A 72,089-nucleotide genomic window follows, 5' to 3' on the forward strand; every position below is an offset into this window, starting at 1 on the left:
TTCAATCAGTTTTTGCCCAGTGGGAAACTTTGTGTCCATGGCATTGCTCATGCAATTTCTTTTGTTTTCTTTCTTTTTTGTTTCAAAACGTTATTCTCTAACTAAGAAATATAATGTCTTTTTTGAGTTTCTCTCAATGTGTTATTGTTTTGTAAATGTCTATTTTGATTGCCAACCAATATGGGATTGGCCAAAAAATTTAAGAGAATGTGTGAACACATTTGTCTAAGATTAATTACTTTATCATTAAGAAGGAAGAAAAAGCAGTTATGCACTCCTGTAGTCAATTATGAATTCATTATCTTTTCAGTTTTTCCAAAAGTGTAAAGTACAGAATACAGTTGAAGTCGAAGTTTCCATACACCTTAGCCAAATACATTTAAACTCAGTTTTTCACAATTCCTGACATTTAATCCTAGTAACAATTCCCGTTCTTAGGTCAGTTAGGATCACCACTTTATTTTAAGAATGTGAAATGTCAGAATAATGGTAAAATTATTTATTTCAGCTTTAATTTCTCTCATCACATTCCCAATGGGTCAGAAGTTTACATACACTCAATTAGTATTTGGTAGCATTGCCTTTAAATTGTTTAACTTGGGTCAAACGTTTCGGGTAGCCTTCCACAAGCTTCCCACAATAAGTTGGGTGAAATTTGGCCCATTCCTCCTGACAGAGCTGGTGTAACTGAGGCAGGTTTTGTAGGCCTCCTTTCTCACACATGCTTTTTCAGTTCTGCCCACAAATTTTCTACAGGATTGAGGTCAGGGCTTTCTGATGGCCACTCCAATACCTTGACTTTGTTGTCCTTAAGCCATTTTGCCACAACTTTGGAAGTATGCTTGTGGTCATTGTCCACTTGGAAGACCCATTTGCGACCAAGCTTTAACTTCCTGATTGATGTCTTGAGATGTTGCTTCAATATATCCACAGAATTTTCCGGCCTCATGATGCCATCTATTTTGTGAAGTGCACCAGTCCCTCCTGCAGCAAAGCACCCCCACAACATGATGCTGCCACCCCCGTGCTTTACGGTTGGGATGGTGTTCTTCGGCTTCCAAGCCTCCCTCCCCCGTAGTCTGGCTTTTTTATGTCGGTTTTGGAGCAGTGGCTTTTTCCTTGCTGAGCGGCCTTTCAGGTTATGTCGATATAGGACTTGTTTTACTGTGGATATAGATACTTTTGTACCTGTTTACTCCAGCATCTTCACAAGGTCCTTTGCTGTTTTTCTGGGATTGATTTTCACTTTTTCGCACCAAAGTAGGTTCATCTCTAGGAGTCCTTCCTGAGTGGTATGATGGCTGTGTGGTCCCATGGTGTTTATACTTGCGTACTATTGTTTGTACAGATGAACGTGGTACCTTCAGGCGTTTGGACATTGCTTCCAAGGATGAACCAGACTTGTGGAGGTCTACAATTATTTTTCTGAGGTCTTGGTTGATTTCTTTTTGATTTTCCCATAATGTCAAGCAAAGAGACACTGAGTTTGAAGATAGGCGTTGAAATACATCCACAGGTACACATCCAATTGACTAAAATGCTGTCAATTAGCCTATCAGAAGCTTCTAAAGCCATGACATCATTTTCTGGAATTTTCCAAGCTGTTTAAAGGCACAGTCAACTTAGTGTATGTAAACTTCTGACCCACTGGAATTGTGATGCATTGAATTATAAATGAAATAATCTGTCTGTAAACAATTGTTGGAAAATTACTTGTGTCGTGCACAAAGTAGATGTCCTAACCGACTTGCCAAAACTATAGTTTGTTAACAATACATTTGTGGAGTGGTTGAAAAACAAGATTTAATGACTCCAACCTAAGTGTATGTAAACGTACGACTTCAACTGTATATACAGTATTTAAATACTCGTAAATAACTGTACTTTCTCATGACTCATGGTCTGAAAGGAAAATCCACTCAAAAACTATATTTTTGATATTCTTTCATTCGTCCACTTATACAGTCCCATTTTATTCCCATTTCAGGAGTCAAGTTTTCAAGATATAGGATTTTCAAGAAGCAAAGTGCAATTTGCAAAGTGTCATCATCATGATGATGTGGCAAGTGACACTGCTTAATATCTTGTAAACTTGACTGCTGACATTCAAAACATTTTGGGTCTGTATTAACAGTGGACTAATGAAAAAAATATGCAAATATCATTCTTTTTATCTGTACGTTTTAAAATTTGAGAACATAGAGACATTGACGTCAATACAACATCCCCATTCCTTTATCCACCCAGCCCATTCCTTCCAAACACCAAGGGATTATACAAAGAAACTGCACAAGAACAATGATAGAAACAAAACAAAAACAAAATAAATAACAAACCATATTTTGTTTTTACAAATAAATAGGATACACAAAAAAAAAAAAATACAATGAATAAAATAAATTGGGGGCACAATAACAATGGAATCCGATTTGCACACTGTAGACACTGACATATTACATAACTGCGTATACTGAAAAAAACAATAGCAATTCTCCATTAGTAGCTCAAGTACCATCTGGCCCATGACAGTGTCCCTCGGTCCTGGCCCCGGGGACCTGAGAGGACACACATCCCCGCCTCCGCATCCAACGCACTCGACTCCAGTCAGAAGTTTGGTAATGTAATGCTTCTGTGTGTAGCTGGTGAGATGAGTCAGGCGCAGGACAGCAGATATGAGTAATGAAAGCAATTTACTCAATAATATAACAATACACGTCGTATAAATACAAGGCCACAAATACGGACCGCAATACAATAAACAATTACTCACAAACAAACATGGGGGAACAGAGGGTTAAATAATGAACAAGTAATTGCGGAATTGAAACCAGGTGTGTAAGACAAAGACAAAACAAATGGAAAATGAAAAGTGGATTGGCGATGGCTAGCAGGCCGGTGACGTCGACCGCCGAATGCCGCCCGAACAAAGAGAGGGACCGACTTCGGCGGAAGTCGTGACAGGTAAATTTAATCAAGTGTGCCGGCGCTACGGCAAGTACAAAACTTGCACCCCCCGTGACCCTAGGACCAGGAGAATCTGGTCCATACAGTGGCTGGAGAAAACATCAAGGCAACAGTGCTAGGATGACAGAATATAAAAAATAACAAAGATAATAAAACCGGTATGATAATTACAGTGGATTTCTATTAACACATCGCATCCACTTACACAGGACATGACTGCCTATACTGAAATGTGAGAGATAGGCTCTCTACATGTTCAATGAAAGGGGACCATGTCAGGCCAAACTTTTCTTGGGACCCCCGCATAGTGTATCTATCCATTTCAAGTGGCAGAGATGAAATCACCTCCTTAACCTATTGTGTAAGAGAAGGAGGTCTTGCCGAGGTCTTCCAATTAAAGAGGATAAGATGGCGAGCTAGACGTGAAGCAAATGCTACTGCATTCGCCTGGTGGGTGGTAGCAGTACAATGCAAAGGTGTTTTGCCAAAAATTGCAGTGAACGGATTGGGTCAACAGTTTTGTTACATAGATGTGAAAATGCCTCAAATATCAGATCTCAAAAACACTCAGAGAATGGCATGACCAAAACAAATGCCCCACAGTTGCTGGACTCTGATGGCATCTCAAACACTTTGAGTCGACATTTGGATATATTTTTGCTAGTCTGTCATTTGAGTAATGGAGACGGTGTAAGACTTTGAACTGAATGAGCACGTTCCGTATGCAAAATGAAGAGGTATCGATAAGCTCTGTACTACGTTGCCATACTGTCATCGGGTAGCTTGTCTTGTTCCCATGCGGATTTGGTATTTGCCCAGAAAGGCGGGTTAATGTTCTTTATGATGTCATATAACCTGGAGATTGTGCCCTTCAGATAGGGGTTAAGGTCTAAGCACCTCTCAACTGGACACTTTGCAGGCAGGAGCAGAAATGAAGGGAAATGTTTTTGTGAGTTTGGAGATACCCCAAAAAGTGGTTATTGGGTCAACTCTCAGAGTTTCAAATGAGACAAATGTATTATCAACAAAGAGGTCACAAGAAAAAGCCAGGCCCCAAATATAATTATGGAGTGAATTTGTCCTTTAAGAGCATGAGTCATGAGAAGAGTGACTCATACTCAACAGTACCCCCATCAACAGTACCACCGTCAGCAATACCCCCATCCACACCAACTGCCTCCCCACCACCCCATGTACACTCCATAGATGCCCTGCAACTGAGTGTGAGATAGTGGACACACACAGTCACTTATGTAACAATGGAATTCTCATCCTAACTAATGAATGGATCACAGGATGATGGTGGATCCTCTCTTTATTCAAACAGAGACTCAAAGAGAGGCATATTTTTGCTTTGGCTATGAGCAGGATGGAGAGGAAAGAAGGAGAGAGGCCACTTGGATGTGGTCTGACCCTGGAGAGAAGGCTTTCCTCCAAGGCAGGAAACCAGCGGTGGAGGAGAGGAGGGCAAAAGTGAGGGGAGCCAGGAGAAGACTGAGCTAAGATGATGCTGAGGTTCCTTTAAGGTATTAGTGCAGTGTAGCCTGGAGCCAACAGTACACTATACAATCTATCTGTAGTGACATTGTTCCACATGCCCAGCTTTGGGCACAGTTTTCCAACGGGGAAACTGCAACAACGCCTCTTCAATCTCACCAAAAAAAAACACTCACAAACTTTTACAGATACACAATCGAGAACATCCGGTCGGGCTGTATCACCGCCTGGTATGGCAACTGCTCCACCCATAACCGGAAGGCTCTCCAGAGGGTAGTGAGGTCTGTACAACGCATCACCGGGGGTAAACTACCTGCCCTCCAGGACACCTACACCACCCGGTGTCACAGGAAGGCCAAAAAGATCATCAAGGACAACAACCACCAGCCACTGCAGCCACTGCCTGTTCACCCCGTTATCATCCAGAAGGCGAGGTCAGCACAGGTGCATCAAAGCTGGGACCGAGAGACTGAAAAACAGCTTCTATCTCAAGGCCATCAGACTGTTAAACAGCCATCACTAACATTGAGTGGCTGCTGCCAACATACTGACTAAAATCTCTAGCCACTTTAATAATTAAAAATTGGATGTAATAACTGTATCACTAGACACTTTAAACAATGCCACTTTATATAATGTTTACATACCCTACATTACTCATCTCATATGTATATACTGTACTCTATACCATCTACTGCATCTTGCCATCTTGATGTAATGTACCACTAGCCACTTTAAACAATGCCACTTTATATAATGTTTACATACCCTTCATTATTCATCTCATATGTATATACTGTACTCTATACCATCTACTGCATCTTGCCTAAGCCGTTCAGCCATCGCTCATCCATATATTTATATGTACATATTCTTATTCATTCCTTTACACTTGTGTGTATGAGGTAGTTGTTGTGAAGTTGTTAGATTACTTGTTGGTTATTACTGCATGGTCGGAACTATAGAAGCACAAGCATTTCACTACACTCGCATTAACATCTGCTAACCATGTGTATGTGACCAATACAATTTGATTTGATTTGATCGCACCAAGCTGATCCTGTAGGATTTCCTTTTACAGACGTCACAGTCAGACGTCACCAAGCGTCACCCACCGTCACCAACAGTTACTGTGTGTTTGCCAGACATGGGCCAGGTGTTTGTCTACCCGCCAGGTGCGGGTGATATGTACTTTAGATTGTGGCACTCCCGGCAGAGCCCTGTCCCCACAGTGAGCTCAGCTAGGAGCTGAGGAGCAGAGTAAAGGAGAGGAATGAGTGGATTTGCTCCAGGCCTGCGTCATACTAATGTAACCAGGACTCCAGATTTCATTCTCCCTGGTGACCAACTGGCCCTCTCCCTCCCCTCTTGTTCTGTGTCCTTCTCTATCCTCTCTGTCATATGTCTCACTGTCCCATTTTCTGTCTGTCTTTCTGTAATTGATCAGGTTTCTCAGGTGCTTGGTCTGGTGCGAGACGACGTTCAATTCAGCATTGAAAAAAGCACAAGTTTTAGTTTGTTCCACCCTTTTAAAGCTAATTCCTGTTACTCTCTCTCTCTCTCTCTCTCTCTCTCTCTCTCTCTCTCTCTCTCTCTCTCTCTCTCTCTCTCTCTCTCTCTCTCTCTCTCTCTCTCTCTCTCTCTCTCTCTCTCTCTCTCTCTCTCTCTCTCTCTCTCTCTCTCTCTCTCTCTCTCAATTCAATTCAATTCAAGGGCTTTATTGGCATGGGAAACATGTGTTAACATTGCCAAAGCAAGTGAGGTAGACAACATACAAATTGAATATATAAAGTGAAAAACAACAAAAATTAGCAGTAAACATTACACATACAGAGGTTTCAAAACAGTAAAGACATTACAAATGTCATATTATATATATATATAGTGTTTTAACAATGTACAAATGGTTAAAGGACACAAGATAAAATAAATAAGCATAAATATGGGTTGTATTTACAATGGTGTGTGTTCTTCACTGGTTGCCCTTTTCTCGTGGCAACAGGTCACAAATCTTGCTGCTGTGATGGCACACTGTGGAATTTCACCCAGTAGATATGGGAGTTTTTCAAAATTGGATTTGTTTTCGAATTCTTTGTGGATCTGTGTAATCTGAGGGAAACATGTCTCTCTAATATGGTCATACATTGGGCAGGAGGTTAGGAAGTGCAGCTCAGTTTCCACCTCATTTTGTGAGGTAGTGAGCAGTGAGCACATAGCCTGTCTTCTCTTGAGAGCCATGTCTGCCTACGGCGGCCTTTCTCAATAGCAAGGCTATGCTCACTGAGTCTGTACATAGTCAAAGCTCTCTCTCTCTCTCTCTCTCTCTCTCTCTCTCTCTCTCTCTCTGTGTGTGTGGTCCCTTTGGGGCATTAGTGTGGATGATAACCAGCGGTGGTGGAAGGGAACCAGGACCATGTTATCCCCTGCTAAGAGGGAGAAAGTGGTAGCTAAATATAGTGCTGGCCATGATAAGGACATTACCCTGTTGTCTGGGGAAAGCTGCTTTATAAGCATGTGCTCATGGGTCTACTGTAGTTACTGCAGGGGGATTTACTGCCATTGTACTGTAACACACACCCCAATGCCAATGAGGATGACCATCACTCTGTTAGGTCATCCAGTCCTCCCTGCTGAGTGAACCCGTTCAATTCCTTCTCTGGGTCCTGGTAAACACTTTTAGAAAAATAGCCGGATGTGTTTCTAATGTTGCCCAACACAGGACTGACCTAGCTAGATTAATACTGTGTGTGGCTTACATAGTACCGTGATAACGTTACTAATCAAGGTAGCCATCCATTTTGTGATGCCGCAATAATGAGGTGATGGTATGCCCTATTGTGATGTCACAGTGAAGATGGTGTGAACATTCTACTGTCTTGCAAAGACACCAATCCAAATAACCTGTTGTGACGTCATAGTGAAGACAAAACCATCAAACAGGCAAAGCGTCAATACAGGACTAAGATTGAATCCTACTACACAGGCTCTGACGTTCGTCAGATGTGGCAGGGCTAGAAAACTATTATGGACTACAAAGGGAAACCCAGCCACGAGCTGCCCAGTGACACGAGCCTACCAGATGGGCTAAATGCCTTTTATACTCACTTTGAGGCAAACAACACTGAAGCATGCATGAGAGCACCAACTGTTCGACTGTGTGATCACGCTCTCCGTAGCCAATGTGAGCAAGACCTTTAAACAGGTCAACATTCACAAAGCCGCAGGGCTAGACTTGATTACCAGGACGTGTACTCAAAGCACGGGCGGACCGACTGGCAAGTGTCTTCACTGACATTTTCAACCTCTTCCTGGTCGAGTCTGTAATACCTACATGTTTCAAACAGACCACCATAGTCTCTGTCCCCAAGAAAGCGAAGTTAACCTGCCTAAATTATTACCGCCCCGTAGCATTGATGTTGGTAGCCATGAAGTGCTTTGAAAGGCTGGTCATGGCTCAAATCAACACCATCATGCCAGAAACCCTAGACCCACTCCAATTCGCATACCGCACCAACAGATCCACAGATGACGCAATCTCAGTCGCACTCCACACTGCCCTTTCCCAGCTGTACAAAAGGAACACCTATGTGAGAATACTGTCCATTGACTACAGCTCAGCGTTCAACACCATAGTGCCCACGAAGCTCATCACTAAGCTAAGGACCCTGGGACTAAACACCTCCCTCTGCAACTGGATCCTGGACTTCCTGACAGGCTGCCAACCAGGTGGTAAGGGTAGGCAACAACACATCTGCCACGCTGATCCTCAACACTGGAGCCCCTCATGGGTGCGTGCTTAGTTCCCTCCTGTACTCCCTGTTCACCCATGACTGCGTGGCCAAGGACGACTCCAACACCATCGTTAAGTTTTCTGACGACACAACAGCTTGATCACAGACAATGATGAGACAGCAGTGTGGTGCCAGGTCAACAACCTCACTCTCAATGTGATCAAGACAAAGGAGCTGATCGTGGACTATTGGAAAAGTAGGGCCGAACAGGCCCCCATTAACATCGACGGGACTGAAGTGGAGCGGGTCGAGAGTTTCATGTTCCTTGGTGTCCACATCACCAACAAACTATCATGGTCCAAACACACCAAGACAGTTGTGAAGAGGGCACGATAACACATTTTTCCCCTCAGGAGACTGAAAAGATTTGGCATGGATCCTCAAAAAGTTCTACAGCTGCGCCATCGAGATTACCGCCTGGTATGGCAACTCTTTGGAATCTGACCATAAGACACAACAGAGGGTAGTGCGTACAGCCCAGTACATTACTGGGACCAAGCTTCCTGACATCTAGGACCTCTATACTAGGCGGTGTCAGAGGAAGGCCCAAAAAATTGTCAAAGACTCCAGTCACCCAAGTCATAGAGTGTTCACTCTGCTACCACATGGCAAGTGATACCAGAGCGCCAAGTCCAGAACCAAAAGGCTCTTTAACAACTTCTACCCCCAAGCCATAAGTCTGCTGAACAACAATTTACATTGACTCCCCCCCTCCTTTGTTTTTACACTGCTGCTACTCGCTGTTTCTTATCTTGACTAACCTGTACCCTCGCACATTGACTCGGTACCGGTACCCCCTGCATACAGTGTCGTTATTGTTATGTACATATATTGTGTTTGTTTTTGATTGATAAAAATTTTTTTGTAAATATTTTATTAGCTCTATTTCTAGAACAGCACTGTTGGTTAAGGGCTTGTAAGTAAGCATTTCACGGTAAGGTCTACAACTGTTTTATATGGCGTATGTGACAAATACAATTTTATTTTATTTTTTGAAGACAGTATTTTAAGTGGATTATGATTTTACAGAGAGATATGTGTAACCTATTGTGATGTCACAAAGACCGGAGTAAGAGGGCATACCTTATTGTGATGTCACAAAGACAGTAATGATAATACCTCATTGTGACGTCACAAAGACAAGAATGATAATGCCTCATTTTGAGGTCGCAAAGACGGTGATTATATTGCCTCATTTGTTGTCACATGGACAGTGAGGAAAGTATATTGTGCTGACACAAAGACAATAATGAGGGTACTTTATTGTGATTTCATGAATGGAGTCAACCAATTGTGAATCTATTGTGAGGTTTCCTATTCAGAACTGACCAAATATGATGATTATTAGAGGCTGCTGCTTAAATACTTCTAAGCAGTTCATCATATTTCCGTGGGCATGTGTACTCCTCAGGAACAGTTGGGGGAACAGGCTTCTGCCTGCCAGTTTCATGTTCACTCGCCAGGATGAACTCTTACCAGATGCTCGGCAGTAGAACTGAGCCTCCCTATTGGCGGCTGGGACTTTCAGTTCCTGTATCGGGATGCAGGATAGACCGATTCAGAGATGCTTTGATTTACGTGTCTGAGAAAATAAAACAGAGACAAGAAGATTCCATTGCACTGGAAACTCTCACTTCTGTGGATTGACTTTAAAGGAGAAATTCAGAGAATAGGTCAAAATAACACTCAAACAACAGTGGGAAAAAACTATACATCAGCAATGAGATCAGTCGTATATGATTGAAATGTCTCTTCATGCACTGATAGATTTATAGATATCCGGAACTAAGAAGTATAATTGAAACATTAGTGAAGAGTGGTAAGTGTTTCTTCAGACATAGCCTACAGTAGTGTTCCCAAAGGATACTAGGACCCCTGGGGGTACTTGGTCTATCCACAGGGGGTACTTGAGAAGATGCAAGAGACCATAGGCCTACTGGTAAAATGAGTATGAGGGGTACTCTGGGCAGAGACAAATTCAGTAAACAAAAAAGATTGTAAACTACTGGCCTGCTGGCCTGCAGCATGTTGCAATCAAATCAAATTGTATTTGTCACATACGCCAAATACAACAAATTCACCTTACAGTGAAATGCTTACTTACAAGCCCTTAACCAACAACGCAGTTTTAAGAAGTGTTAAGAAAGTATTTACTAAAATAAACTGAAGTAAAAAAACTAATTAAATAAAAAATAAAATAAGAAATAAGAAAATAGAAAAATAACTAATAATTAAGGAGCAACAATAAAATAACAGTATTGAGGCTATATACTGTACAGGGGGTACCGGTTAGTCGAAATAATTTAGGTAATATGTATATGTATGTAGAGTAACTATGCATGGATATTAAACAGAGAGTAGCAGCAGCGTAAATCGGGGGGTACAATGCAAATTGTCCGCTTAGCCATTTGATTAGCTGTTCAGGAGTCTTACGGCTTCGGGGCAGAAGCTGTTAAGAAGCCTTTTGGACCTAGACTTGGTGCTCCGTAACCTCTTGCCGTGCGGTAGCAGAGAGAACAGTCTATGACTACTGTAGGTTGACTGGAGTCTGACAATTTTTTGGGACTTCCTCTGACACCGCCTGTTATCGTGCCCTCTTCACAACTCTCTTGGTGTGTTTGGACCATGATAGTTTTTTAGTGAACCCAAGGAACATGAAACTCTCGACCCGCTCCACTTCAGTCCCGTCGATGTTAATGGGGGCCTGTTCGGCCCTCCTTTTCCTATAATCCACGACTGTGGATATTAATGATGCCGCCAAATGCTTGGATATTTGAGGGCTGGGTTTGGACTTCAATCATGCCAACATGCCCATGTACACGGGACAGCTGCCTGGCAGCACCCAAATGACCAGAGCACACTATGCAATAGTAGCAGAAGAATCAACCTACAGCCCGCCCATATCTTTATAGACAATAGTCATTAGCATGCAGCGGCCTCAGGACTTCTTTGATTGACATGAGACAATGAATGAAACATTGTTACAATACATCATCACCAATGTTGATGAAAGAACAAAATGTATTCTTTATAAACGGCTTGTTTTCCCCCCCAACTCAAACATCCTCACATTCTTGAAAAAGTTACAAATGGTTGTGATATGAGAAAACTGAGGATGGATCAACAACATTGTAGTTACTCCACAATACTAACCTAAATGACAGCATGAACAGAATAAAAATCCTCCAAAACATCCGTCCTGTTTTCAATAAAGCACTACAGTAAAAGTGCAACAAATGTGGAAAATAAATGAACTTCATGTCCTGGATACAAAACATTATATTTGCGGCAAATTCAACACAACACATCACTGAGTACCACTTCATGTTTTCAAGCATGGTGGTGGCTGCAATCATGTTATGGATATGCTTGTCATCGGCAAGAACTAGGGAGTTATTTTATTTAGGATAAAAAGAAACGGAATAGAGTAAGCAGGCAAAATCCTAGAGGAAAACCTGGTTGTCTGCTTTCCACCAGACACTGGGAGACAAATTCACCTTTCAGCAGGACAATGACCTAAAACACAAGGACAAATATACACTGGAGTTGCTTACCAAGATGACATTGAATGTTCCTGAGTGGCCTAGTTTTTTGTTGTTGTTGAGTTATGACTTAAATCGTCTTGAAAATAAATGGCAAGACTTGAAAATTGCTGTCTAGCAATGCTCAACAACCCACTTGGCAGAGCTTGAAGAATTTTTTAAGTAATAATGTGCAAATATTGTACAGTCCAGGTGTGCAAAGTTCTTAGAGACTTACCCAGAAAGACTCAAAGCTGTAATTGCTGCCAAAGGTGCTTCTACAAAGTATTGACTCATGGGGTGTGAATCATTTTCAATACATTTTCAAAAATTTCTACAAACATGTTTTCATTTCATCATTATGGGATATTGTGTGTAGATGGGTTAGATGTATTTTTTATTTACTCCTTTTTTAAATTGCGGCTGTAACACAACAACATTTGGAATAAGTCAATGGATATAAATACTTTCTGAAGGCACTGTAACACACCCACATCAAACCACACCCCCAAGACGCAAATCGTGTTTTTCATAATGAGGGAAAACTGAGGTGAGAAAAACTGAGTTCAGCCCCCTTTAACATACAGAGCTCATGACTGTGGTCTCATTGGGAGTTCTAGTCACAAAGGACTGAGTCACTACACTGATGACAGCTTTGCCTTTATGGCCCACTGATAATGATGATAAATTACCTTATTATGGATCTAGAGGTTGTTGACCTTTTGTTATCAAGGGTGATATCTTCGTTGTTATGTCTCAACAATCCACGTCATCACACACACACACACACACACACACACACACACACACACACACACACACACACACACACACACACACACACACACACACACACACACGGCTTATGTGTGTCATCTGGTCCATTGACGTGCTGTTACACTCTATGAGGTTGCTCTATCACCTATGATGCAGGTTTTGACCCCAGAGGTCAATTTATGAATGACTCACTACTTCCCCTTCCTCTTTCTATTACCTGGGTTGACAGCGCTGCATTCGGATTGGCTAACGGAGTTGTGGCTGTCGTCATTGGTAACAGTGATGTATGTGGAGGGAACCTTAATTCTCTAACTTACTCTTCCGTATCCTCTTATGCTCCAATCAATCTGTGTCATTGCACCCAGAAGTCAAACGCTCTGTCCCATTGCATTGAGAAGGTCATTTAGCTGGATGACTAATAATGCACTCCACTTACTCTGGTCTATTTTTCTGAAAGTCAAAGACCGAGGGAAAAATAAGTGAATAAGAACGAGCTGGATAAAAGATACCGGTAATACAAATCAAAAACATGTCGTCTCTTTGTTTATCCAAACACAGCAAATCAGAGAGACTAAGGGATCCTGATGCAGAGCCAGTCTCTTGTCTGTTAATAATCAATGTGTATAAGGAGCGACTCGCCTGACCTACACACACACACACAATTGCATGCACGCCTCCCAGTTGGACCCAGCCGAGGTCTAAAACTAAATCTAACCACGCCCGAGTGAGACTGAGAAACAGCTCTGCTTGTGTGTGTGTGTGTATGTGTGTGTGTGTGTGCGTGCGTGCATACTGTACATGTTACATTGGTAAGGAGAAAACTGAGGGAGTGTGTCTCATTTTTAGTTAAAACCATCTGTGGATATTGTTGCTTTTACAGATTATTTTGTTCCAGTCATTTGCTAAATGTAATCTGGTTGATAATTAGGCAATTTTAAAAACATTGCACAATGACTTGTGTTTCTCTTCTCTATACTATTAAGTTAGAGAACTTTCCCTGGCATCAAACACAAATAACTGCCTTTGGTTTTAGTCATAAATCATTCATAATCTGGAGGGTTTGTTCCAAATCAGAAACTTTTCAGGAAATGGTAATGGTAATGGTATTCTATCAATAACAAAAATACAATTTCGAAACTTCGGATGCTATTTTGAATACATTTTATTCTAGAATCATGACATTTTCAGAGTACATTCAGGGGAGTTACTGATTTCAATGCATGGGGAAATGTTTTTTTTTTTCACCAGACAGCCCTGTCACTATTGGAGATGTTCGTTAAAAAAAGAATACTCAAGTTTTTATTATTAAAATTCATAGGATTCATAAAATTAATTTATAGATATATTTCTAAAGATTCCCCCACCCCTCACCGGCAATCTGATAGCATGTAACAACTAAATTAATGTTACATAGTAAATCTACTGAAAAATACTTTAATATAGTCTCAGAAATAGTGACAAATTGTTGATACACATTCATGGATGTATAGGCCCGTTGGTTAAGAGTTCAGAAATGTCCACTGCTGCTTTTTTCCATGTGTCCACAGTAGACACCCTGGCCCTGTGGATCCTGGCAGTGGAGAGCTCCATAAGTACAATTTCCCTAAATGTGAGCAGCCATTGTTGCAATGATGACTGATGAGGTGGGATCCACCTTTGTACAATCATTTTCTTAGCAGCTGTGGTTCCTGCCAACCACACTCTCCGTTGGCGCTCTGACAAGTGCAAATAAGAGTCATCACAAAGCAACAACACTATTGGATCTAATGGCATTAAGTACAGAGATGACATCCTTGACTTTCCGCCAGAATTCAACCACCCCTGGGGATTTCCACAGCACATGCTGAGAAGTACCAAGGTCCCCTGTGGTGCAGAACTCACATAATGGCATGGACTAATACCCATGTGATGTCTTTATACTGTTGATGTCAGAAACAACTCCTTTTGCGGGCGTCTGTCCATTAGAAGAAGTTTGATGGGTGTACTGTTAGTTCTGCTCACCAGGGGACCCATATACTCGCATGGATAGGTGAATTTGAAAGTAAAGACAAAATTATGAACCTGGGACATTAAAACACTGGCGGATTCCCTGGAAACTGAGGAGTCCATTCACATTGCATGTCTTTCTTAGACCAAGAATCTTACATGCTAAGAATTCTTTATACCGCCATATTGGAGAGTATGAATGCCATTTAAGATTAGATCTCATATGCTTCTCTATAGCTTTCCACACATTTACTGAGTATGCTATAATGGTTCCAAACAATAATGCAATTTTTTTGGTCAATCCAGAAAATAATAAATCTTGTAAACTGAGTAGAGAAACTATTGACTCTTCTATAGCACGCTAAAGAACAGAAGTCTCTGGAAATTTGAAATGATAGGTGATACCATTTTTGATTTGGAACTGCAAGTCCACCAGAAGGTTTTGTTCTCTGTAGTTGCATATTTAATCTGTGGTCTCTTTCTCCCCCAAATTAACTTCTTTATGGCAGAGTCAAGTTTAGACCGATAGTTTATAAGAGGAGACAGTGGTAACACGGAACTCATAAAACTGATACGATGGAGGACATTCATTTAATAATTGAGATTTCAGCATGCAAAGAAGTGGCCATAGCGGAACATCTTTTTTAATGTATTTTTTGATATGTTGAAAGGTTTCTAAGTAGTTCTTTCTGCAAATAGTGTTAATAGAGGGGGACATGATGATGCCTGAGTAGGTGATTTGTTTCTTCACTGGGTTCATGGGTGGTAGTTGCACGCTTCCCAGTTAAGAGGTAGTAGAGCTGATACCAGTTGATCTTGTAACGAGACCATGAGCTGAATGCTGTTTAAATAGACATTATTGGCTAGAGGGATTTCTGAGCGTTTGCGATGTAGAGCAGTATGTCATCTGCATACAGAGAAATGTCTTGTTCAGGTTGTCTGATGTTGATATGTAAGGAAGCCACATTTTGACATATGCTTTGTGCCAGTGGTTCAAGAGAGAGAGAAAATAGCATAAGGGAGGCGGGACAACCTTGTTTACATCCTAGTTGTATGGTAAATGGATTAAAATCGGTAGTGCCAGTAGATATAATAGAAGAAGGATTCACATACATGGTGCAGATCATATGTATAAATCTAGCCCCGAAACCAAAATGTTCAAGAACAAGCCATATATGTGTCCACTCTAAGTGGTCAAAGGCTGTTGGTAATTTGAGAGGAGGCCATTAAATTAACTGGCTACTCTTGTTTGTAGGAATGAACAGACTGGGCCCGGCCAATCATAAATCATTTTGAATATTTATCCTCTTATACTGAGAGGCATGGGGATGAGGCCTCAACAAATACAGAATCAATCCAGACAAGGAGCATGCACGTACGCACACACACAATTATCAATATTCCTTGGGTGTCCCTCTCCTTGAAGATTTCACACACACACACACACACACACACACACACACACACACACACACACACACACACACACACACACACACACACACACGAGCGTAACTTGTGGGGGAGACGGAGGTGTCATGACCCCCTCAATATTAGGTACAGGCCAATTTGACCCCCTCAATAATATACCATGATGGATTTGATTGATTGGAAATTCTTTCCCCACCATAAAGCACCAGGCATCTGTGGCTTTGCACCACACAGTGATAGTCAATCCCCAGCTACCCCAGTTTCGGAGCACAGCTTGGGAGAATGGAGAAAAGCAATCGCTCCTCTCTTTCCCTTTTGTGAATGTGACCAGAAGTAAAGAATATGGTACTGTGGGAGAGTTAAAAAGGTTATTCCATCAAACTTCAAATGATTAGAATAGTACACAACGCAGAACAGAACAACCAGGTTAAGGGTCAGTGGCCCAACTTTACTTTTGGAGTCTATTTGTTGCACAACTAGTGCTGCCTGTTCCAAAAGGACCTGCAAGAGGCTGTCAGGATCGCTCAGGCCAACACCACTGAAACTTAGAAAAAGCAAGCAAGGCAGTATAAAAAGAGAGTCAAAGGTACTGCCCTGGAGATTGGAGACCGAGTTCTCTTGGCAAACCAAAAAAACATTTTTTTTTTAAACGAAAGAGGAAAAGGTAAACTTTCCAAGTTGTGGGATTCAACGGTCTATGTGATCACATGGAAAGACCCGTCTGTGCACATCTACAGAGTCAAAGATCCTACTACCAAGAAGAGTAAGGTAGTTCATCGACACTTCATACTGCCAGTGAACTTCCTGCCGGTGGGACAGACATACGAGATGTCCACAGTAGCCGCTACTGCTTCAGAGGAGGACATAAATGCAGATAGCGGTGATGAAAGACCGGTATTCGATGTGGATGAGGATTCAGGGGATCGAAGGACTGCTGTCTGGATTCTCGAGGGCCAGAACCCTGAGGGGCCCATGGAAGCTGGAGCTCAAAAATCTTCGGGAGTAGAAGATGGGGTAAACATGAGAGAAGCTGATCCTCAAAGCCCACGGAAGGACATGATCTCTGGAGAAGCAGCTAGCTCAAGCACAGGAAGCTCCTAAAGGATGCCTAGTGATGATTCAAGTGATCCTTCTGAAGACGACACAAGTAGAAAAGCAACATCAGTGAGCAGTCTAGGTGGCATCAGCAGTAGAAGTTCATCAGTCAGTGGCTCTGGATGCATAAGATCTACTAACAAGAGAATGAGTAACCAGAGAGAGGTAGAGATCAGAAACAGCCAGATGTCTGAGTTCACTGATACAGTCCTGAGACCCAGCGAAGGCACCTTTTGAGAACTCGAACTGGAAGAGTTGTGAAGCCTGTCAGAAGACTTTTAGAGTCAATGAGTCAAGTGATTGCTGAGCTGAACAAAAGAGAGCATCTAGCTGCCCTGATTCAAGCCCTATCAACTTTTGTTGAAGTGACAGTACCCCAGTGAAACAGAGGCAAGAGGATAGATTAAGGAAATGAGAAACACTTTATTAGGGGGTCATAGGTTGTATGTATATCGGCATATTTCTACCTGGCAAAGTCTCTTTCCTGTCCTTCTGGACGACTCTTGGTCAAGGTTACCCCTGCGGAGGAAGAACTCTTACCTTATGTCTTAAAGTTTGCTGAAATTAAGAAGGGGTGTGAACAGGAATACTCCAAATTCAGACAGAAAGGGGGAGTCAGATCGCTATGATCGCCAGGAACTTTACTTTTGGTGTCTATTTTTAATTGTTGCGCTACTGGTGCTGCCTGCTGATGTTAAGTAGGCAGCTACAGTAGCTGAATGATGTTAACATCTTCGGGTTTTATTACATTAAATGTATTTTATTTCATCTGGGTGCTTGCGTCACCTACTAACACCCTGGTACTACCCGTAGTTCCCGTTCTCATTCCGAGAAAACACAGAGAGAGAAAGGTATGTGTTGCAGATTACTCCTTTGAAGAAGTCCATAACGTGAAATAAATAAATAAAACATCCCAAAGTTAATCCTGTAGATATTGTTATAAGGGAGTGTGAGACTATTGAAACAAGTAACGTTCAGAGTTTAATTGTTGTTATTAATATAGTTTACAGAGTGCTAAAAAGTATTGCTGTTGCTAGCTAGCATGCCTTTCTGTGATGCAAACGTCAGCTGAGCTGCTGACTGATGCTAGCGTTGCATTATGGGAGATGTAGTTTTAGCCATCTATGGTCTGAATGGGATAAAGGTGATTTCATGTTGTAGCTGGTTTCTGTTACAGAGTTGGTGTATTTTAATACTGTCAACACTGAAAGCACCTAGCAATGTGTTGGGGATGTGAGACAGGATATGTGTTTTACCTTTCTTCATGCTTCTGTATAGAACAATTTGTCAGATGGTGCATTGGAGACTGATGTGTTCCTGTCTTTTCACAATACTATTGCAGATTGACATAAAAGCCAAAAAGACAGCCGTGGTGTCACTCTTCATTTCTTGGTTCTCCTGTGGTACATATAAAGGCCGCTACAGTATACCAACAATGTCCTCACCTCATGTTTTTGATATAGTATTGTTTAACAGGTATAATAATGTTACATTGTAAATCCCACTTTCGTTACTTGTTAATATTTTTCATTTCTGCCTTTTGCGATTGAGAATCCATCCCCCTCTGGAGACTGAAAAGATTTTGTCATGGGTCCTCAGATCCTCAAAAGGTTCTACAGCTGTACCATCGAGAGCATCCTGACTGGTTGCATCACTGCCTGGTATGGCAACTGCTTGGCCTCCGACCGCAAGGCACTACAGAGGGTAGTGTGTACAGCCCAGTACATCATTGGGGCCAAGCTTCCTGCCATCCAGGACCTCTATACCAGGCGATGTCGGAGGAAGGCCCTAAAAATTGTCAAAGACTCCAGCAACCCTAGTCATAGACTGTTCTCTCTGCTACCGCAAGTGGTCCCGGAGCGTCAAGTCTAAGTCCAAAAGGCTTCTTAAACAGCTTCTAACCCCAAGTCATAAGACTCCTGAACAGCTAATCCAAGGGCTACCCAGACCCCTCTTTTACACTGCTGCTACTCTTTATTATCTATGCATAGTCACTTTAGCTCTACCTAAATGTTCATATTACTTAAATTACCTCAGCTAACCGGTGTCCCCGCACAATTACTCTGTACCGGTACCCCATAGTATATAGCCTCGCTATTGCTATTTTACTGCTGCTGTTTAATTATTTGTTACTTAACACTTTTTTATTCTTAAAACTTCTTAAAGCATTGTTGGTTAAAGGCTTGTAAGTAAGCATTTCACTGTAAGGTACCTGTTGTATTCGGCGCATGTGAGGAGAGGAAGCTAGCTATATTCATGAGTGCGCCAATGTATAGAAGTTTCTAAAGTTTAAAACGAGATAAATTTCATGAAATTTGTGTTGTTGTTGTGTAACAAGCAAACTATTTGTAATGAGATAATATTGTGTAAAAATAGTTTCATACCGAGTGATGCAATGCTAGGTTGGCTATTTCAGTTAGGGTTAATGTTAGCTAGCTCGCTAAGCTAGCACCAAAGTTAGAACAGTATCTAGATCTTCCTCTTTTTCTTTTCAACTACAGTTTCAGATGAGCAGCACTCGGTGAGTCAGTGTTCACCATTAGTGAAAAAGTAGCGCTCTTAATGGAGGTGCTAACGCCAAAGAGGAGAAAAGTGAAGTAAATGAATGAATGGCTGCATAATGTTAGCTAACTACACTGTACTACTCATATACACGGGTACTATGTAGTCAGCTATTTAGCGATACATTGCCAGACAGTAAATAAATAGCCTCTGGTTAATTTAACTCCTACAAAGTGTTCTCTTATTTAACACCACACCATGCACACCAAGGGTAGGATAAATAGACTTGGAAGGTCACAGGTAGGCTAGCTATCATGTAGACTGAATGGGTGGACTCGTTTCGCAAGTGCAAAAAAGGCCAGTCCAATATAGATGAATATAGGTATACTTGTCAACAACACATCTATCAACAACACATCTATCTGTCTATATCGTCATCACAAAGTATATATTTTGTTCAAATGTCCTCAAAGTACACTGTGTGTTGTAAGATTAATATCCTTTTTTCCTTCAACTACCATGGTGCAAAGCGTTTTTTCCCTCTGGTCTCCCTGCTTGCAGGGCCCTTGCGCATTGCCATAGCAACCTGACTCACACAGCTTTCAGCTAGAAACAATCTCTACCATGTTGAACATTGTAACTCCTAAATTGATTGTGCAGTTTGTTTCGGGGATTTAGCAACTAGCTAACTCCATCACATGCTGATATTGACTTTGGTATTATTTTTTCTAGCTAAGTACCTACAGTAGCTAGCCAGCCAGCCTTTCTAAAGAGATCATTGCATTGTGGGTTTTATAGTCCACTTGAGCTCTGCAGATTTTCACAACAATTTTTACGTTGCTTCAAAACTAATTATAAGGACGAAGAAAATAATTATCTGAACATATATTGTTCTCACATATTTGCTGTATTTAACAATGTAAATAATAGGAATTTGTGGTTTTGATTGGATTATTCCTTTAAATAGAGGTGCTAATGCCCAAGTGAAGAAAAGTGAAGGACATAATACTTTTTTGGAGAGTCCAGAGGACTGCAAGTAAATGAATGAATGGCTGCATAATGTTAGCTAACTACACTGTACTACTCATATACCCTGGTACTATGTAGTCAGCTAGCTAGCTACAAGCCTACATATTGCCAGCCACGACATAAGTAATTTAGCTAATAAAAGCAGCATCTAATTCATGATACACTGAGCAAAAATATAAACGCAACATGCAACAATTTAATGATTTTACTGAGTTACAGTTCATATAAGAAAATCAATCAATTGTAATAAATGAATTAGGCCCTAATCTATGGATTTCACGACTAGAAATCCAGATCTGCATCTGTTGGTCACAGATACCTTAAAAAAAAGTAGTCGTGGATCAGAAAACCAGTCATTATCTGATGTGACCACCATTTGCCTCATGCAGGCGGCACATCTCTTTTGCATAGAGTTGATCAGGCTGTTGATTGTGGCCTATGGAATGCTGTCCCATTCCTCTTCAATGGCTGTGCAAATAAGCTGGATATTGTTAAGAACTGGAACACGCTGTTGTACATGTAGACATATCTGGTGAGTATACAGGCCATGGAAGAGCTGGGATATTTTTGCTTCCAGGAATTGTGTACAGATTCTTGCGACATGGGGCTGTGCATTATCATGCTGAAACATGAGGTGATGGCGGTGGATGAATGGCACGACAATGGGCCTCAGGATTTTGTCACGGTATATCTGTGCATTCAAATTGCCATTGATAAAATGCAGTTGTGTTCATTGTCTGTAGCTTATGCCTGCCCATACCATAACCCCACCACCACCATGGGTCATTTACCCACTGAAGTCGGTTACAACACCAAACTGCAGTCAGGTCAAGACCCTGTTAAGGACGATGAGCACACAGATGAGCTTCCCTGAGATGGTTTTTGAAAGTGTGTGCAAAAATGATTCTGTTTTGCAAACCCACAGTTTCATCAGCTGTCTGGGTGGCTGATCTCAGACGATCCCGCAGGTGAAGAAGCCGGATGAGGAGGTCCTGGGCTGGCGTTGTTACACGTGTTCTGTGGTTGTGAGGCCGGTTGGACAGACGGTTGGGCAATTCTCTTAAAAGACGTATGGCAGAGAAATGAATATTCAATTCTCTGGCAACAGCTCGGGTGGACATTCCTGCAATCAGCATGCCAATTGCATGCTCCCTCAAAACTTGAGGCATCTGTGGCATTGTGTTGTGTGACAAAACTGCACATTTTAGAGTGGCCTTTTCCCCAGCACAAGGCACAGCTGTGTAATGATCGTCCTGTTTAATCAGCTTCTTGATATGCCACACCTGTCAGGTTGATGGATTATCTTTGCAAAAGAGTCATGCTCACCAACAGGGATGTAAACAAATGTTTGCACAACATTTGAGAGAAATAAGCTTTTTGTGCTTATGGAACATTTCTGGGATCTTTTATTTCAGCTCATGAAACATAAGACCAACAATTTACATGTTTTGTTTATATTTTTGTTCAATATAATACGCTCACCTCATCATTGTTAAGGGCCAGCCATTTTTGTCATAATAATAACGGTATTTGGTCATATGATTATGGTAGGGGTCAAAGAGAGACCATAGAGAGACCAAGAGAGAGAGCTCCGCCCATGTTGAGGCCCGGAGAGGACAAATATGTCATCAGGTGAGAATTTAGAATTTTAGTTATAAGGCAGTCTAGTAGAGCACTTTGCACAGCAATTTACATCACACACATATTGAAACTATCGGTTCAACTTCTCATCTTTGGTGACTGTAGCCAAAGTGCTCTAACAAATGCCGTTGCCTGCAATCTGCAGATACATTTTTTAAACAATTTAAAGTAATAGAGAAAAATGTTGGTATTTAATTTGTGATTGGGGTATATTGACCAAATTATCAGTATATTTTTGGATGTATTGTCCCTTCGAAATTCACCACAATTTCACAGCAATTTGTTTTAATGTAACTCACCACCAGGATTCGGTCTTATGTAGCAAAATTTGAAATTATGTTTTTTTTTACATTAGATAAAAGTAGAGACTCAGAGCTACAAAATGGTATATCATACACTGCCTTTGATGGAACAATGGGAAAGTAATTCTGCTTTGAAAGTTGAGAGAAAATCACCTTTGAATGTTATGGTATCTAGTGAAGAGCTCTTCTTTGTTTACACCCATTCAGCATCGTTCACACCCTCTTAAGCTTTAGCCTCACCCATCTCATTTTGCTCTTGAAGCACACACTTGGCGCTCAGGCCGGTGATTTGTTTACCTCTGGATAACATGAAAACAGCCTAACCAGCTCTACTGGCAACAATTTCATTACGCTTTTTTGCAGACGTTTACTGACACCGGCCAAATTCAACGGGTGTTGTACACACGTCACATAACGTTAGCTAACTAGCCAGCCAGCCAACGTTAGCTAGTTAAACAACAATGAACAGTGCCAACAATGCCAAAGTGCTGGAAGCTAACCATCCATGTTCAATGTTAGCTAGCTAGCTAACATTAGGCTCTAACTAGAACAGCAAATAACTCTGGGAAACTAATAATAACATCAGCTAGGGAGCCAGTCAGCTAAGGTTAGCTAGCTAGCTAACAGCACAATTTAGCTTGAAATGAAACCAAATTCTGTCAAAATTTGAAAATGTGTAATATCTGAAAATGTAGTTAGCTAGCGCTACTTGTATACATCATCATGCATGGACGCCTCCCTGTCAGGAATGCCATGCCATGGTTGCCCTTAGTTTGAAGATGTAATCCGGAGACAGGTGTTTTCTCCATCTCTTTAGCTATCATACTCTAATTCCACTGATTTCCAAACTTGATCCTCCAGAAAGTGAAGAGCAGCACTACACAATTAATTTAAAAAAAGACATGTTCGACAGGATAACCAACACAGACTGAGCTTCTATGTCAGACCAATCTGAACTCCTCTCTCGGCATGTCGAGCCCACTCATAATCTCAGCCAATCACGGAAGTTTGCTACCTTTTTCTGTGGCTTAACCAACAAGGCTCGTAATTTAACAATTTTATTTGTATTTACAGATGGCATACAAGTTTGTTATTAAGGCACGTGAAAGTTCACATGTTCAAGAAGGCATTTCAGCCAAAAAAAAAAAACGCATTTTGATGAAAAAAAAAGTGTTTTATGTTCAAACGGCCCCTGTGAAGTCATGACTTGCGACATACACCTAGTTTCCTGAATTGGGTCACAAATCTCCAGGGCCCCCGGACCCCCCCAGAAGGATGTTGATCTCAGAACATATTGACCTCCCCACCCCCACCCAATATGCAACTCAAACTCACACCCTTGGACACACACGCACACACAATTATTTCCACTGCTCTACAAGTGTGTGTCTCTGGGTGTTGCGATGGAATTTATCACAGGTTTTACTATAACAGTACCTCTGGTTTCTCATGAAGCCAGTGCTCTGTGTGTTTCTCTGTATTTCCCCTGTTAAAATTCTCTATGATGGGCCAGATGGAAGGGTCCTCCTTGTTGCAAAATAACATCTGCTGGGTGACTTATACACAAAAACACACAGGATGAAGAAGAACTCAAATGAAAAGAAGAAGAGATTAATATGCAATGTCCCAATCCCCCTATTGCTCGCTAGAGAGACTAATATAGACTACAGGATATAGGCCTCATCCTCCATATTAAAACCCCGTCCATAACTTAGGGATATCAGAAGATGAAAAAACTCACTCAAAAGTCATTCAGATGCACCCACAAATCCATGCCACTGATAATGTTAGTGAGAAGCCTAATAAAGCATCTCATATACTACCTAATACAGAAGTAAATATGGATTTCAGACATTCATAGAATTAAGATGCTCAAAGGACGACTAGACTTCCTGACTTGGCCTCGTTTTACATTTGGTTAAATAAGAGTTGTTTTTGGGATGTGGTTTGATGTGGGTGCCTCTTGTGTGTGTTGGGAATAGTTAGCCAAGTTATTTTGCCAATTAGTTCTCAACCGGTTGGTGTGTTACCGTGGCAAAGTTGGTTTGACTTTGGATAGCTAATCTCTGGGGCTAGATTACACATTGAAAACAATATTTTCATGTTGCACACCTTTCAGTTTCTCATTAATTGCTTTCAACATTTGTATATGAATAGTTGGTATGTATAGTTGGTTTTCGGTTTTGAAGTCATTGAAATTTGGAGTTATTGTAATTTGAACATATTGTTCCATGTACATTGTGTAATTTACTGATGGTCTCGAGCTAGCCCCATAGGGATACATTTACAAATTTACCATGGGCATTACGATTGGGTCATGTGTAGCTGCACTCCGAATTGATGAGAACTTGTGTGCTGCCGTCTGTGAGCATGTGGGCAGGATTGTAATATTTACACTTTGTAGTCAATTTTGACAGTAGAATAAATTACACATATTGATGCCACATAGGCTGTTTTCTTAATGAGACGTTGGTTTTTAGGGGCAGTTGTTCTAATTTTCTACACACTTTTTTACAGGCCCAAATCTTAACATGAGATCCATCTTCGGGATTCATGTTGTGTGATATACATAACAACTTTAATTAAACACAGATTTCAACTTAAAGACAGACACAATTAAACACAGATTTCAAGGAATCAGTAACATATTCCCTGATATCTCTGGAGATCTCATTCACGTCCAACTTGTTGGGAGGGAAGGAGGTTATGTTTAATTGTCTGCCCCAGTCCATGTCAACCATAAAAACAACACACTTAAAAATATATAGTTTTCTTTGGACCATTCCCCCGTGTCTGGCACACCCAGGGAGCTTGTGAAAAGCTGTGATGGATTTGACCCAGATGGAGGCAGAGAGAGCCTGAGAAAAGTAAAAGAACACACCAGTGAGTGTTTCTCAACAACAGTTGGACAAAATAAGGTGTACAGTATGTGACGAGGTGGGGAATGTGAAACTCTCTGGATCTGGGTTCAGTCATTTTGCATTTGATTTAACTAGGCAAGTCAGTTGAGAACAAATTCTTATTTACAATGACGGACCACCCCGGCCAAACCCTAACAACACTGTGCCAATTGTACGCCGCCCTATGGGACTCCCAATCACGACAGGTTGTGATACAGCCTGAAATCAAACCAGGGTCTGTAATGACGCCTCTGGCACTGAGATGCAGTGTCTTAGACCGCTGTGCCACTCGTGAGGGAGCTACTACAGTTCAGATGGCTCAGTTGGCTGGAGCATGGGCCACATGCTGAATAGGTTAAACACCGACTGCACAAAACATTAAGAACACCTCTTTCCTTGACATAGACTGACCAGGTAATTCCAGGGGAAACCTATGATCCCTTATTCATGTCACCTGTTAAATCCATTTCAATCAGTGTAGATGAAGTAGTGGAGAAAGGTTAAATTAAGATTTTTAAGCCTTGAGACATAAATCGTGTGTGTGCCATTCAGAGGGTGAATTGGCAAGACAAAATATTGAAGTGCCTTTGAACAGGGTATGGTAGTAGGTCCAAGGCGCACGGGTTTGAGTGTGTCAAGAACTGCAACTCTGATGAGTTTTTCATGCTCAACAGTTTCCTGTGTGTATCAAGAATGGTCCACCAGCCAAAGGACATCCAGCCAACTTGACACAACTGTGGGAAGCATTGGAGTCAACATTGGCCAGCATCCCTGTTGAAGGCTGACAACAATTAGAGTCCATGCACTGACGAATTGAGGCTCTTCTGAGGGCAAAAGGGGGTGCAACTCAATTATTAGGAAGGTCAAATCAAATGTTATTGGTCACATGTGCCGAATACAACAGAACCTTACAGTGAAATGCTTACTTATGAGCCCCTAACCAACAATGCAGTTTTAAAAAATACGAATAAGAATACAAAATTAAAGTAATGCAATGCAAATAGTCTGGGTAGCCATTTGATTAGGGGTTGGGAGCACGTAAAACGCCTGCCTTCTTCTCCTGCGCCATTTAGCCCACACTTGTTCCTAATGTTTTGTCCACTCAGTGTATATTCACGGTTGGTTACTATGGATAAAAGCATCATCAAAGTGACGATACGGCATCATTTTATTTTGTATGATTTTATATGATAAATACAGACAGTGCTTGAGGGTTGTTGTCAATAGGTCATTTTCAAGTGTGCACGCAATTTTGTGTTGGTGTGTGTGTATCCACACATATCTACAGTCTGTGTTAATTGTATTGTAGAACAACTTTATTGACCTGAAATGTGTATTGAAATCAAGTAAAACTAAGTATATGTTGTTCTCTAGAGCGCATAAAAATAACTTTGATGATTTTAACATACAGTATATACTTTGGATGGTGTCCATATTGACTGTGCCCCTGCTTAAAAATATCTGGGGATCTGGATAGATAAAAAGCTGTCTTTCAAAAAACATTTTGATCGATTAGTTAAGAAGCTGAGAATAAAAATGGGCTTATGTTATAGAAATAGATCATGCCTCTTACTAAATAGTAGAAGGTAGATTATTCAGTCGACATTCCTATCGGTCCTAGACCGCGGTGACATCTTCTCTATGAACGCAGCTGAGACTTCATTAAAGCCATTAGATGCCGTTTATCATAGTGCACTGCTCTTTATTACAGGAAACAGTATTTGTACCCACCACTGCATCCTCTACCAGAAAGTTGGTTGGCCCTCTTTGATGTCACGTACATTCACATCTTGCTATGTTTTCATGTCAAGTATAAGGCCCTTTTACAAAACTCCCACGGTACCTAACATCATTACTAAACTTTAGACCCTATCCCAGTGATGGCTAATTCCGGACAATCATTTGCTCTGTACTGAGTTAGGTAAATCAGCTTTTAGGTAAATCAGCTTTTAGTTCTTGCACCTTATTTGTGGAACAATTGTCAAAATGTTTTGGTGCCTCTAGGGCAATTCAGAAAGCTGATTGAGCACATTACTTATTTTGTTTTTATATTAAAAACACATGACTGTTTTTGTATTATGATGTGTGTATTTTCTGTCATTTGTGTAATTCAGGGCTCCTCTCTAAAGGAGACCTTTGTCTCGGTATGACTCTCTGATAAAATAAACGTTAGATATATTTTTAAACCCCTCTGCTTCTCCACAGGCCTACCCCTCCCACACCTGTTCTTACCTGGACCATAATGACAGTCCTTATCACATACTAATCATCCAACACCTGCCAGAGCAGGGTCTCTGCCAAGAACACACCTGTGCCCAGGTAAGTATAGCTCTCTGCCACTATGGAAACCTCTCATATTCAGCTGCTGAAAGTGCGGCACATACGAAATATTGTTTATTATGTCACTAGGCCTGACTTTATGGCATCCTATTTCATATTTAATCTGTGATCAACTCTGACAATGTAACTACAGTGTGTATTTATCCCCTTCAGGCCCTGGAGATTCACAATTAGAGGGTTATACTGTACATAAACAACAGTACACTGATTTCTAATTGATAAACGGCCAAATGAAAAGTGAATGACTGCCTTATAACTGATTGTCTGTGCCAAATGAGACAGCAAAAAGTCAACCAAGAGCCACATTTCTATGAGCGAGAAAACAAGAAAATAGACCAATTTTACTTGGTGTCATATTAGTATTTCACGTAAAAACATGAAGAGACAAGCCAAGTCTATGGAATCCTGGCTTGGTGCTTGGCTTCTCATTGCCCCAAACACACACACACAGCCAAAATCAACCAAAACAACTAATCGACAGCGCTATGCAAAGAGATGGTTTATACTAAAGACATAAGGATAAGTCTTATCGGATATTGGATAAGTCTTATCCGACTTGTCTAGGAGAATGTTAATCTTCCAGAATGCTCTTTTCCGATATGGTGTCTTATATGTGATTATCCATACCTTCAGACCAGAGTCTGGTCGTCCCTGATCTATTGGACACATTCTGTTGTTGACAAACAGCCAACACATGGGTGCTGTTGATCTGTCCTGGCTGACATCTGACCTCGTAGACCCTTCTATAACATGCTGACTACACCGTACGCCTTGCGTGCACGAGCGTTGCGTAATAAATATGCACATACATGTTATTCAACCATTTCATCCAAACTGCTTGCGCTCTTCAACGAGCGTCTGCATAGCCAGGCACTTCAATAGAACATGGTTCTATTTTAGACACGTGAAGCGCAGCAAGTTCCGCCTTTCCCATCTACTCATTGATTTTTATGAGCATACTATCCCACGTGGGTAATTAAAAGATGAACGAGGTACACACTCTAGTTCAGTTGGTGGTGAACCAACCACCATAAAGAAAACACCAGAAGAACAAAAAGAATGCACTATGAGAGATTACATTTAGAAAAATAACTAAAAACGAGCTAGGTTTCCCTTTTTATCTGTGGATTAATTGTCGGAATAGAGAACACACGATTTTGTATGACTCAAAATAGGTCAAACTTCTGCAATGATAAAATAACCATTTGCATTTCAGGTAAAATAATAACCCATGTTTACCTCCCAGGACAAATTTGATAGCAAGAGAAAGCTAGCAAAATAGCCATGAATGTTTCAACACGTCCTCGAATTAATATAATTGGTTCACAGTTGATTTTGGAATTTTGAAACTCTGATCCAGGCTGAAGATATCAGAAGCAGCTCCATCATAATGGCTGGAGGACTGTCAGTCTCGCTCTCATTCCATCTCTAACTTCTGCTACCATGTAAAATGTCAGTGGGAGAACAGCATCCAGCAGACACTATCATTAATCTTTGTAAGATCTGCCAAAGGCACAGTTTGTTAGTCCTACACTTCCTATGACATTAATCAACTACTCCCTTAATTTACTGTAAGATTCTGGGCTCTGGCCACCCAATGGAACATCACTGTTTTAGCTTAAATTCTCCTCCTTCCAATGTTCTCTTCTCTGTTATTGTCTTGAAACCGGTGAATGTTTTATTGTGCTCTATCTGTGTGAGATAGTTTCAATGTAGCTAACACTAGACAGATTGTGCTACACTGTAGTACATCACTAACCACGTTTCTTTTCCACTGTAGGCCCTGTCTTGGCTGTGTGTGTGTTTGGTGGTGTGGGTAGATGAGGCACACTCAACTCAGTTCTCTTATATCAAGGAGGAGTTGAGCATTGAAAACTGGTCGCGCGATTTGTTAGCAACAATCACCATCAGTCGATACTTGTAAAAGTGTCAATTCTGAAAACAATTACCTGTACCTGTGTTTCCGATACAACTCTGGTGTCACGTTCTGACCTTTATTTCCTTTGTTTTGTCATTATTTAGTATGGTCAGGGCGTGAGTTGGGGTGGGCAGTCTGTTTGTTTTTCTATGTTTTGGGTGTTTCTGTGTTTCGGCCTAGTGTGGTTCTCAAGAGGCAGGTGTCATTAGTTGTCTCTGATTGAGAATCATACTTAGGTAGCCTGGGTTTCACTGTGTGTTTGTGGGTGATTGTTCCTGTCTCTGTGTTTGCACCAGATAGGACTGTTTTAGGTTCTCACGTTTGTTGTTTTGTTAGTTTATTCATGTATAGTTTCTTTATTAAAGTACAATGAATAACAACCACGCTGCGTTTTGGTCCGCCTCTCAATCAACGCAAGAAAACCGTTACATCTGGTCCTTCCACGGGGTGTTGAAATTCATACTTTTAATACAAACTTTTATTGAATACAATGTCCAACTTTTTCCTGATTTGTGTTCCTCAACTGGAGGCATAGCAGCCTTGACGTTCTACGTAAGCTGAGATTCAATTGGTACAAGTGTAACGGATGTGAAACGGCTAGCTTAGTTAGCGGTGGTGCGCGCTAAATAGCGTTTCAATCGGTGACGTCACTTGCTCTGAGACCTTGAAGTAGTTGTTCCCCTTGCTCTGCAAGGGCCGCGGCTTTTGTGGAGCGATGGGTAACGATGCTTCATGGGTGACTGTTGTTGATGTGTGCAGAGGGTCCCTGGTTCTCGCCTGGGTATGGGCGAGGGGACGGTCTAAAGTTATACTGTTACACAAGCCCATTCACGCTGAGTTGAGCAACACAAATGAGGGAAAAGTGTGGTTGTAATCAATAAACGTTTTTATTAAAAGTATGAATTTCAGCACCTCGTGGAAGTACCACAGTTGTACAGGACAAACACAGGTTTGTGTTTTCAGAATTGACATTTTCACAAGTATCGACTGATGGTGATTGTTGCTAGCAAATCGCGCGACCAGTTGTCAATGCTCAACTCCGCCTCGATATAAGAGAACTGAGTTGAGAATTCCTCAACTAGGTTGCGGGGGTGTTTGGTCCTGAAGTTGAAGAGAGGAAATTGATCATCTTATGAGCCCAGAAGGAGGGGATCTAAGGAAGGATTGGGTCAGCGTCACACTCAAGAATAACATTGTGACACCCCATAAAGCCACAGTCTCTCTCTGACACGCACACTCACATAAGGAAGCATATACTGTATGCACAGGAATGGACACACACACACACTCACAGAGAGTGAGGGAAAATGGTATTGATGTTTCTCAGCTTGTAGAAAAAAGAGAAGTATATTTTTTCCTCACAGATTATAAATAAACTCAAAGTATGTTGCGTGTGTGAACACGGGCTCTAACCTTTAGAGCCCTGTGGAGAGGGCACGACAAAACCTATTCCCCCTCAGGAGACTGAAAAGAAGACTGAAAAGATTTGGCATGGGTCCTCAGATCCTCAAAAGGTTCTACAGCTGCACCATGGTTGCATCTCTGCCTGGTATGGCAACTGCTCGGCCTCCGAGGCACTACAGAGGGTAGTACGTACGGCCCAGTACATCACTGGGGCCAAGCTTCCTGCAATCCAGGACCTCTATACCAGGCGGTGTCAGAGGAAGGCCCAAAAAATGATCTAAGACTCCAGCCACCCTAGTCATAGACTGTTCTCTCTGCTACCGCACGGCAAGCGGTGCCGGAGAACCAAGTCTAGGTCCAAGAGGCTTCTAAACAGCTTCTACCCCTAAGCCATAAGACTACTAAACATCTAATCAAATGGCGACCCAGACTATTTGCATTGCCCAGCCCTTTTTATGCTGCTACTACTCTCTGTTATTATCTATGCATAAGTCACTTTAATAACTCTACCTACGTGTATATATTACCTCAATTACCTCGACTAACCGGTGCCCCCACACATTGACTATGTACCAGTACCCCCTGTATATAGCCTCACTATTGTTATTTTACTGCTGCTCTTTAATTATTTGCTACTTTTATTTCTTATTTTTCTTTTGGTCTTTTTCTTAAAACTGCATTGTTGGTTATGGGCTTGTAAGTAAGCATTTCCCTGTAATACCTGTTGTATTCGGCGCATGTGAAAAACAATGTTTGTGTTTCTAATAAATCTGTGAACTGTACGATCTGCCTCCCGTGTCGACATCTGGGTCATATCCTGAGTCGTGACATGAGGCAAACTATTAGAATTTGAGCAACCAGGAAATGGCAGAGCGATTTCTGCATATTGCACATTTAAAGGAAATGTGTACCGAGTTTCTATAGAACATTACAGGATTGTGTTTACAGTAAGTTAGATCAACTCTAAATAAAGTATGAAATACATCCCTGTACTCCTCCTTAGCCTGTTTGCTGTGTCTGTGTGAAATTGGTGATGGATAATATACAGTAAGCCCTCTCTCCATGCTGCAACATTATCTCCGAGGTCCTGGTAATGTTATTCTGCATGTAAGAGCAGTGGAGGTATTCTATTGAGATTCTCAGAAAAATGCTTAGAGAAGATCATCATTTGAGCCAGAAGCCTTTTTAAACCTTGTATACATTACACTTTATACCTATCCTGCATGTCAGGAATGTTCTCCTCCTGCAACAGGGTGATCAAATTAAGATACTGGAGATGTTTCGAGGAGATGGCCTTTCTCTCCAGACAGAAATATTTTGGTCTTTGCATTCTGACCGTCTTGGTAGATAAAGGACAAAGCTATGCCTTCTCTCTCTCAGACTTGTCACAGAGATGTGGCCTGTTTTTGTAGGTGTACTGACTGAATTTGCACTAAATCCCTCTCAGTGAATGATAAGTGAAAATATGTAGTCTCGCTTTTGCACGGCAGTTGACAATGCAATTCTACCCATGTCCAAAATAACTTTTGTGTGTATGTGTGTGTGTGTGTGTGTGTACCAGCCTAAAAGTCTGCCTATGTTTCTGCCTTGTTGTTATTGAGCAGATATGAAAATCAGAAAGAGACTGGTTGCTGTACATGACAATTTACAGCAAAAAACAACAACAGAGAAAGACAAATTGCATGTTAAAGCATTTCTTCACTGTAGTTATAACATAGTAAATCAAGGCGGTATTGCGACCGCGCCGGTCAGGCTTCTCCAGCAGACCATCCCCCTCTAACCGGCCACATAAACATGTTGTTCTAAAGCAAACATGAAGAAGAACAGGAAGATACGTTTTCCATTGAAACTCTGGCTCGGTTAAAACGTGGTTATGGCAAACCATGGCAGTTTGGTTGGGGCCAAATGAAAAGAGGGGTTTTTATGCGTTCCACACATGGCGCTTATGCCCAGGAGAAAGTATGTGCTTATTAGAATAATCAGATGTTCCTTCTGATCAATGGTTTGGTTCAGGCACGGCGTGGAAACGATATGTTTGTGTGGTTCATAGCTGGTGGAGAAGAGGAATTTATTCTGATGTGTAACTAACCGGGCTGATCAACAGTTTGTTTGTTTGCACATTTGTGTAAACATAAAGTCTATGAAAAAAAAGAAAATGTGCAGGAGTGGCATTCTCCTTTCAACTCAAGTTCACTTTTCTGACTCCAGTTTGATGCACAGGACTGACATGACATACATCCAGAGGGGTTGAGTGGGAAAGCCTAGGACTGAGCCACAGATCTCTACCACTGTAATGACAGATTTACTGCCTTGTCTGCGGACTCATGATGGACTCTGCCTAGAGGTCAGGGGTTAGGAGTCAGGCACAGGAGGTTGATGCCACCTTAATTGGGGAAGATGGGCTCGTGGTAATGGCTGGAGTGGAATTAGTGGAATGATATCAAATACATTAAACACATTTGATGCCATTCCATTCGCTCCATCTCAGCAGCCTCTTGTGGAATCAAGGGTGAGTTGAGAATAAGGGCCAGGGGAGGACGCAAAGGAAACGAGAGAGAGAGAGAGAGAGAGAGAGAGAGAGAGAGAGAGAGAGAGAGAGAGAGAGAGAGAGAGAGAGAGAGAGAGAGAGAGAGAGAGAGAGAGAGAGAGAGAGAGAGAGAGAGAGAGAGAGAGAGAGAGAGAGAGAGAGAGAGAGAGAGAGAGAGAGAGAGAGAGAGAGAGAGAGAGAGAGAGAGAGAGAGAGAGAGAGAGAGAGAGAGAGAGAGAGAGAGAGAGAGAGAGAGAGAGAGAGAGAGAGAGAGAGAGAGAGAGAGAGAGAGAGAGAGAGAGAGAGAGATATTACCTTCAAACCCCTCCCAGAACCTTCCAAAAAGCCTGTTGACAGTTTATCTAAGGTCAGAGGCCTGATGTCACGCCAACTCCTTCACCAAGGCAACACAACCTGCACATTAACAACACATTGGAGTCTAGTTCATGTGTAATGTCTCAATTATAGGATTTAAAATTACTGTAACAGGCTTCGTAACATTATTTTAAAAGGGATTACATTACATTTTTTTCCTACTTACATGTATCTACACAACCTTCTCCACATTTTCAAAGTGAAAGAAAATATACAATAAAAAAATAAAATCCCTTTTTAGGCAGCAAAATGTGAAAACTGTGCAAGGGGTGTGTGTAGACTTTGACTAGGCATTGTATGTCAAGTTGGATTTAAGACCAAAGAGCTACATAAATTGAAAACAGAAACAACCACAGGGTACTGTGGCAACTCAATTAGAAGTGGTGGTCATGTCTAGGGTAGACATGTTTTGACTTGCATGAGAAGCAGAAAACTTGACATCTGAAACTTATTTCCTAGTTTGAGTTTAAAGGAACTATTTTCAGTCGTAAACAACCTCACACACACACACACACACACACACACACACACACACACACAAGGTAACTGGCAAAATAAAGGAAACACCGACATAAAGTGTCTTAATATGGTGTTGGGTCACCACCATCCTCCAAAACAGTTTCAATACACCTTGGCATAGATTAAACAAGTGTCTCAATTGAATGGATGAAACACCATTCTTCCATGAGAAATTCCATAATTTGGTGTTTTGTTGATTGTGGTGGAAAACGCTGTCTCAGACGCCGCTCCATAATCTCCCATAAGTGTTCAATTGGGTTGATATGTGGTGACTGAGAGACATACACACACATAAACACACACACTTACCCCCTGTGCTCACTGAGATCTCTTAATCTAGCCATGGTAGCTAAAATAATGAGCAACTGGGCATTTTTATGACCCTTAACATGTTGGGATGTGATTTGCATACATTAACTCAGAAAACCACACCTGTGTGGAAGCACCTGCTGTCAACTTTGCATCCCTCATTCACTCAAGCGTTTCCTTGATTTTAGCAGTTACCTGTATATTCAATAACTGAGAGCCACTAATGTTGCTTTTGAAACTAAGCGGGAAGTGGGAATTTAGCACATACGACTGGGAAAAATCCACTTGAACGGCCCTCCAACTAATGGCTAGTGGGCAACTCTTCTATCATCCTGAGCTCGCACTTCTCCCACATGCTGACCTCTGACATGACCTACTAAGGAAATGACCTCGAGAACAGCATTTTTGGCAGGTAAATGCAACAACCTATCCAATCGATTAATAGGGTTTTTGAGCACAGTAATTTCTTCACAAGCATGATAGCTGTACTTTTAGCTTATGGTTTACATAGGTTTTTGGCCATTAGCCAATCAGCCTTTCTCAACAAGATTAGAGCATGTGAATGCATCCAATTGATATGTATGACTTCACTACTGGTATTTACGACTTCACTACTGGTAAATTCCCACCTCCCACGTGGTTATGAATACAGCATTAGATAACACAAAAATGCCCTTTTGAATCCAATCTAACGAGATGGGGAGAAAGAAAGAAATAGTCCTCCTATCATACCATACCCATAATGGTGGTGTGTAAGTGTGGTAAGCCATGGGTTTAATAAATCCAGGCTACAGAGATGGATCCCACCATACAACCTGCTGGAAGGAGATGTGATTTGTGAGAGGGATAAAGGAATAGAAATGAAAACAGTATAGTGTAGAGAGGAGAAGAGGGATGGAGAACATACAGTGATGGATGAGTATACAGTAGATAGAGAGCGAGAGAAAGAGGAAGCTGTGAAATGATAATGACTCTGGAGAGAGAATGAAGCAAGCTTCAGCTCATTTTCACATTGTATAATTGAGTGAGACACATACTGCTTTTTAATCTCTTTCACATTACTCACTCCCCGTCCCTAAATCACAAGCGGACAATTTCCTGACAGTCATAGTTAAGGCTTGTTAATTGTTTGTTTGTGGGTTCTGTTTTACATTGATTTGCTCATCGAGGATGAAGAGAGGGAGGAGACAGAGGGAAAGTGAAAACCGAGAAGGAGCTTTATGATCCCTTTTGTGGTGTGTGTGTGTGTGTGTGTGTGTGTGTGTGTGTGTGTGTGTGTGTGTGTGTGTGTGTGTGTGTGTCAGTGGAGGCTGCTGAGGGGAGGACGGCTGGAACAGAGCCTATGGATTGGCACCAAACACATAGAAACCATGTGTTTGATGTCATTGTATTCATTCTGCTCCAGCCATTACCACAAGCACGTCCTCCTCAAATAAGGTGCCACCAACCTCCTGTGGTGTATGTGTGTGTGTGGTTCTGTGTGTGCCAGACCTCTTCCCATAGACTTATCTCAGCCATCTGAGTACAGCTGGGGAGCAGACGTCTGGCTCTGTGAGAATGGGACAAGGCAATATGAGAGAGAGAGAAAGAGAGGGAGGAAAGGTTGGGATTAGGGCAAGGACAAAGGTAGTTTGAGGTGAGACTTGGGTCTAGGGTGAGATTAGGGGTAGACTATGCGTATTATTTGACAATAAAATGTTGGTTGAAGGTGTGAGAAACTATTGAGTTAAGAATGGGGGGAGTTGAGGGGTGATATTTGGGGGAGTTGAGGGGTGATATCTGGGGGGAGTTGAGGGGTGATATTTGGGCGGAGTTGAGGGGTGATATTTGGGTGGAGTTGAGGGGTGATATTTGGGTGGAGTTGAGGGGTGATATTTGGGCGGAGTTGAGAGGTGATATTTGGGCGGAGTTGAGGGGTGATATTTGGAGCGACGAATAGAAATATGACGAAAGACGACATAGAGATGGCACACCAAATGCCAAAGTGGAAAAATGGCATCACCTTGTGTCTAAATTGTCTACAGTGCTGGAGGACTTGATTTTGGTTGTGCGCAGTTTAGCAGTGAAACCCAAAGCATAAATTACTGTATTCTACCATAGCCTCACTGAACTTCATAAGACCCTAAGAATTTCCGTCTCTATAATCCACTACAGCTGACGGACTACAAACAAACAGTCTGCCTCCAGAGAGATGGACAGCTGTTATCTGTATGGACCCAGCTGGGATGGACCTGGACCTGAGAATGTAGCCCCTGCCTAGACACTGATCGAAGGTACATTTTGCATTTTCTCTCTCTACCCAGCTAGCACATAACGTTCTGAGAACCATATGTTTCTTAGAGCTTGGTGATAGCGTGGTTGTCCTATGGTTGCATACAGCCTTCCCACAACTTTCTTGGAATGGTGCAGGATGGCCAGCTAGCACATAACGTTCTGAGAACCATGTGTTTTTTAGGTGGGAATTTCCGTACTTCAGCTAGCATAACTTGTGCTAGCTGGGTAATCTTTCAGGTTATGGTATGGGAAGAGTAAGCTCAAATCAAATCAAATTGTATTAGTCACATGCGCAGAATACAACAGGTGTGGACCTTACAGTGAAATGCTTACTTCCGAGCCCTTAACCAACAGTGCAGTTTAACCCTCCTGTTGTGTTCCGGTCCAATTCGACCGATTTACAAATTCTCTCTGAAAAATTTAGTTAATTTAACTTGATTGTCATAAGGTTTCATGACTTTGTCCACACAGGGCATCTGAACACACAAAACACATTGATGGTTTTCATTACATTTTGGGTGTTTTATTTAACATTTGTACACCTGTGGTGTTCCTGATCAAAAATGACCAGTCATTAGAAATGAATTGGTGAGATTACAATTAGTGTATAAAATTGAGTTCAGGCACATGCCCATTCCTCAGATGGACACACTTCCTCTCCCAGACCCACACATGCATGTGTGTTTGAGCACACACACACACCTCACTCCCCTTCTTGGCTTCCATGTCAACCCCCACGGGAACCTTTCCCCAATAAAATCTTTCCTCCACGAGAACAACACCTGTTGGCATTCTCACAAACAATCGCAACATTGTTTCAATAATATATAGAACTTCTTGCAGCTCTGGTACATAAAGAGGTCATGCTCACAATTCATTCTGTGGCAGCACAATGACCAAACAATGTACTGTATGTGAGGCTCTTGATCATATCTCTGATCGTGACACGATGAGGAGGAGAGAGTCCTTGTTAAACTTTGACACAAAGTAGTCTGTGATAAATAGTACAACATGTTTCATCTGAGTATTTGTTACAGTCAAAATAATCCATACATTATGCTTTTTTTTTAAACTCAAAAACGAGTTGTATGAGCTCAGGTCAATAGAAGTTCAAAACTTGTAATGTGCGCAATAACTTAAATTGATCAAATAATCTAACATTAGGTGATTATATATGGATTTATAATCAGCTATAATGAAACGAACACAACAGGAGGGTTAAAAAAAACACAAATAAGAATAAGATATAAAAGTAACACGTTTTTAAAGAGCAGCAGTAAAATAACAATAGCGAGACTGTCACGGCCATCAAAAGAAGTGGACCAAAGTGCAGCGTGGTGAGCATACGTTTGATTTGATTTTAAAATGTCGCCAACAAAACAACAAACGAAAGAAACAACCGTGAAGCTTACAGGGATAAGTGCCACAAACAAAGTTAACTACCCACACTGAAAGGAGGGGAAAAGGGCTACCTAAAGTATGATTCCCAATCAGAGACAACGATAGACAGCTGTCCCTGATTGAGAACCATACCCTGCCAAAACAAAGAAACACCAAAACATAGAAAATAGAAAATAGAACATAGAATGCCCACCCAAATCACACCCTGACCAAACCAAAATAGAGACATAAAAAGCTCTCTAAGGTCAGGGCGTGACAGAGGGGGGGTACTGGTACAGAGTCAATGTGCAGGGGCACCGGTTAGTTGAGGTAATATGTACATGTAGGTAGAGTTATTAAAGTGACTATGCATAGATAACAACAGAGAGTAGCAGCGGTGCAAAAGGGGGGGGGGGGGGGGGGGGGGGGGCAATGCAAATAGTCTGGGTGGCCATTTGATTAGATGTTCAGGAGTCTTATGGCTTGGGGGTAGAAGCTGTTTAGAAGCCTCTTGGACCTAGACTTGGTTCTCCGGCACCGCTTGCCGTGCGGTTGCAGAGAGAACAGTCTATGACTAGGGTGGCTGGAGTCCTAATCCTGGATCTGTGTCTAAGGGCAACCACTATTTGAACCAGACTTGAATGCCTGTGCTATAATCTGTGTGATATTTGTCCCAGCTGTGTTTGAGAGGGGACGCCTGGATTGTTTGGTCTCTGGGTTCAGATGAGAGATTATCTCTGTGAAGTGTTTATGATCCACAGTGTTATCGCCAGATTAGTGAAATGTTTTACCTTGCTGTGCCGTTTCCTCCACTACTGTAGGTCTGATACAGTAGGACCAGAGGGATGGTCACTTTGTGTGAGGAATACAAGGAACAAGCCTACGTGAATATGGAGAGATGCGGCTATTCCACACACACCACACACACACACACACACACCTCTTCTAATCTGACCTACCAGGGCAGTAAGGGCTCCTGGCTCCGTTGGGTCGTTATAGATTCAGTGTGTGTACCGCACTGTGTGGTTACAGCCAATTCAGCTGGCACAGAAGACTTTAAAACCCTAAACTGACATCGTAAAAAAAAGGAATCCAGAAAAAAAACAGAGGAGGCAGAGGAATCCATACTGTCAGTAGACACCGGGTTGATTAACTGGTTACTGTCCTTCAATGAAGGGAAGGAATGGGATGGAATGGCAATTATAGGGAGGAGCAAGCAGGAGAGAGGAGAAGGGGACAGAGAGTGAGATTTACCTCAAACGTGACAGGACAGTTTATCATCTTAAAATGAAGGTCCATAAAGCGATAATTCACGGTCAGAATGGCATTAACTGTTTTTAAGCACTGAGACAGTAAAAATATAATTACACACCATGTGAAACCTGAAGACGCTGTGCTCATGAATTACCCTTCGAAATGGAGGATATGTCCCAATGTGTAAAAACATACACCACTTAAAAAATATGGCCCTGTCAACCAAACAAAATAAAAAATAAATGTGGCCTTAGGTGATGGAGAGCGGCCCTGACCTTGACCACAAATAAACATATTTTCTGTGCAGCCTTTCCTGTAGTAGCTAGCAAGCTATTGAATCATAGCTCGTCAGAATGGCAGTTTAGCTAGCTATTGAATCATAGCTAGTCAGAATGGCAGTTTAGCTAGCTATTGAATCATAGCTCGTCAGAATGGCAGTTTAGCTAGCTATTGAATCACAGCTAGTCAGAATGGCAGTTTAGCTCGCTAATGAATCATAGCTCGTCAGAATGGCAGTTTATGTCACACTTCTATTCAAAGTGGCATACAGTTAACCCATAACCCAAAAGCCAGAACCATCACTACTGATGAGTCTATTCTGTCTAAACTCATAAAAGGAGGGAAGACCTTAATGCCCTTACTCAGTCCAGGAGCCAGACATTCATTTTACTTTTATGGGCCCCAGAAAAGAAAAAGAGAAATTCCCTCAGCTTCGTTGACCTCTTTCTTAGCTGTAAAACAAAGGAACGAGGAGCAGGAAACTCAATTAAATTGAATTAACTTTGTGATTTATCAAATGCAGCTATCCCCTCCAGCCTCACGCCCACACACTGGAGATGAATGTGGATGTTTGAATGCAGTCATTGGGCTGGAAGGGAGATAGGACAGGAGTGCTAGAATGAAAAGAGGAGAAGTATGGAGGGCCGAATGATTGACATGACTTTCATCATTAGCGAGGGGAAATTAAGTTTGTTGCTTTATTGTTCATCCTCGCAAAGGGCTCATGACTCATTCATATACTGTATGACCACATAAAATGACCATGGGAAGTGTATATTCTCCATATATACAGTGCCTTGCGAAAGTATTCGGCCCCCTTGAACTTTGCGACCTTTTGCCACATTTCAGGCTTCAAACATAAAGATATAAAACTTTATTTTTTTGTGAAGAATCAACAACAAGTGGGACACAATCATGAAGTGGAATGACATTTATTGGATATTTCAAACTTTTTTAACAAATCAAAAACTGAAAAATTGGGCGTGCAAAATTATTCAGCCCCATTACTTTCAGTGCAGCAAACTCTCTCCAGAAGTTCAGTGAGGATCTCTGAATGATCCAATGTTGACCTAAATGACTAATGATGATAAATACAATCCACCTGTGTGTAATCAAGTCTCCGTATAAATGCACCTGCACTGTGATAGTCTCAGAGGTCCGTTAAAAGCGCAGAGGGCATCATGAAGAACAAGGAACACACCAGGCAGGTCCGAGATACTGTTGTGAAGAAGTTTAAAGCCGGATTTGGATACAAAAAGATTTCCCAAGCTTTAAACATCCCAAGGAGCACTGTGCAAGCGATAATATTGAAATGGAAGGAGTATCAGACCACTGCAAATCTACCAAGACCTGGCCGTCCGTCTAAACTTTCAGCTCATACAAGGAGAAGACTGATCAGAGATGCAGCCAAGAGGCCCATGATCACTCTGGATGAACTGCAGAGATCTACAGCTGAGGTGGGAGACTCTGTCCATAGGACAACAATCAGTCGTATTTTGCACAAATCTGGCCTTTATGGAAGAGTGGCAAGAAGAAAGCCATTTCTTAAAGATATCCATAAAAAGTGTAGTTTAAAGTTTGCTACAAGCCACCTGGGAGACACACCAAACATGTGGAAGAAGGTGCTCTGGTCAGATGAAACCAAAATTGAACTTTTTGTCAACAATGCAAAACGTTATGTTTGGAGTAAAAGCAACACAGCTGAACACACCATCCCCACTGTCAAACATGGTGGTGGCAGCATCATGGTTTGGGCCTGCTTTTCTTCAGCAGGGACAGGGAAGATGGTTAAAATTGATGGGAAGATGGATGGAGCCAAATACAGGACCATTCTGGAAGAAAACCTGATGGAGTCCCACTTGTTGTTGACTCTTCACAAAAAAATACAGTTTTATATCTTTGTGTTTGCAGCCTGAAATGTGACAAAAGGTCGCAAAGTTCAAGGGGGCCGAATACTTTCGCAAGGCACTGTACATTATACATTATTCCTCTCTCTCCCCCTATCTATCTCAATCTCTCTCCTTGTCCAGAATCAGCTGTGAAAAATAGTTGTGCTTCCCGCCTTGCTGGTCAGAATACTTCCAAGGTTCTAGGTCCCAGAGGAGGGAATCCCAGCCCCTCCCAGAACCGTCTCCAAGAGCATCATAAATAACCCAATGATAATCTTGAGGAAGGTCATTTTATACTCCTATTCCATGGGTTTTGAAAAATGTAAGACATTTGGGGTGCTGTATCCAAATACCTGTTTTACTATGTGGAAAATTACGTTATTGCATAACCACATAAGTTAAACAACCTGTTTCCATGACCTTTGCTGCCAACATGGCACCCATAAGAATTCTAAAACTGCAACCAAGTTGGCAAATGGCTCGGTCTGTGTGGACTGGCCTTGGTTCAAAACTAACAGGGTCTGATAGCACATTCTACCCTTGAAGTAAGGAACCATCTGGTCTCCATTGGGAGGTGAGTGATTGATGTGGCTCCTCATGTGTGTTGCAGTTGATACTGGCAGGAGAGATCAGCCCTATAACTCAGTCTCTTTTTTATCAGGCAAGACAATGACCTCCACGTGTCCAACACAACACAGAGCCAATGAGAGCTCACCTGGCAGGAGCCTGCCGCCATGTTGTCACCACATTACTCAGAAGGCAAACTGCCAAGATGCACTTACTGACACCGGACCCCAGTGTTTAATTCAAATGCATGATAATGGCATTGATCAAAAGCATACGGCAATATTATATATGATAATTTAGCAGTTTCTGTAATCCACACACAGTGAATTATTCGGTCGTGAAGAGGGCACGACAATCCAGGACCTCTATACCAGTGTCAGAGGAAGGCCCTAAAAATGATCAAAGGCTCCAGCCACCCTAGTCATAGACTGTTCTCTCTGCTACCGCACGGTAAGCGGTACCGGAGCGCCAAGTCTAAGTCCAAAAGGCTTTTAAACAGCTACCACCCCCAAGCCATAAGACTACTGAACATTAATCAAATGGCGACGCAGACTATTTGTATTGCCCCCCCTTTTACGCCACTGCTACTCTCTGTTATTATCTATGCATAAGTCACTTTAATAACTGTACCTACATGTAGATATTACCTCAATTACGCACGTTGACTCTGTACCAGAACCCCCTGTATATAGTATCGCTATTGTTATTTTACTGCTGCTCTTTAACTACTTGTTACTTTTATTTCTTATTCATATTTTTAAACTGCATTGTTGATTAAGGGCTTGTAAGTAAGGATTTCACCGTAAGGTCTCCTGTTGTATTCGGAGCATGTGACTAATACAATTAGATTGGATTTGATTTGATACGTGATGTGCTGTCTATAGAGAATCAAAGCCACAACTCTGGTACTGCCAGAGTTGTGCTCCAGCCAACTGACGCATCTGAAAATAATGCTGCACAGCCATAGAAACAGGAGACAGAGTATAGTAACAGTCAGGTCTGAGATTCAGGCCGTCACAACACTGGCCTTGATTGCTTCAGACATATTTGTGGAGCATAGGAGCCCAGTATACCACTGTCTGTCTGTGAAACTTTAAAAACTAATAAAATAATTTTCATGACTGACAGCCTGTTACAATAAGTGGACAGTATAGGGAATGTACCTCATGTAAAGCAGAGGGGGTTGCACAAAGACGTGTGTCTGCTATGGGTAGCACTGGAATGTGTGTGTATGTGTAAAGAGGTACAGAGATCAAATATTTTTCAGATCATGCACTACATTAAACCCCGTCATGGGAAAGAGAGAACACTGTGAGAACATTATGAAAGTCTACTTTTCAGGACTCATTCACTACAGTGTTTCCCTTGGCGATGAATACAGATTCTATCCCTTTCAGAACACTAGGGGCGCCATAGAGGATTTAGTGGACAGTGGAAGATTGTAGCCAACTTGTCTGCTTTTGGGGTTGTATCAGAACAATAGAGGTGTGACGTGTGTATTGTGAAAATAGAAGTAGAAAAATACATCAGAAGGAAACTGAAATAAATACATGATCCATCTTCTCATTTATCTCAGTGATTCCCTTTGATCAAGGCCAGCATTATGCCTGGCCCGCCCTTCCGCACCTCCTAGCCTGTCAAAATTAAATATGTAAATATTGATCATTTCTTTAAGCAGGACATACTCCGACAGAAAGAAGGACCAATCTCAGATAAAGCATCCGAGCGAGGGAAACAGCACCCCTCTGTCTCAGTATGTGTTGACCATGTATCTGATGCTGTCTGGACAAAAAGACTATGGCATGTCATACGATTTCTGTCCAGACAGCATCAGATACGCAAGCTACATACAGTATAGTAAGACAGTATAGGGGCTCTCTTATCGCTTGCACGGATGCTTTCTCTGGTGAGAGTTTCAGCAGAGAGGAAGAGGTGAAGCAAGAGGGCTCAATTGGAGGTGTACCTGTGGATGTATTTCAAGGGCCTACCTACAAACTCAGTGCCTCTTTGCTTGACATCATGCTGGGTGGAGATAACAGAACATGGCCAAGATGTTCAAATGTTCATAAATGACCAGCATGGTCAAATAATAGCAATCACAGTGAACAGGTCAGGGTTCCATAGCCACAGGCAGAACAGTTGAAACTGGAGCAGCAGCACGACCAGGTGGACTTGGGACAACAAGGAGTTATCATGCCAGGGAGTCCTGAGGCATGGTCCTAGGGCTCAGGTCTTCCGAGAGAGAGAAAGAAAGAAAGAGAATTAGAGACAGCATACTTAAATTCACACAGGACACCAGATAAGACAGGAGAAATACTCCATATATAAAAGACTGACCCTAGCTGTCACGCCCTGACCGTAGAGATTTTTTAATTTTCTATGTTTGGTTGGTCAGGGTGTGACTCGAGTGGGAAACTATGTTCTGTGTTGCTATGTTTTGGCCGGGTATGGTTCTCAATCAGGGACAGCTGTCTATCGTTGTCTCTGATTGGGAATCATACTTAGGCAGCCTTTTTTCCTTTTGTAATTTGTGGGTAGTTGTCTGTGTTAGTGGCCTGTATAGCTCTAGTAAGCCTCACGTTCGTTTTTGTTGTCTCTTGTTTTGTTGGCGACATTTATAATAAAGAAAAATGTACGCACACCACGCCGCACCTTGGTCCGGTCAGTTCCACCACGATGGCGATCGTGTTACTAGCCCCCGACACAAACTACTGCAGCATAAATACTGGAGGCTGAGACAGGAGGGGTCAGGAGACACTGTGGCCCCATCCGATGATACCCCCGGACAGGGCCAAACAGGCAGGATATATCCCCACCCACTTTGCCAAAGCACAGCCCCCACACCACTAGAGGGATATCTTCAACCACCAACTTACCATCCTGAGACAAGGCTGAGTATAGCCCACAAAGATCTCCGCAATGGCACAACCCAAGAGGGGGCGCGAACCACGACAGGAATACCACGTCAGTGACTCAACCCACTCAAGTGACGCACCCTTCCCAGGGACGGCATGGAAGAACACCAGTAAGCCAGTGACTCAGCCCCTGTAATAGGGTTAGAGGCAGAGAATCCCATTGGAGAGAGGGGAACCATGGCAAGGTGACTGGGAATATGGCTGAATACAAACAGTGTAGTTATTCCCTCTGTAAGGCAATCAGGCAAAACATCAGTATAGAGACAAAGTGAAGTTTCAATTCAACAGCTGAGACGAGACGTGTGTGGCATGGTCTACAGACAATCACGGACTACAAAGGGAAAACCAGCCACCTCGTGGACCCCTGACGTCCTGCTTCCGGACAAGCTAAACACCTTCCTCGCCCACTTTGAGGATAACATTGCCACCGACGCGGCCCGCTACCAAGGACTGTGGGCTCTCCTTGTCCGTGGCCGATGTGAGTAAAACATTTAAGTGTGTCAACCCTGACAAGGATCCCGGCCCAGACGGCAACCCTAGCCACATCCTCAGAGAATGTGCAGACCAGCTGGCTGGAGTGTTTATGGGTTATCACTGCCTAGTACGGCAACTTCACTGCTCGCAACCGCAGGGCTCTCCAGAAGGTGATGCAATCTGCCCAACACATCCCCGGGGGCAAACTACCTGCTCTCCAGGACACATACAGCACCCGATGTCACAGGAAGGCCAAAAATAACATCAAGGACAAGAACCACCCGAGCCACTGCCTCTTCACTCCACTATCATCCAAAAGGCGTGGTCAGTACAGGTCAAAACTGAATAACAGCTTCTAACTCAAGGCCATCAGACTGTTAAATGCTGTTAAATAACCATAACTAGCACATTAGAGGCTGCTGCCCTATATACAATGACTTGGAATCACTGGCCAGTTTAATAATGGAACACTAGTCACTTTAATAATGTTTACATATTTTGCATTACTCATCTCATATGTATATACTATATTATATCCTATTCTACTGTATTCTATCCTATTCTACTGTATCTTAGTCTATGCCACTCTGACATTGCTCACCCAAATATTTATATATTCTTAATTCCATTCATTTACTTTAGATTTGTGTGTATTGTGTATATTGTTGTGAAATTGTTAGATATTACTGTTAGATGTTACTGCACTGTTAGAGCTAGAAGTGCAAGCATTTCCCTACACCCACAATAACATCTGTTAAACATGTGTATGTGACAATAAAAAACGGTGATTGATGGCAGTCTTGTCGGAAAACTGAAGGAGAGACATGCTGCTTATAAACACGGCATGGTGACCGGAGACACTTGTGTACTTAAACAGTACAAATACAACCTAGGCACATCCATCAAGATAGGGACAAAGTGGAGGAGCAATTCAGCGGGATGGATACAAGGCTTATGTGGCAGGGGCTTCTAACGATCACGGATTACAAAAAGAAAGCCAGTCACGTCGCGGGCACCAACGCTGCCCTACGGAACGAGCTAAACACCTTTTTCTCATGCTTCGAGAAAAATGACTCTGCGCTCGCCCCCTATCCTCATGAACGGGGCCGTCATGGAGATGGTCAGAAACATCAGGTTCCTCGGCGTACACATGAAATGGTCAAACCACATTGACACGTGAAGAAGGCACAACAGCAACTCTTCAACCTCAGGAGGCTGAAGAAATTCGGACACTCCCCGAGGGCGCTCACGGTGTTCTACAGGAGCACCATCGAGAGCACTGTCGGGCTGCATCACAGCCTGGTATGACAACAACCACCGATGCTGACTGCAAGGCACTACAGAGGGTGGTACGCCCAGGCGAATGCATCATTGGGTGCACACTGCCTGCCTTCCATGACACCTACAACACCAGGTGTCACATGAAGGCCTAGAAGATCCTCCAGGACCTCAGCCACCCGAGCCATGCCCTGTTCTCCCTGCTTCCATCACTCAGACACAGGCAGTACAGGAGCATCTAAAACTAACAGACTGGCCAATAGTTTTTACACCCAGACCATCAGGCTGATGAATAGCCAGTCTTAGTCCGTTACCTGCACCTCCTGCCCCCTCAATGGACAATTAACCTGGCCACCCTCCAATGGACCATTAACCTGGCCACCCTCCAATGGACAATTAACCTGGCCACCCTCCAATGGACAATTAACCTGGCCACCCTCCAATGGACATTTATATGTACAGTAGCATTGGCCCAGTTGTAAACATGTATTCTTATTCTTTTATTGTTTCATTCACACCTGCACTGCTGGAGCTCAAAGCTTAAGAATTTCACTGTACACTGCAACTACATATGTGACCCTGTGCATGTGACTAAATACAATCTAATGTAATCTAATATAATCCACTCCTGAAATGTGGATTTAGACAGAGCTCATGGTTATGCTTTGCAAATGTTTGGGACATGAGCTGATGTGAGCTGTTCCATCTCTCACTCTTCTCACTCCCTCTCTCCCCCCTCGCTCCGTTGTTAATATTAATACTCTGTTGTCTGTGAGTTAAAATGCACATGCACCATTTTGAACCTTGGCACCCACTCTATAAAAGAGAGAACTGCCCTGAGGCTAAAGCAGAGTCAACCCTAGAGGCACTACACATTCTTCCATCTCTGTGGAGGGGTTAACTCCAGCAAAGCTGTAATTTCCATCATATTAAACACAATATTTCTCACAACATTCTGAGCTCTGTTTTCACTTATCTTTTCCAAAAAATTATCCCATCCCTTAGTCAGAAACCCACAGCCAGACCGCCCCATATACTGTCTCTGTCGCTATAACAATGAATCATCCACTGTCTGTGATTTGGCAAAAAGGGACCAGCTCTTTATGTTCCATCTAAATCTTTATCCCTCTAACTAGCTGTAAGTTAATAGGCTAAAGCCACAGGATAAACCAAGGACCATTTAGTTACATTACATTCACACGAGTCAGAACAGGCAGTCAGGGGGAATTTGGCTTGACATTTTTGTCAAATTGATGCAGAATGAATCAAAAGCAGGGCCGGCGCCAGAACGACTTGATGGGCATTTGATTTCCATAGAGGGGCACGTTCTTTTCACTTTCACGAGACTTCATGTGTGTGTACACATTTTATAATGTCAAACGCTCCCTGTAAACACTCCCATCACTGTCAAACGCTCCCTGAAACACTTCAGCGAGCAGGCCTTTCTAATCGACCTGGCCGGGGTATCCTGGAAGGATATTGATCTCATCCCGTCAGTAGAGGATGCCTGGTTATTTTATTTTTTTAAATGCCTTCCTCACCATCTTAAATAAGCATGCCCCGTTCAAGAAATTTAGTACCAGGAACAGATATAGCCCTTGGTTCTCTCCAGACCTGACTGCCCTTAACCAACACAAAAACATCCTATGGCGTTCTGCATTAGCATCGAACAGCCCCCATGATATGCAACTTTTCATGGAAGCTAGAAACCAATATACACAGGCAGTTATAAAAGCCAAGCCTAGCTTTTTCAAGCAGAAATTTGCTTCCTGCAACACAAACTCAAAAAAGTTATGGGAGAATAAGAACACCTCCTCCTAGCTGCCCACTGCACTGAAGATAGGAAACACTGTCACCACCGATAAATCCACTATAATTGAGAATTTCAATAAGCATTTTTCTACAGCTGGCCATGCTTTGCACCTGGCTAATCCTACCCCTTGTCAACAGCACCGCACCCCCCACAGCAACTCGACCAAGCCTTCCCCATTTCTCCTTCTCCCAAATCCAGTCAGCTGATGTTCTGAAAGAACTGCACAATCTGGAAAATCTACAATTCAGCTGGGCTAGACAATCTGGACCCTTTCTTTCTAAAATTATCTGCCGAAATTGTTGCCACCCCTATTACTAGCCTGTTCAACCTCTTCCGTGTCGTCTGAGATTCCCAAAGATTGAAAGCAGCTGCAGTCATCCCCCTCTTCAAAGGGGGGACACACTCTTGACCCAAACTGCTACAGACCTATATCTATCCTACCCTGCCTTTCTAAGGTCTTCGAAAGCCAAGTCAACAAACAGATTACCGACCATTTCGAATCCCACCATACCTTCTCCGCTACGCAATCTGGTTTCAGAGCTGGTCATGGGTGCACCTCAGCCACGCTCAAGGTCTTAAACCATATCTTAACCGCCATCGATAAGAAACAATACTGTGCAGCCGTATTCATTGACCTGGCCAAGGCTTTCGACTATGTCAATCACCACATCCTCATCGGCAGACTCGACAGCATTGGTTTCTCAAATGATTGCCCCGCCTGGTTCACCAACTACTTCTCTGATAGAGTTCAGTGTGTCAAATCGGAGGGTCTGTTGTCCGGGCCTCTGGCAGTCTCTATGGGGGTGCCACAGGGTTCAATTATTGGACCGACTCTCTTCTCTGTATACATCAATGATGTTGCTCTTGCTGCTGGTGAGTCTCTGATCGACCTCTACGCAGACGACACCATTCTGTATACTTCTGGCCCTTCTTTGGACACTGTTAACAACCCTCCAGGCGAGCTTCAATGCCATACAACTCTCCTTCCGTGGCCTCCAATTTTTCTTAAATACGAGTAAAACTAAATGCATGCTCTTCAACCGATCGCTGCCTGCACCTGCCCGCCTGTCCAACATCACTACTCTGGACGGCTCTGACTTAGAATATGTGGACAACTACAAATACCTAGGTGTCTGGTTACACTGTAAACTCTCCTTCCAGACTCACATCAAACAGCTCCAATCCAAAGTTAAATCTAGAATTGGCTTCCTATTTCGCAACAAAGTATCCTTCACTCATGCTGCCAAACATACCCTTGTAAAACTGACCACCCTACCAGTCCTCGACTTCGACGATGTCATTTACAAAATAGCCTCCAATACCCTACTCAATAAATTGGATGCAGTCTATCACAGTGCCTTCCGTTTTGTCACCAAAGCCCCATATGCTACCCACCACTGCGACCTGTACGCTCTCGTTGGCTGGCCCTCGCTTCATACTTGTCGCCAAACCCACTGGCTCCAAGTCATCTACAAGACCCTGCCAGGTAAAGTCCCCCTTATCTCAGCTCGCTGGTCACCATAGCAGCACCCACCTGTAGCACGCGCTCCAGCAGATATATCTCTCTGGTCACCCCCAAAACCAATTCTTCCTTTGGCCGCCTCTCCTTCCAGTTCTCTGCTGCCAATGACTGGAACGAACTACAAAAATCTCTGAAACTGGAAACACTTATCTCCCTCACTAGCTTTAAGCACCAGCTGTCAGAGCAGCTCACAGATTACTGCACCTGTACATAAGCCATCTATAATTTTGCCCAAACAACACTGATCCCGTCGAGGTTAAACTTTTCCATCTTAACCTAGATACAGCAACACTTTCAGGATAAGTAAAGTTGCTAAATCAATTCAATTAGCTTTTGCAAGTTCATTGAAGTCCAACTCCCACATTACTGATCCAGTATTGACGATTCATTAACATCTATACATTTCTTAAAATCATTTTTGCAGTTTCTAGTCAAAACGCAAACTTTACAAAACAATAGTAATAATGAACAAGCTATCAGAGGGAATGCCCCACATGCCCCCACTAATAAGTGAACCCTCACCCACAGAAAAATGTATCGCTGACCTCAGCAGCGATATAAACCTAAACTAAGCCAAAGGGCTGAGAATGTTGGATCACAATGCCATAAGCAAAAAAACTGCAGAAATTGCGACAAACATCCTTCAAAATAAACCATCAGATGCAGGCCTTGTAAAGGTTCTCTCCAGTTTGGCCCTGAAGTATGGCCACCAGCAGAGATTGACATCGATCCAGGGCCGGAGTGCACAGCAGAAGCACAAGCAAGAAACAGTTGAGATGAAGGGACAGGTGAAAAGAACCAGGAAACGAATGACAAAAGCCAAAAAATAAAAGATACTGCTACCCGAGAAACTGCATTTGAGAACAGAACATTTAAAAGAAATGGTAAAAACGTATCATAAAGAACGAGCACAAACTTTTGAACAAAATCGTCTTCTACAGGAAGAATTCGATTTTGCCAAAAATAAATATGACGAAGCTCATGCCAAACTAGATAAATCTGACGAGTTAGCTACAAACAGGATAGCATGCATGCAGTTTTGATGAACGTCACTCAAAGCAATAATGTTCTAGTCCAAAAGCTGCAGCCCAAAGGGATCAGTTAATGAACACAATGATGAAGTTGGATGACAAAACAGCAAAACGCATTGAAGTCTCTGACCAAATGACTGATGAGAGAACCCAGGTGAGGAAGATGAAAAAAAGATCTCTAACCAAGTGGAGGAAATCTCATAACTGAATCTCTCGCTCTTCACTCAAGACCTCTCCCTGCAAACCATGACAGATAAGTATGAGGCTGCAAGGAGCAAGTGCGACACTCACATACAGTGGGGCAAAAAAGTATTTAGTCAGCCACCAATTGTGCAAGTTCTCCCACTTAAAAAGATGAGAGGCCTGTAATTTTCATCATAGGTACACTTCAACTATGACAGACAAAATTATTTGAAAAAATACAGAAAATCACATTGTAGGATTTTTAATGAATTTATTTGCAAATTGTGGTGGAAAATGAGTATTTGGTCACCTACAAACAAGCAATATTTCTGGCTCTCACAGACCTGTAACTTCTTTAAGAGGCTCCTCTGTCCTCCACTCGTTACCTGTATTAATGGCACCTGTTTAAACTTATCAGTATAAAAGACACCTGTCCACAACCGCAAACAGTCACACTCCAAACTCCACTATGGCCAAGACCAAAGAGCTGTCAAAGGACACCAGAAACAAAATTGTAGACCTGCACCAAGCTGGGAAGACTGAATCTGCAATAGGTAAGCAGCTTGGTTTGAAGAAATCAACTGTGGGAGCAATTATTAGGAAATGGAAGACATACAAGACCACTGATAATCTCGCTCGATATGGTGCGCCACGCCAGATCTCACCCCGTGGGGTCAAAATGATCACAAGCAAAAATCCCAGAACCACACGGGGGGACCTGGTGAATGACCGGCAGAGAGTTGGGACCAAAGTAACAAAGCCTACCATCAGTAACACACTACGCCGCCAGGGACTCAACTCCTGCAGTGTCAGACGTGTCCCCTTGCTTAAACCAGTACATGTCCAGGCCCGTCTGAAGTTTGCTAGAGAGCATTTGGATGATCCAGAAGAAGATTGGGAGAATGTCATATGGTCAGATGAAACCAAAATATAACTTTTTGGTAAAAACTCAACTCATAGTGTTTGGAGGACAAAGAATGCTGAGTTGCATCCAAAGAACACCATACCTACTGGGAAGCATGGGGGTGGAAACATCATGCTTTGGGGCTGTTTTTCTGCAAAGGGACCAGGACGACTGATCTGTGTAAAGGAAAGAATGAATGGGGCCATGTATCGTGAGATTATGAGTGAAAACCTCCTTCCATCAGCAAGGGCATTGACAATGAAACGTGGCTGGTTCTTTCAGCATGACAATGATCCCAAACACACCGTCCGGGCAACGAAGGAGTGGCTTCGTAAGAAGCATTTCAAGGTCCTAGAGTTGCCTAGCCAGTCTCCAGATCTCAACCCCATAGATAATCTTTGGAGGGAGTTGAAAGTCTGTTGCCCAGCAACAGCCCCAGAACATCACTGCTCTAGAGGATATCTGCATGGAGGAATGGGCCAAAATACCAGCAACAGTGTGTGAAAACCTTGTGAAGACCTACAGAAAACGTTTGACCTCTGTCATTGCCAACAAAGGGGATATAACAAAGTATTGAGAAACTTTGTTATTTTCCACCATCATATGCAAATAAATTCATTAAAAATCCTACAATGTGATTTTCTGGATTTTTTTCTCTCATTTTGTCTGTCATAGTTGAAGTGTACCCATGATGAAAATTACAGGCCTCTCTCATCTTTTTAAGTGGGAGAACATGCAATTGGTGCTTGACTAAATACTTTTTTGCCCCACTGTAACTGGTAGATTTGGATAGAAAACACTATGAAAACACAGTTTCCAAAACTGTTAAAATAATGACAGAACTGATATGGCTGGTGAAAACCTGAGGAAAATCCATCCAGGAAGTGGGATTATTTTGATGTGGGTGGTTTTCAATTGAATGCCTATTGAGTATCTAATGTGTTAGGACCCAGATTGCAGTTCCTATAGCTTCCACTAGATTTCAACAGTCTTTAGACATTGTTTCAAGCTTGTTTTCTGAAAAATTAAGAAGAATGAGACCTTTCTGTCAGTGGACTGAGGAAGCATGCAGTGCATGCAGTTCCGTCATGAGGTTAGCGCCTCCGTGGATAACATAGCTATGAATAAGATCCTTCGTACCAATCGACACTACGATGGTGTAAATCACATTGACTTGTAGTAAAACCACTGCAGGTCTCCTTGGCATATGGCTTGAGGTCGGCACCGATTCTTACTGACATACGACCATTGACATGGAAATTATCTGATGACGTCAGACTCACTCTGCCCAGGATGCAGCCTACCAGAATACTTGGTTTTCTTGCCCTTGGCAATAAACACACATGACCAACAGAACATATAATAAGGATTTATACTAGGATCACTTAAGGGTCGAGCAAAATACCAGTCTTGGTGAAGTAATAAATAGACCCTGAAGCCCCTTTGACTCTACAGCTCCTTTAGTCAACAGTTTCGTTCCCAAATGTCAAGAGGTCTTCCCTGTCGACTGTCTGAAGCTAGTGCCCTACAACTGTAGCCTTATCATGCAGATAGCAACTTAGGATATTGCCCTAGAAGAGGAAGGAAAGAACTAGTGGGAATTAACAACTTATGTCCTGTTGTAAATCAAGGGAGAAGATCCAGGCTCTCCCTCTCCAAATTCACCAAAGGAATGTGCTTTGTCTCAACAGACCTCCTGCACGCTGAAACTCAAAAAATGTTCGAAAGCAACTACTGGAACAATATTTTGAACGTAGAATGTGGGGAATGGTCAAAGGCGATCTATAGAACACTAAGGTCATTTTTTGTTTGTTTGTTATCATCTGATGTCATAAAAAAATGTTAAAGGAAAAACTGCAACTTGGAAAGCATACTAACTACATATATGAAGTTTCCATACTATGCGTTGTGCATGTAACATGACAAATTATGAAAGTGTTTTTGTTAAGAAAGGGATGTGATTTGAGAGAGTCACAAAAATAAGAAATATAGATAAAATTAATCACTAACCGTTGATGATCTTCATCAGATGACACTCATAGGACATCATGTTACACAATACGTGTATGTTTTGTTCGATAATGTGCATATTTATATCCAAAAATCTCAGTTTACATTGGCGCCTTACGTGCAGTAATGTTTTGATTCCAAAACATCCGGTGATATTGCAGAAATACTCATTATAAACATTGATAAAAGACAAGTGTTATTTATAGAATTAAAGATAGACTTCTCCTTAATGCAACCTCTGTGTCAGATTTCAAAAAAACTTTACGGAAAAAGCATAATCTGAGAACGGCGCTCAGAGCCCAATCCAGCCAAAGAAATATCCGCCATGTTGGAGTCAACAGAAGTTAGAAATAAAACTATAAATATTCACTTACCTTTGATGATCTTCATCAGAAGGCACTCCCAAGAATCCCAGTTCGACAATAAATGACGGATGTGTTCCATAAAGTTCCATAAAGTCCATCATTTATGTCCAAATAGCCACTTGTTGTTAGCGTGTTCAGCCCAGTAATCCATCTTCATGAGGCGCGAGCACTTCATCCAGACAAAAATTCGAAAAGTTCCATTACAGTCCTTTAGAAACATGTCAAACGATGTATGGAATCAATCTTTAGGATGTTTTTAACATAAATCATCAATAATGTTCCAACCGGAGAATTTCATTGTCTGAAGAAAAGCACTGGAACGAGAGGTAACTCTGTCGGGAGCGCGCGTCACAAGCCTGAGACACTGCCAGATCCATGACTCATTCAGCTCCCATTCCCCCCTCCTTTATAGCAGAAGCCTGAAACAAGTTTCTAAAGATGGTTGACATCTAGTGGAAGCCGTAGGAAGTGCAACATGACTCCATAGACACTGTGTATTCGGTAGGCCAAGCTTTGAAAACTACAAACCTCCTTCCTGGTTGGGTTTTTCTCAGGTTTTCGCCTGTCATATGAGTTCTGTTATACTCACAGACATCATTCAAACAGTTTTAGAAACTTCAGTGTTTTTTCTATCCAATACTAATAATAATATGCACATATTAGAATCTGGGACAGAGTAGGAGGCAGTTCACTCTGGGCACACTATTAATCCAAAAGTGAAAATGCCACCCCCTATCACAAGCATCAATGTTGTTGTCATTCCGCTAGGGACCTGTTTTCAGCATATTACATCTCCAGTCAATAATCGTTGCAGAGTGTGTGTGTTTATCCTGTGTTCCCATTTAATTAGCTAGTAAATCAATAAATAAACCAATTTGTGTGGTACTGAATCATAAGTAAGGCTCCGGCTTTTGCAGATGCAAGGAGATTACGACTGTCCAAAATGATGTTATGATTAAAAAAGTTGACTGTTTATAGATGTGATAGGTAAAGACCTTTTTAGAGTTTAATTCGGGAGATGGTAACTCTTTAAAGAACCCCTCTCGTGGTGCCCCAGAACCTAATGAGTTAATTGTTACATTGGGTAACAATTAAACATAGTTAGTTAATTAGATAAATAACAGTCTTCAGATGAATGTTAAAGTCAAGTCATGACAGGTGAGAGAATGAGGGGGGTTACAAGGGATGTGAGAGAGAGAAAACAAAAACAGAGAGAGGGACAGAAACAAAGAGAGATAGAAAGAGAGAAACAGAGAGAGATGGAGCACAGCTAGCACATATTGTACTGAGAACAATTCCACTGGGCACACGCTGGTTGAATCAACATAGTTTCCACGTAATTTGAATGAAATGACTTTGAACCAACGTGGAATAGACATTAAATTGACATCTGTGCCCAGTGGGAAATGTTTCTAAGGGCTTGGTGAGAACGTGGTATTCCTATGGTTATTTTGCATAAAACCTTCCACAACTTTCTGGGAATTGTGCAGGATAGTTGCTTGGCTTTGGAACATTCTCAGCACATTTAAGGATCTTGACAAAAAAAAAAACATTTTTGGATGGGTATTTCATTGCTTTAACAGAATGTTCCCTAAAAGTTCAAATGTTACATTTCATTTCAATTTTGGTAATGTTCTAGGAACATTCTACAACTGGTTTGACATTGGGAATGTTCTCATCGTTCAGAGAATGTTAAAAAACAACATCCTTTTTTGGGAATTTCCATATTTCAGCATAACATCTCCTACAGATTTCATCATGGTCCTATTTAAAAGTTAAGTTTTCAAATTGTTCCGAGAACATTGAGAAAACTTTCTCTAAAAAACACAAGAAATGTTCAGAGAAATTACTACCTCTACATTACGTTGTAGGTAATGTATACGTAGTGTGTTGGCCACACCTGATATTAATGAGTGCTTGTTTCCATTGAAATGTGGTCTGTTTGAATAGGCTAAAATTACCAGCTTTGTATGCGTAAAAATTCATGGCATGCTACTGCCATCCTAGTGGCAATGTGTACTGCTAATTCCATGGACAGAGAAAAGAAGATAATAGGTTTGACTCTCACTGATGCCGTGTCACAATAAATAAAATAAAATGTGTTTGTGTGATTAATGCCTAAGGAAATTAATTAATTTTCTCAGAACGTTAATAAAACCTACCAGGAAAACTTAAGGAACCAGAGTAAAACGTTCTCGGAACCTCTCTGCAACCAGAACTTGATAAATGTTCACTTCTGTTCTCAGAACATTTAAAAATACATTCAGTTTTACTGGTCAGGAAATGTATGGTAACCAATGTGAAACCAAAATCATACTTTCCCACAACTTACAAGAAAACAAATGTGCTTGCTGGGAGAGAGGCACAGAAACAGAACAGAGATAGGGATTGAAACAGGCTAAGCAAAGAAATAAAGAACCATGAAGTGACAAAAATAGAAATGATAAAGAGCCTGGCTTAGCCTCTAATAATTCTAGCCAGCAAGTGTACAGGTAACAGTATACTCTACCTGTGTCAAGTAACATATGTAGTGTTTGTATGGCCAGTCAAAAATACCCACACTTATGGAAAGACAGTGCACTTTTCTAATGATGTCTTCTGTGACAGCATGGGCAGTGCCATTGAGGGCTATATTCATTTTAAAATAGTCAATCTTCTTCTTATACTTCTATGAGTGTATGGTCAGTTTGTAAATATACTGAAAAGATAATCAGTTTGTAAATGAACTGAAAAGATGCATACCACCACCTACCATGCTGGAGTGTGTATAGTGTTAACAGGGATAAAGCCGAGGTTGGTGATTTAGTGCCACCTGCAGTTATTGAATGTTTGGTCAGAAGTATAATTCATTGACTGACCCATCCCGCTGACCAGGATGAAATTCTGTGATCCTTCCTTATCCTACAGTATAGCAAGTCCCACCCAGATGATTACTTTAAAATGGTGGCCATGCTAAAGCAGGATTCATCCATATAGAGCTCTCTTTCTAGCTCTAGGGAAAGAGCCTCCTTAACAAACATACAACCACTAACCTGCAGTCATGTCTCCATGGAGACCATCCTCCATTCAAACTCTGACATTCTGAACAGTGAAAACATGAGCCGAGATGTTGAATATGTTAACTGCCAGGTAAGCTACAGTCCATCTCCATATCTGTTTACCTATTGGGAGTCATCGTCAGTACAACAAGACAGATGGTCAGTCCTTGGATGCAGGGAAACATGGGGAAAATGTATAGACGTTTTAACTTATTCAACATACATATTCCACCTGATAGGTTACTTGGAAATCATTATCTTTTTCAGGAAGTTCTTGGCATGACCTGATCAGAAAAACACCACAATGCTAATAGTGGGTACAATAGATTACACAAACTGCATGAGAAGTCTGTACAATGAACAAGCAAGAACTAAATCGAACACAACCTCACTATAAGGGAAACCTCTGTCTGTCAACCATAATCTTTTGGTGCATTTCCATTGAAGATTTTCCCTGGCGTTTTCACCAAAAAGCCTCAGACTCTTGTGTTTCCACCTGCACGACCCAGCTCCTGGGACTCACTGTGCCATGGCCTCAGAGGACCTGCTCTGACTTGGGGCCAAGGAAAGGCCGCTGGGGATTTTCGGGTGGGATTTAAAATGTCTCACTGTGAAATTGGGTTTACACTTTAGACGGTTAACATCTTCTCACAAAGCAACTGTTTGGATTCTGCTCTTCACAAGTCCTCACTGTCAGCCACAATTTCCCTTGGTGTATGGTGTATACACTAGTGTAACACTGGGTGTTGCAATAGAAAAGCAGTATATATCAACTGATGGAGTGAGAACTTGGGACAGACCCAGAATGTCAGCAGCACTAAGCCTAACTAGGATCCTAAAGTAACTCCTTAGCGGGTCCAAGTGTAAATAAGAATCAGAATTGGGCCCCTTGTCCAAAACATAATACAAAAAAAACATACCAGGTTCATGGTACCCAAAACAAAAAAAAACTTATTAGGCACCAAAATCTAAACCATAACTGCCATGGTGTCCAGGATGGAAGAAGTAGAAAAAGTCAAGAAAACAAGTATAAGTGTATAAGTGAAGCTTATATACTTATTTACTTTATTCAAGTTTGCTAACGTTAGCTAGACCTACTAGTAGGCTAATTCTGTTGTAGGCTAGTTTAGGGCCATCCACAAAACCATATAATATAATGATAAACTAAACTCAGCAAAAAATAAACATCCCTTTTTCAGGATCCTGTCTTCCAAAGATAATTCGTAAAAATTACACAATTACATAGTGTCTCTAGCAGTGTCTCTTAACAAGCCTTGGGCCCCCAATTGGCCGCAGAGCGGGTGAGGGGGCAGGTGTCGCCAATCTTCCCCATTATCCCCCGTGTATTTCTACCTGTGTTCTCTGTTTGTCTGTTGCCAGTTTGTTTTGTTTCGTCAAGACTACCAGCATTTTTCCCTCTGTTCCTGTCTCTCGATTGTTCCTGTTTTCTTGTTTTTCCGGTTTGGACCTTTTTCTGCCTGCCCTGAGCGTGCCTGCCATCTCGTACCTTTGCCCCACCTATCTTGATTACTGACCCCTGCCTGCCCTGAACCTGTCTTTTGCCTGCCCCTGTTAGATTAATAAACTGTTGTTAATTCGGCGTTGTCTGCATCTGGGTCTTACCTTGAAACATGATAGTACAAACTGGTCATGACTGACCCAGCAGACCCGGGTCAGCTGCGCTACGCCATCTCCTCCCAAGAAGCCACCATCAGTAGGCCCGAGGAATTGCTTTGTGGCCTTATGGAAGGGTCCAAATGTTGGCTGAACGCCATGACCGGGCATTGGATATTTTGCTGGAGCAATTCCGTGGGTTGTCTGGGAGGCAGTCTACCACAGTGGTAACCCCACAGCCCCTTGGTAACTCAGCTGCTAGCAGCACCGTCTCATCGGTCGCTCCATCTTCTCGGGAGCCCCGCTTACCTCCCCTGGAACGCTTCAATGGAGAGCAGAGCACCTGTTGGGCGTTTATAGCTCTGTGTGCCCTTGTCTTCAAGCTTCAGCCCTCCTCCTTCCCCTCAGATCACTCCAAGATAGCCTACCTCATCACGCTGATGTCCGGGAGGGCTATCACCTGGGCTACTGCTGTATGGGAACAACAGTCGGCCATATGCATTAGTCTGGAAGGGTTCGTGGGAGAGGTGAAGAAGGTTTTTGATGCCCCGTTCTCCGGGAGAGAAGCTGCCTGGAAGCTAATCCAGCTTTGGCAGGACTCCCGCAGTGTGGGAGACTATGCGGTGGATTTCCGCAAGTTGGCAGGGTAGAGTGCTTGGAACCAGGAAGCGCTGTTCGATATGTTCCTGCACGGCGTCTCGGGGGAGGTCAAGGACGAGCTTGCTGCTCAGGGGTTACCTACGGTTCACGATTCCCTCATCACGTTGACCACCTGCATTGATGGGCGATTACGGGAATGACGGAGGGAAAGGAAATTCGATTTAATTCGCATATCCAGGGATTATACCTGGCCTCGAAGTCATCCTGCAAGTCCCCGACGGTCCCATTGCCAAGAGAACCCGATGCTTCCTGACCTCAATCTAGAGTTGCCGAAGATGGCCGAGTCACCGCTTCCCGAGCCTATGAAACTAGGCAGAGCTGGGCTGTCGCCAGCGGAACAGCAATACAGGATCAACACAAAGAGTTGTGTCCTCTTATCCAAGGGCCATATGGAGAACTTTTCTGCTTTCCTTGCTCGCACCCCATTTCATGCCATTCTGCTGTGGGGAAACCAGTCTAAATCTTTCCATTGACTCTGGTGCCGATGAGTTTTATGGACGCTACCCTGGCTTCAGAGCTGAACATTCCCACTCAGCCCCTCTCCATTCCCATGGATGCGGACGAGCGCTCTATAGGACGGGTCACTCATAATACCACTCCCATCAACCTACGGGTGTCAGGGAATCACAGTGAGACTATTCAATTTCTGCTCATCAAGTCTCCTCAGATTCCTGTGGTTTTTGGATTCTACTGGCTCCAGAGATACAATCCCCTTTATTAACTGGTCTACAGGTGCCATCATGGCCTGGAGTATGTTCTGCCACGCCCACTGTCTGAAGTTAGCGCAACCTGCCCCGGGACATCTTCCGGTGGGCTTGGAAACTTGCCCCAGACCTCTCCACCATCCCCACGGAGTACCAGGCCCTCCAGGAGGTGTTCGGCAAGGCCCGGGCCACTACGCTTGCGCAGCACCAACCCTATGACTGCAGGATTGACCTTCTCCCTAGCATCAAGCCACCCTGAGGACTTTTGTACTCTCTGTCGAGACCGGAGACCAAGGCTATGGAAACCTACATTGGGGACTTCCTAGTTGCGGGATTTATCTGTCCCTCTTCCTCTCCTGCCGGCGCAGGGTTCTTCTTCATGGAGAAAAGGACAAGACCCTGAGCCCGTGGGACGTAATGACATTACTGTTAAGAACAGTTACCCGCTACCACTAATTTCCTTGGCCTCCGAGCCGCTCTAGGGGGGCACAAGGTTCCATTCACGTGGTCCTCTGCTGCTGACTGGGTGTTCCGGGACCTCAAACACCACTTCACCACTTCTCCCATCTTGGTTCATTCTGACCCTTCCTGACAGTTCGTGGTGGAGGCCAATGCTTCGGATGTTGGAGTGGGGACTGTCCTGTCTCAACGTTCTGCCCTGGACCTTAAGCTGCCTCCCTACGCCTTCTTCTCCCACTGCCTCAATGCCACGGAGAGGAACTACGATGTGGGAAATCGAGAGGTTCTCGCTGTGAAAAGACGGTGTTGGAGGAATGGAGGAACTGGCTGGGGGTACTGTCACACCCTGATCTGTTTCACCTGTCTTTGTCTCCACCCCCCTCCAGGTGTCGCCCATCTTCCCCTTTATCCCCTGTGTATTTATACCTTTATTTGTCTGTTGCCAGTTCATTTTGTTTCGTCAAGCCTACCAGCGTTTCTCTCTGCCCATCTATCTGGATTACTGACCCCTGCCTGCCCTGACCCTTTCTGCCGTGCTTTACCTTTGCCCCACCTATCTGGATTACTGACCCCTGCCTGCCCTGACCCTTTCTGCCGTGCTTTACCTTTGCCCCACCTATCTGGATCACTGACCCCTGCCTGCCCTGGACCTGTCTTTTGCCTGCCCCTTTTGGATTAATAAACTGTTAATTTGACGGTGTCTGCATCTGGTTCTTACCTTGAAACGTGATGTGACCTCTCATCATGCTGTGCCCTCTGTGTCAGGCAGTTCAGAAGCGGCAGTGGTTCACCGACCCAGTTGATATAACCTAGAGGATTTAGGGAGAGAGGGATGAAGTGAAGGAGAGGGGGATACCTTGTCAGTTGTACAACCGAATGCATTCAACTGAAATGTGGCTCCCGCATTTAACCCAACCCCTCTGAATCAGAGAGGTGCGGGCTCCTGAGTTAATTGAGATCAGCGCCTGGGGAACAGTAGGTTAATTGACTTGCTCAGCAGGAGAACGATTTTTTACCTTGTCAGCTCGAGGATTTGATCCTGCATCCTTTAGGTTACTGGCTCAACGCTCCTACTCGCCAGGCGACCTGCCGCCCCATAAGAGAGACTGATATTGAGAAAAAAAGGTAAAAGTGACAGTTTTCAACAGGAATCAGTGTGTGGTCTCACCTGGCAGAGTACTTTATAGTGAAAAACATGCAGACACACAAGGACAAACAATATAGCGTAGATGTATAAACATAAATAATGAGATGTCTTAATATTCTCCATGGTTGGTCCTCTTGCCCATTCTTTTAAGGTGGAAGGAGCCACAGTTATACACCTGAGCCTGCTTACTGCACAACACAATCCATCAATCAGATTGGTACACGAGCGTGTAGGTGTGGGTTGTCTGGTGTCTAATTGTTCAAAAAAAAATCAATATGGTTGACTCATAAAGGAGTCGGTTTTGTTTTTGTACAGGCATCAGCCTTACCTGAACAGCACCCTCACCTGATAAGTAGAAATCAAAGGGAGAGAAACTGGGAACTGAATAATTGCATTTGACATAAAGTTGAAGTCGGAAGTTTACATCCAGGTTTGAGTTATTAAAACTTGTTTTTCAACCAATCCACTAATTTCTTTTGAACCAACTATAGTTTTGGCAAGAAGGTTAGGACATCACTTTGTGCATGACACAAGTAATTTTTCCAACAATTGTTTACAGACAGATTATTTCATTTAAGCATTCAGATTATTTCATTCAAGCAAAGATTCTCCCATGATGTCAGGCAAATAGGCACTGAGTTTGAAGGTTGGCCTTGAAATACATCCACAGGTACACCTCCAATTGACTCAAATGATGTCAATTAGCCTATCAGAAGCTTCTAAAGCCATGACATAATTTTCAGGAATTTTCCAAGCTGTATAAAGGCACAGTCAATTTAGTGTACAATGGAATTGTGAAACAGTGAATTATAAGTGAAATAATCTGTCTGTAAACAATTGTTGGAAAAATGACTTGTGTCAAGCACAAAGTAGATGTCCTAACCTCAAACTATAGTTTGTTAAAACAAGACATTTGTGGAGTGGTTGAAAAACAAGTTATAATGTCTCCAACCTAAGTGTATGTAAATCTCCGTCTTCAACTTTATGTCTAGTATGTGACAACAGCGGGATCATACCAATGATAGCATCACAAATTAATACATAAATAACACTTGAAGCTTGATGATGAGTTGATCATTTTAATCTGCTGTGTAATGCTAAGGCAAAAACAAACATTTGCACCTCTTTGAGTCCCCAGGACCAGGGCTGAGAACCACTGCTCTTCACTGGGACCTCATCTGCATACAGGCTTTCACAGCTCTCTGTGTCTGAGGACAGACAACATCACAAGAAACAGACTTCATTACACTGAAATTAGACAGCACTGAGTATTATGTTGCTATTATCTCTGTCCTCACTTCTTTCTATGGACTGGAACAACACAAAAGTACATGTCCTATGTAGAATAGAATAGCCTAATCTCTCCCTTCTTTGACAGTTGGGCTGCTATTCTTTCACCCTCGACCATGGCTGTTTGCATTTGTAGGTATCTAGCTTTTGGAGTTTGTTAAAAAAGTATGTTAAATACATCAAGATAGCTAGCTAATATGAAGTTAGGTAGCTGCTGATATTTAATTAAGTTTGCTGACTAGCTATACAGTATGTAAAGTTGGATGGATAGCTAGCTAGCTACATTAGCAGCTCATTTGAGGTAGCCTGCACTGTAGCTAATAATAATAATACATTACTATTTTTACATTTTCAAAATGTATTTACTTACTGGGATAGGTTCTCCCAGCCATGTGGACGATTGGAAACAGAGCAGCAATATTTGTTTGTCACCAGAGCGGTTTAGAGCATATTACTATTTAACTGTGAATAAATTCCTGAAATGGAGAATTGATTAAACTATTTACCCATTTAATAACTTAATAAAAACCTGGTACGCTGAATTCTTGATGCACAGCCGAACTGCTGCTATAGGCTGCCTTATGCTGCCAGCACGCCCGCGAGCGAGTGCAATTTACCACAATTTACCATGTGCTAGTGTACACAAGTTATGATAATGCGTGAGCACGGAGGAAGTTGTACCCATAGTTTCCGCATTTGGCTTCCATTTTTTAAAAGTGTTCAAAAATGAGGTGGATAAGTAAGGGATAATTAACGAGAGGCTATGAACTATGTGGAAGGTGTGTTCGACGACAGGCTAACGAAGTGGAACTAGCCTTCCAAGGAGTTGCATTATTTTCCAGAGATAGCATAGATCCCGAGTTGATTATGCCATATACACCAAGGCTATAATTAAACAATTGGCCGCAAGAAATCTGTTCATTTGACTGTAGAAATATGTTCAACATCCACTAAAGTAGCTAGCAAGTTTACTAAATAGCTACAGTAGTTGTTGTGGTAACCAAACAAACAGACTTGCTAGTTTAGTTAACCAAATTATCAGTCCTAGTTTGCCATCCTGAAAATCAAATTCAACAATGCCAATAATGTTTTCAATTTGACTTGTGCTTGCAAAAGTAGCTCAAATACAGAGCAAGTAAGAATGAACTATAGCCATTGAATTATACCGTGCAGATATACCATGCGTTATAGTGAATTATAAACTGGGTGGTTCGAGCCCTGAATGCTGATTGGCTGACAGCCATGGTATATCAGTCCGTATCCATTTTTTTACGGCTTTAATTGCATTGGTAACCAGTTTATAATAGCAATAAGGCACCTCGGGGTTTGTGGTATATAACCAATATACCACCGCAAAGGGCTGTGTCCAGGCACTCCACATTGTGTCGTGGAAGACCAGCCCTTAGCCATGGTATATTGGCCATATACCACACCTCCTCAGGCCTTATTGCTTAATTATACAAGAGGCTAGCTCCTCTTGTCACGCTCTGACCTTTAATATCTCAGTTTTTTTAATATTTTGGTTAGGTCTGGGTGTGATGAGGGTGGGCATGCTAGTTTTGTATTGTCTAGGGTTTTTGTATGTCTAGGGGTTTTGTAGGTCTAGGTATTTATATGTCTATGGTGGCCTGATATGGTTCCCAATCAGAGTCAGCTGTTTATCGTTGTCTCTGATTGGGGATTATATTTAGGTGGCCATTTCCCTTTTGTGTTTGTGGGTTCTTGTTCTATGTTCAGTTGCATGTCTGCACTACTCCTATTAGCGTCACGGTTCGTTTTTGTTCAGTGTTCATTCTAAAATAAAGAAGATTGTACGCTTACGATGCTGCGCCTTGGTCTCCTCCTTACAACGAACATGACACCTCTGAACAACAGTGTCCTGATGAGAGAGCACATTTTCTATGCCAGGTGAAATCGTGCCTCATTAGTTTATTGTTATGGATGTATCCAAATAAATGTTAAGCAAACTCAAATGCAGCAACTTTGCTGTTATTCTGACTGTACTGTTTGATGTGACTGTGTTAGCAGTGGTTGACTATTTAGAAAGCCAGGGATAAGAACTTTGCCAGCAGGCATTGAAACGGAACATAAAGAACAAACTACTGGGTCATGTACATAGATATAAAACAAAAATTAACAACTGGGTCGTGTCTCTGGCAATGGGCTAACAACCAGGTTTGGTGGGAGGATGATATAAATTTACTTAGAAATTATATATTTTAATGTATTTTTTCTACAGGTAAACGTGTGCACAAGTATTGTTTTCTTTGGTAACTGTGGTAAAGCGGGAGAAACGTCTGCGTTCCGTACTTTACCTTGGAACTAATTACCTCCGCTGAGAGATTTGGCTAGGGCCTTATCCCACTGTCATGCATTATTTCCAAGGTAATGTACAGAATGTCGGCGTTTATCCCTTACATAAACAATGGCTTCAGTTGCCCTTAGTGTATGTGTGCATTTGAACGTGTGCATGTGCCTATCTTCATGCATTTGTGTGTACACAAGGGTGTGTCAGAGTGTGCATGCGAGTATGTGCTCGTGTGTGAGAATGTTTGCGCGTGTGTATCATTGTCCTCTTGGCAACCTCTTGCTGTGTTACCATATGTGCTCCATTGTTGTGCTAGCCAGACCAAAAAAAATATTATAAAAAAACAGCACATTAGCAAGTAATAGCCCACAGTACTTTACCATTTTACCCCTCGACATCGCAGGTACAAATACAAAAATAACAGGAGCACAATAGGGGGAAACCGAGGGAAACTTTTATTCAAGTGATAAACTAGGTGGAAAAAGAGAACATCAATGACTACACAGTTTAATCCACAGACAAAATTAAAACATTCACAATGGGAAGTCTTTTTTTATTGGGAGACCATGAGTTGTCATCACCAGAAGGGTTCTCTTTCTTTCTCTCTCAACATGTTTTCTTAGAGGTATTGAGCAACTAATAGTCTGCTCTGCTGTCTTTATTTGGTTGTCAAATTTTTTGTTTGTTTAGTTTGAAGCCATTTTAAACAGTCCTTGGGCTACTGTATTTCCCTAAAGGGAATGTGTGGTCAGACTGCAGGTAGAACTGAACCACTCACCCTGAATTTCTCCAGATTGTACCCCCTGAGAACAGCTTGAAAATGTATCCTCAACTAAGTTTCCTATGAAACATATGAAACATCCAGCACATTACAGATTGAAAGAAGGAGAGAGAATGTGATGTGTGGGTGCGTGCGTGCATTTACTTGGTCGAGAAAGTGGGGTCTGACAGTTACTAATTGGTGTAACTGGTCATTAATATGAAATAGTGGTAGGGGTCTGAATACTATGAAACCCAGTACCCATCCATAACTCAAGCCAAGTTCCTGATTATTCGTTATTGTAAAAAGACCAACATAAGCCATCTGCAACAATTGATCCCTGGCCTAAAGAGAATCCAGAAAGATAATGGACCTGCTTGTGCAGATAACTCTGTAATCTCACTCTAGTCCTGCTCTTAACCCTGTGAGCCAAGCAGGAAGTGTGACAGAAAGAGTTAGCAGCTTAATTTCCATTAACATTGACTGTACCCTGAACCAGGGCCAGCCCAGGGCTCAGTGATATCAGGTAGAGATGGGTTGTTCACCAACGAAAAGCTCTTTTTGAACTGATCTTTTTGGTGAATGTCGGGAACCGAATCGCGGAGACGTTCATTTGGCTCCCTTTGAACTACAACCCAGGAAATCTTTAAGTCAGATTTTCCTACCTTTTGGCAGCACTGTGGTCATTTAGCTTCTGTCAAGAAGAAATTGTGTCAGCACAAGCCAGATATTGTATGTAATGTGGCGTGATTGTAAATCCAGTATTTCTATATCAAAACAAGAGTTATTGTATTAATATACGGTCAGGTTTTAGAGAACATATTACGATTTCAGGCTTTATAGTTCAGCCCAGATTTTCTGCCAATGTAACCCGAGAGAGAAGCCAACAGGCTTGCAACTGCCAGTAACCTGTGGTCGCTCTTTCTACTCACTGTATAACCACTGGTCCTAGGCAAGCTAAATCATTGAGCTCATGATAGGTAAGGTTGTGGTTTAGAATGGAGGAGCGGCTCCTGTATGAGTATAGGTCTAAGTTGAACTTCAGTTGGTTTAGCTGACCTGCCAGCGTTGTCCAATGCATATTCTCTAGAGCCTCCACTTTAACAGTGGTACATTTATCCGTTGGGCCCAGTCATTACCTTTCTTTGGCCAGAGTAGTCACTTGGTGGTGGAATCCCATGCCCTGGAAAGCCATAATTTAAGCCTATCAGCGCCGTCACGCTCTGTTAGCGTCAATCTCACCACGATGCCCTGCCGTGGGCCGACCCAGTGCCTCACGACCTACCACCCTGTTAAGGTCACCACCCAGCGTCATCATCCAGCGTCATCAAGGAAGGGTGAAACTAGAACCAGTAGAATGGACTATGCATGAACTAGAATCAATAGAATGGACCTTCCCACTGAAAGCAACATATTCCTTGGTGACTGGACTGGTGGCCATTTTGGGTTGTACCATTTGGAATGGTACTAATTCCATGGCTAAATGACACCTGTAATTCTCCCTAACCTGGTAACACATGCACAATAAACATGCAACCGTATGAGTTAGGCCCTTTGATTGACATGACAGGGTTCCTGCTGGAGAGATGAGGGACACAACAGAACGTCTTCCACTTCAGGCACAACATCAAATTCTGTTGAATTGGCCATTTAAATCTTTCAAGACTTCCCAGTGAGTGAAGGACTTGTCTGGACTTAACTCGGTAGTGCATTTTTTGCTAGAACCAATCTCCGATGTAAAGCCGAAAAAGTAGGCAACCATTATGTCAGATCGTGAAATGCGCATTCAAATAAATTTACCCGGCCAAATTATTAGATCACCTGCAAAAAAGAAAGAAAAAAAAAGAGGATGTTTATTTTTAACGCACGGCAGAAATGAGAGGGGACCAGAATGTATGCACTCTCCCCACTCATAATTGTTTCTGCAGTCAGAATTATTTTGTAACTTATCTGCAGATAAGAGTTATGTTGAGCTCAAAAAGCAGTAGTAGCAAATCAGCATTTAGGCGTGTAACCGGGTAACATTACTGTACCTTATGCCAGAGGTATCTACTCATCAGGCCAAAATCTTCATATGCCATTAGTGAAATGCTCCTATGTTCAGTCCAGCTTGGACTGTTTTACATACGAACCACCGTGAGGCGCAAAGAAATGGTAAACGTGTAAAAGAGCTCATAAAGCTAATTTCGAGGTGTATGTAATTGGGTTTTTCACAAGTGGAATTACTCCGTGCTAGCACACCGCTAACGCATTTCTCCCACGTAATTGACTAATAATGTGTTTTTTACAGGTTGAGTTTGGTCTGGACGGTTAGATCACTCCCTATTAGAGCCTATTCATTGCTGAGTCTGTGGTCAAACTAATTGTGCATGAAACTGGACCCCCGAACCACAACATTGAGTTTTATGGATCAAACAGGCTGTTAAAGGCCACTGGCTTTCTGAAAGAAGTACACTATTTCTTATGAGAACCATTCGACCTCAAAGTTCAAATATTGAACAAAATGTACCAGTATTTAATCGTGAAGCTAGTTGTTGTCTCCTGTTGAGATCATTTGGTAGCAGAATTCTGGTCACCGATGCCTTAGATCACACAAAAACACTATACCTATCTTGGCCTAAACACCAGCACCACACGTAACTTCCACAAGGCTATGAACAATCTGAGAGAGAAGGCAAGGGCCTTCTACACCATCAAACAGAACATACAATTCTACATCCTTTTAGGATCTGGCTAAAAAAAACTTGAATAAATTATAGAACCCATTGTCCTCTATGATTGTGAGGTCTGGGGTCCATTCACCAACCAAGAATTTACAAAATGGAACAAACACCAAATTGAGCCATGCAGAATTTTGCAAACACATCCTCCGTGTACAACGTAAAACACCCAATAATGCATGCAGAGCAGAATTAGGACAATACCCACTAATTATCAGACTCCAGAAAAGATAGTCAGTTCTACAACCAAACCAAACCTTCCATAACAAAACCCTGAGCCACAAAGAGATGAACCCAGAGCCAGCTGGTTCTGGGGCTCTGTTCACAAACACAAACATGCCCCACAGCCGCAGGACGGCAACACAATTAGATCAAAACAAATCATGAGAAAACCAAAGATAATTACTTGACACATTGGAAAGAATTAACAAAAAAAAACAGCACACTAATGCTATTTGGCCCTAAACAGAGAGTACATAGTGGCAGAATACCTGATTACTGTGACTGACCCAAAATTAAGAAAAGCTTTGACTAAGTACATTCTCAGTGATCATAGACTTGCTATTGAGAGAGGCCTGCGTAGGGGAGGTTGACATAAAGTGTAGTCAACTTTGTTCTAAGGGCTGAAATAATCTGATTGGTATAGGGCAGAACAAATCCGATTGGTTTCTAAAAGTTCAATGAGCGGAGTTTAATAGATGCACAACTTTTGAAAACATGGCGGAAATTTGAACTGAGAATCTTGTAAAGAAAACTAACATTTTGAAATCATTATTGTGCTACAGTAGTCAGACAAATGGTCTCCTAACTTGAAGCTAAGAGTAAAATGTAGCAAGCTAATCAGAGCAAGCAATAAATAGAGCTAACTAGGTGTTAAATATACAAGTTACTAACATTTGCTTTATTGAAATGTTAAATTCAATAATCTATATAAAAACAGGGATGGTCAGTCATGCTGCCCCCAGGGCAGCAATGTAAAATGCTAAGCTAAATAGAGCTAGTGAGCTAACGAGCGCTAGCATGACATTGTAAGTAACAAGAACATTTCCCAGGACAAAGACATGTCTGATATGGGCATAAAGCTTAAATTATTGCTACTCTAACTGCACTGTCCAATTTACAGTAGCTATAACAGTGAAAAAATGCCATGCTATTGTTTGAGGAGAGTGCACAACAAAAAACTTTTATCACAGCAACGGGCTTGATACATTCACCTCTGAAGGTAAATAAGGTACTTACATTCAGTAATCTTCAGTCAAAATTGAAAAAAATATAGGTCAGATTCTTAATTAAGAGGTTAACCCAAATTAACATCACCCAAAGGACATCCAGCCAACTTGACACAAGTGTGGAATGCTTTAGACACCTTGTAGAGTCCATGCCCTGATGAACCGAGACTGTTCTAAGAGCAAAATGGGGAGGAGAAACTCAATATTAGGAAGGTGTTCCTAATGTTTGGTACACTCATTGTAAGTGGGAGCTGATATACTGATATACAGTGGGGCAAAAAAGTATTTAGTCAGCCACCAATTGTGCAAGTGCACCCACTTAAAAAGATGAGGCCTGTAATTTTCATCATAGGTACACTATTTCTGGCTCTCACAGACCTGTAACTTCTTCTTTAAGAGGCTCCTCGGTCCTCCACTCATTACCTGTATTAATGGCACCTGTTTGAACTTGTTATCAGTATAAAAGACACTTGTCCACAACCTCAAACAGTCAAACACCAAACTCAACTATGGCCAAGACCAAAGAGCTGTCAAAGGACACCAGAAACAAAATTGTAGACCTGCACCAGACTGGGAAGACTGAATCTGCAATAGGTAAACAGCTTGGTTTGAATAAATCAACTGTGGGAGCAATTATTAGGAAATGGAAGACATACAAGACCACTGATAATCTCCCTCGATCTGGGGCTCCACGTAAGATCTCACCCCATGGGGTCAAAATTATCACAAGAACGATGAGCAAAAATCTCATAACCACACCGGGGGACCTCGTGAATGACATGCAGAGAGCTGGGACCAAAGTAACAAAGCCTACCATCAGTAACACACTACGCCGCCAGGGACTCAAATCCTGCAGTGCCAGACGTTTCCCCCTGCTTAAGCCAGTACATGTCCAGGCCCGTCTGAAGTTTGCTAGAGAGCATTTGGATTATCCAGAAGAAGATTGGGAGAATGTCATATGGTCAGATGAAATCAAAATATAACTTTTGGTAAAAACTCAACTCGTGAAGGATAAAGAATGCTGAGTTGCATCCAAAGAACACCATACCTACTGTGAAGCATGGGAGTGGCGAAACATCATGCTTTGGGGCTGTTTTTCTGCAAAGGGAGCAGGACGACTGATCCGTGTAAAGGAAAGAATGAATGGGGCCATGTATCTTGAGATTTTGAGTGAAAACCTCCTTGCATCAGCAA

The sequence above is a fragment of the Oncorhynchus mykiss genome, chromosome 4 (assembly GCF_013265735.2).
Source record: "Oncorhynchus mykiss isolate Arlee chromosome 4, USDA_OmykA_1.1, whole genome shotgun sequence".
Taxonomy (NCBI): domain Eukaryota; kingdom Metazoa; phylum Chordata; class Actinopteri; order Salmoniformes; family Salmonidae; genus Oncorhynchus; species Oncorhynchus mykiss.